Here is a 72,089-nt window from a genome sequence, read left to right as displayed (position 1 = left end):
TTGATTTTCCACGTTAGGAGCAGCAAGCTCCTTGAGTGTTTGTTGTCGTGCAATAGCCATGGTGTTGAGGCAAGCTTCCTTTCTTAACCTACGTAAAGTGCTTTCTATTTCAAGATAAACCTGCACTTGAATTTGATTAGTAGAACGGGTCACAGGCATAAATTGCTAAGAAAACTCAAAAGAAAGTAACCACACAAGAGATCGAAAACAATGCAAATTGTACGAAAATCCTACGGTAGAAAACTAAAACTGCCTAAACACACTAGAAAACAGTGGAATTTGGCCTCAATAGGGTGGGGCTAGTGATAAATCACTAGTCCTGTTCAGAACGTCGTTTTCCTTCAGGAAACAAAAGACTAATACCTAATTCCACCAAAAATTCGTTTTTGAACAGTACCGCTGCCGCAAGTGAACAGTACCGTCGCAAGCAAAAATTCTGTTTCTCTTTTTTTTTTTTTGAATCACAGCAAATAAAAATAACAGTACAAGCACAAGAATCAACTAAAATTACCTCCCCGGCAACGGCGCCAAAATTTGTTGCGATGTCGCGGTCGCACAAATTAATTACCCTAGCTTCAAACACAACACACAAGATAGTATAGAGCAGGCAAGGGGTCGATCCCACGAGGAAGTTTCAAGTCAGATTTTTATGTTGTACGTTATGTAATTGGGGGGATTTGGTTTGTGATTATCTAAACTATGGCAGCAATTAAACTAGCAAACAAAATCAATTAAAACCGAAACTTATCAAGAAAACAAACCTTGGTCGCAAGCACACATCCACCAACAGAAATCAGAACTGATCATGGAAACGAAACATCAATTTATATTCTGAATATTTATCTCTTCTTAACATTGGTTAGTTAACGGATCCGCCGTATAACTAACCCTAACCATCAAACAACCACAGTGTCCGCACTAGTAATTTAATTTAATGGCAGCCTTAAGAACTAGATAAGTTGATTAATCAAGAAAACATAACTGTCCGCAGTCTATGTTTGATTTGATTGAATGTTCTCCCTAAGATTAATAACGTAGATCCGCCACAATTATTAAACTCAGTTGCTTCACAAGTTCATATACCACAACTCCGGTTTTGATATCAAACTTAGCAATAAATTGTCTACAATAATAACTTAGAGTCCGCTCTAGCAATTAAAATAAACAATCATAGGAAAAATAAGCATAGGAGAACAAACATATTCATCATATAAACTGAAAAGAAAAGGTAAAATAAATCTCACAGTTCTTGAAATCCAAAGGTTTCCGTGTCCTTGCAACCAAGAAAAAGTGTTTAGCCTTGCATGTTTGTTGAACAACTAATCAAAAAGAAGGAAGAATGCATAATTTAGGGTTTCTTAGAGGAAGGGGGCGTTTTTCTCTTCTTGGCTGGCTGCCCCCCTTCTCTTCTCTCATTCTTTTTATATCCTAGGAAACCCTAGGTCTCTATTTTACAAAATAGTCCTCCATTAAGTAGACTGTTTACATTTAAGTACTTCAATAACTATTTTCCTAAAAAAGGAGAAATAGCCTTGCATGAAATCTTCAGGCTTTGACTTAGAGGAGCTAAATTGCTGAAATACAAACTTGGATATCAGTTTAGATGCTTCAGAACGTAATTTGGACTCGTTTCTTCACGAAACCTGTTTGCTGGCAGAATTCAGTTGTCATCTTTGAAAAATCATATCTCCCTCATATGACATCGGTTTTGGCTGAAATTTGGAGCGTTTATAGAAATTTGAGACATGAATCCAAACAAATTGAGTTTGCATCAATTGGACTTCTGTAGCTCCAGATATTCAAGTTGGAATGGCCGTAGGTCAACACTGGTAGATTGCGAGATTTGACTTTGAAGGCTGCGATTTCCATGCTCTTCCTTATTTTATTTTCTTGCCTTAGATTTCCAGAAAGGTATGGATGTTAGCTTTTTAATGCCACTGGAATCACTTCATTTCAACCTCTAGAGCTCACGCTCTGCACAAAACATCGACTGAAGGTCAAATCTGCCAATTATCTCCAATTTACTCCTTTTTGCATCTTTCATCCAAAAGTGCCTTCAAAATGTAAAACAAAGAATATCAAGGCATTTTATATATAAAACATAGGCAAAACAATAGTTAAATATGGGTGAAACTATCGAATAATATGGTTGCATCAGTAATTTTGCTTGAATCGGAGTTCTACAACTCCAGATATGGTTCAAAATCTAAGGAGAGGTCAGACAGTAACAGTTCAAAAACAAGACAGTAACAGTTGGACAGTAACAGTCCCAGTGTTGGTTGATGAGCGATTTTGACTATCTTAGAGGCGTAACTGGGTTCTCCTTAAATCATAGAACTTGTAGCCTCATTTCTTAGCTTTCGAACGACATTAAATTCTCTTGAATCAGAGTTCTATAACTCTAGTTATGGTTAAAAATCTAAGGAGAGGTCAGAGAGTAACAGTTCAAAAACAAGACAGTAACAGTTGGACAGTAACAATCCAAGTGTTTGTTGCTGAGCGATTTTGACTATCTTAAAGGCATAACTGGGTTCTCCTCAATTATAGAACTTGTAGCCTCAAGTCTTAGCTTTCCAACGACACTAATTTCTCTTCAATCGGAGTTCTATAACTCCAGATATGGTTAAAACTATGAGTAGAGGTCAGATAGTAACAGTTCAAAAACGAGACAGTAACAGTTGGACAGTAACAGTCCAAGCGTTTGTTGATGAGCGATTTTGACTATCTTAGAGGCATAACTAGGTTCTCCTTAATTATAGAACTTGTAGCCTCAAGTCTTAGCTTTCCAACGACACTAATTTCGCTTCAATCGGAGTTCTATAACTCCATATATCGTTAAAAATCTGAGGAGAGGTCAGACAATAACAGTTCAAGAACGAGACAGTAACAGTTGGACACTAACAGTCCCAGTGTTTGTTGATGAGCGAGTTTCACTATCTGAAAGGCATAACTGGGTTATCCTTAAACATATAAATTGTAGCCTCATGTCTTAGCCTTCCAACGACAGTAATTTTGCTTGAATCGGAGTTCTACAACTCCAGATATGGTTAAAAATCTGAGGAGAGGTCAGACAGTAACAGTTCAAAAACCAGATAGTAACAGTTGGACAGTAACAGTCCTAGTGTTTGTTGATGAGCGATTTTGATTATCTTAGAGGCATAACTGCGTTCTCCTTAAACATAGAACTTGTAGCCTCTTGTCTAAGCTTTCCAACGACTCTAAGTTCGCTTCAATCGGAGTTTTATAACTCCATATATCGTTAATAATCTAAGGAGAGGTCAGACAGTAATAGATCAAAAACGAGACAGTAACAGTCCCAGTATTTGTTGATGAGCGATTTTGACTATCTTAGAGGCGTAACTGGGTTCTCCTTAAACATAGAACTTATAGCCTAATGTCTTAGCTTTCCAACGGCACTAATTTCTCTTGAATCGGAGTTCTATAACTCCAGATATGGTTAAAAATCTGAGAAGAGGTGAGACAGTAACACTTCAAAAACGAGACAGTAACAGTTGGACACTAACAATCCCAGTGTTTGTTGACGAGCGATTTTGATTATCTTAGAGGCATAACTGCGTTCTCCTTAAACATAGAACTTGTAGCCTCTTGTCTAAGCTTTCCAACGACTCTAAGTTCGCTTCAATCGGAGTTCTATAACTCCATATATCGTTAATAATCTGAGAAGAGGTTAGACAGTAATAGTTCAAAAACGAGACAGTAACAGTCCCGGTGTTTGTTGATGAGCGAGTTTCACTATCTCAAAGGCATAACTGGGTTATCCTTAAACTTAGAACTTGTAGCCTCATGTCTTAGCTTTCGAACGACATTAATTTCTCTTGAATTAGAGTTCTATAACTCCAGTTATGGTTAAAAATCTAAGGAGAGGTCAGAGAGTAAGAGTTCAAAAACGAGACAGTAACAGTTGGACAGTAACAATCCAAGTGTTTGTTGATGAGTGATTTTCACTATCTTAGAGGCATAACGAGGTTCTCCTTAAACATAGAACTTGTAGCCTCATGTCTTAGCTTTCCAACGACACTAATTTCTCTTGAATCGGAGTTCATAACTCCAGATATGGTTAAAACTATGAGTAGAGGTCAGACAGTAACAGTTCAAAAACGAGACAGTAACAGTTGGACAGTAACAATCCAAGTGTTTGTTGATGAGCGATTTTCACTATCTTAGATGCATAACTAGGTTCTCCTTAAACATAGAACTTGTAGCCTCATGTCTTAGCTTTCCAACGACACTAATTTCTCTTCAATCGGAGTTTTATAACTCCAGATATGGTTAAAACTATGAGTAGAGGTCAGATAGTAACAGTTCAAAAACGAGACAGTAACAGTTGGACAGTAACAGTCCAAGTGTTTGTTGCTGAGCGATTTTGACTATCTTAAAGGCATAACTGGGTTATCCTCAATTATAGAACTTGTAGCCTCAAGTCTTATCTTTCCAACGACACTAATTTCGCTTCAATCGGAGTTCTATAACTCCATATATCGTTAAAAATCTGAGGAGAGGTCAGACAATAACAGTTCAAGAACGAGACAGTAACAGTTGGACACTAACAGTCCCAGTGTTTGTTGATGAGCGAGTTTCACTATCTGAAAGGCATAACTGGGTTATCCTTAAACATAGAAATTGTAGCCTTATGTCTTAGCCTTCCAACGACAGTAATTTTGCTTGAATCGGAGTTCTACAACTCCAAATATGGTTAAAAATCTGAGGAGAGGTCAGACAGTAACAGTTCAAAAACCAGACAGTAACAGTTGGACAGTAACAATCCAAGTGTTTGTTGATGAGTGATTTTCACTATCTTAGAGGCATAACTAGGTTCTCCTTAAACATAGAACTTGTAGCCTCATGTCTTAGCTTTCCAACGACACTAATTTCTCTTGAATCGGAGTTCATAACTCCAGATATGGTTAAAACTATGAGTAGAGGTCAGACAGTAACAGTTCAAAAACGAGACAGTAACAGTTGGACAGTAACAATCCAAGTGTTTGTTGATGAGCGATTTTCACTATCTTAGAGGCATAACTAGGTTCTCCTTAAACATAGAACTTGTAGCCTCATGTCTTAGCTTTCCAACAACACTAATTTCTCTTCAATCGGAGTTTTATAACTCCAGATATGGTTAAAACTCTGAGGAGAGGTCAGACAGTAACACTTCAAAAATGAGACAGTAACAGTCCAAGTGTTTGTTGACGAGCGATTTTGACTATCTTAGAGGCATAATTGGGTTCTCCTTAAACATAGAACTTGTACCCTCATGTCTTAGCCTTCCAACGACACTAATTTCGCTTCAATCGGAGTTCTATAACTCCATATATCGTTAAAAATCTGAGGAGAGGTCAGACAATAACAGTTAAAAAACGAGACAGTAACAGTTGGACAATAACAGTCCAAGTGTTTGTTGACAAGCGATTTTGACTATCGTAGAGGCATAACTGGGTTCTCCTTAAAATCATAGAACTTGTAGCCTCATGTCTTAGCTTTCCAACGACACTAATTTTGCTTCAATAGGAGTTCTATAACTCCAGAAATGGTTAAAAATATAAGTAGAGGTCAGACAGCAACAGTTCAAAAACGAGACAGTAACAGTTGGACAGTAACAGTCCAAGTGTTTGTTGACAAGCTATTTTGACTATCTTAGAGGCATAACTGGGTTTTCCTTAAATCATAGAACTTGTAGCCTCATGTCTTAGTTTTCCAACGACACTAATTTCGGTTGATTCAGAGTTCTATAACTCTCGATATGGTTAAAAATCTGAGGAGAGGTCAGATAGTAACAGTTCAAAAACAAGACAGTAACAGGTGGACAGTAACAATCCAAGTGTTTGTTGATGAGCGATTTTGACTATCTTAGAGGCCTAACTGGGTTCTCCTTAAATATAGAACTTGTAGCCTCATGTATTTGCTTTCCAACGACACTAATTTCTCTTGAAGCAGAGTTCTATAACTCCATATATGGTTAAAAATCTGAGGAGAGGTCAGACAGTAACAGTTCAAAAACGAGACAGTAACAGGTGGACAGTAATAGTCTCAGTGTTTGTTGATGAGCGATTTTGACTATCTTAAATGCATAACTAGGTTCTCCTTAAGCATAGAACTTGTAGGCTCATGTCTTATCTTTCCAACGACACTAATTTCGCTTGAATCGGATTTCTATAACTCCAGATATGGTTAAAACTCTGAGGAGAGGTCAGACAGTAATAGTTCAAAAACGAGACAGTAACAGTTGGACAGTAACAGTCCAAGTGTTTGTTGATGAGCGATTTTGACTATCTTAGAGGCATAACTAGGTTCTCCTTAATCATAGAACTTGTAGCCTCATGTCTTAGCTTTCCAAAGACACTAATTTCGCTTGAATCGGAGTTCTATAACTCCATATATGGTTAAAAATATGAGGAGAGGTCAGACAGTAACGGTTCAAAAACGAGACAGTAACAGTTGGACAGTAATAGTCCTAGTGTTTGTTGACAAGCTATTTTGACTATCTTAGAGGCATAACTGGGTTCTCCTTAAATCATTGAACTTGTAGCCTCATGTCTTAGCTTTCCAACGACACTAATTTCGGTTGATTCAGAGTTCTATAACGCTCGATATGGTTAAAAATATGAGGAGAGGTCAGATAGTAACAGTTAAAAAACGAGACAGTAACAGGTGCATAGTAACAATCCAAGTGTTTGTTGATGAGCGATTTTGACTATCTTAGAGGCCTAACTGGGTTCTCCTTGAACATAGAACTTGTAGCCTCATTTCTGAGCTTCCCAACGACATTAATCTCTCTTGAATCGAAGTTCTATTACTCCAGGTATGGTTAAAAATCTGAGTAGAGGTCAGACAGTAACAGTTCAAAAACGAGACAGTAACAGTTGGACTGTAATAGTCCAAGTGTTTGTTGACGAGCGATTTTGACTATCTTAGAGGTAGAACTGGGTTCTCCTTAAATCATAGAACTTGTAGCCTCATGTCTTAGCTTTCCAAAGACATTAATTATCCTTGAATCAGAGTTCTATAACTCCATATATGCTTAAAAATCTGAAGAGAGGTTAGATAGTAACAGTTCAAAAACGAGACAGTAACAGTTGGACAGTAACATTCCAAGTGTTTGTTGATGAGCGATTTTGACTATCTTAGAGGCATAACTGGGTTCTCCTTAAATCACAGAACTTGTAGCCTCATGTCTTAGCTTTCCAAATACACTAATTTCGCTTGAATCGGAGTTCTATAACTCTAGATATGGTTAAAAATCTAAGTAGAGGTCAGACAGTAACAGTTCAAAAATGAGACAGTAACTGTTGGTATATGGTTAAAACTCTGAGGAGAGGTCAGACAGTAACAGTTCAAAAACGAGACAGTAACAGTTGGATAGTAACAGTCTTAGTGTTTGTTGATGAGAGATTTTGACAATCTTAAAGGCATAACTGGGTTCTCGTTAAATCATAGAACTTGTAGCCTCATGTCTGAGCTTTCCAACAACACTAATCTCGCTTGAATCGAAGTTCTATAACTCCAGATATAGTTAAAAATTTGAGGAGAAGTCAGACTGTAATAGTTCAAAAACGAGACAGTAACAGTTGGACTGTGAGGGTCCAAATATAAAGAAAGGAATGATAACTAGAGTTGGACAAAGAACGACAATAATAATGAGTGAAATGAGAAAAACATAAAATATTAAGAAATGATTGAAAGAAAGACTTACTGGTTGTTGATATGGTTATTATAAAACATATCCTTGAATGAGGAAAATTTATAAGATAATCCTGTGATTTGCAGGAGGGACCACATGCGTGGTGCAACAGCAGCAGCTGGGGAGCACGAGTAAAGCTTCTATTGCAGGTAGGTGATCCGCACCTATACTTTCTAGTTAAATTCTATGATTTAATATGTTATTGATGTGAGATGTGAATTACCAAATGTTGGATATTAAGAGAAATGAGGAAAGTTTGCATAATGATGCCGATATTTTGGATAGTATTCTGAATGTATGTTTATTCAGGGTGAACGGTTGTTGTGTGAATTGCCAATGGTTGAAATTATCGTTGACAAAGGAAATATGAGAAGTGTGATTTGAGGCGTGAACTAGCATACATTTAGTGTATGTTAGGATCCCGGGTAAAGGGATCAATCATGTATTGGCTAGCATACAGTTAGTGTATGTTAGGATCCCGGGTAAGGGGATCACGATGTATTGACTAGCACACCATGTATTGACTAGCATACATTTAGTGTATGTTAGGATCCCGGGTAAGGGGATCACCTTGCATCGACTCCTGCATGGTGATGATGATAACAGTGAAATTGGTATCGGTAATGTGTTAAGCGGAAATAATCATGGGTGGTCTTATGAGATCTTAAATGGAGGTTGATAATGGAAGAGGAAAAGGTTTTTAGTAGTTGAAGGAGAAAGAGTTTCCAATGAAAACAAAAAGGGAGTGAATAAAATATGAATGCATGTTTGCCTTTTTAAATTGCTGGATATTTGTATTGCTATATTATTGTGATATTCATATTTCAATAATATGTATTTTGTTTTCAGGGTTATCACATGCACGATAGGAGTAGATTCTAGCTTGGGTTCACTTTTTGTAATTTAGGTCCTAGGGAGTACACCCTTGTATTTGGTAATATTACAACTTTTATATATGCTCAAATTGTATAATTGATGTTTAAACTTGAATAGATGAATTTAAGTCTGTAGTTTGTATAACTATGTTTCATGTATGCATGTTTATATCTTTATCCATCCATAATGATAATTGTTGTACAATATATATCATAAACATTGTGGTTGATATGAATGATGATGTTTGTGGGACTGAGACCCAGGATGATTGGGTTGAATTGAGTTAGGAGATGCGGTATATTAGAAGTGTAAACAGGTCGTATGTCGATAACTTGGGACCTCCCGGTATAGGGGAGACTTCGTCGAAATTAATACAACCACAATGAATAGATATAGAAAAAAAATATTAATCACTCTGTTTATCAGTTAACATGAGAACGTTGCTTTATCCCGGGTAAGGGGAATGTTACAACTGCAGCCTCAGAAATCATTAACGAAAACTAAGTCGGTGCAGACGCAAAAATAGTCACCGGAACCCAGTTCTACGGCTTACGCTGAAATCGTGAGGGCACGTAGACTACTGCAGACTCACAAATCATTCACAAAAACTAAGTCGGTGGAGGCATATAAATCATCACTGGAGCCTAGTTCTTCGGCCGATGCTGAAATCTTCAGCGCACATAGACTACTCCAGAATCAGAAATCATTTACGAAAACTGAGTCGCCGCAGATCCATAAATCATCGCCGGAAACCATTTCTACGACTGACGCTGAAATCTTCACGTCACATAGACTACTGCAGAATCAAAAATCATTAACGAAAACTTAGTCGCCGCAGATCTAGAAATCATCGCCGGAAACCATTTCTACGGCTGACGCTGAAACCTTCAAGTCACATAGACTACTGCAGAATCAGAAATCATTAACGAAAACCAAGTCGCTGCAGACCCAGAAATCATAACCGGAACCCAGTTCTACGGCTTATGCTGAAATCGTGACGACACATAGACTACTGCAGACTCACAAATCATTGACGAAAACTAAGTCGCTGCAGACCTAGAAATCATAATAGGAACTAGTTTTACGACTTACGCTGAAATCGTGAGGGCACATAGACAACCGCAGACTCACAAATCATTCACGAAAACTAAGTAGGTGTAGGCGCAGAAATCATCACTAGAACCTAGTTCTTCGACCGACGCTGAAATCTTCAGCGCACATACACAACTCTAGAATAAGAAATCATTGACGAAAACTTAGTCACCGCAGACCCAGAAATCATCGCCAGAAACCATTTATACGGCTGACGCTGAAATCTTCACGTCTGCAGTATCAGAAATCATTAATGAAAACTGAGTCGCTGCAGACCCAGAAATAATCTCCAGAAACCACTTCTACTGCTCATGCTGAATCTTCATGGCACATAGACAACTGCACAATCAGAAATCATTGATGAAAACTGAGTCGCTGTTGACACATAAATCATAACACGAAACCAGTCCTCCAGCTGACGAAACTGAGTTGCTGCAGACCTAGAAATCATGAGCGGAAACAAGTTCTACAGTTGGCACTGAAATCTTCAGGGCACATCCACTACTGCAGAATCAGAAATCTTTGACGAAAACTGCGTCCTTGTAGACCCAGATATCATAACCAGAACGCAGTTCTACGGCTTACCCTGAAATCATGAGGGCACATAGACTACTGTAGAATCACAAATCATGCACGAAAACTGAGTAGCTGCCGACGCAGAAATCATCACCGGAATCCAGTTCTACGGCTGATGCTGAAATCTTCACGCCACATAGAGTAATGCAGAATAAGAAATCATTGAAGAAAACTAAGTCGCTGCAGACCCAAAAATCATAACCGTAACCTAGTTCTACGGCTTACGCTGAAATCGTGAGGGCGCATAGACTACCGCAGACTCATAAATCATCCATGAAAACTAAGTCGGTGTAGGCGTAGAAATCATCACTGGAACCTAGTTCTTCGACCGACGCTGAAATCTTCAGCGCATATAGACTACTCTAGAATCAGAAATCATTGACGAAAACTTAGTCGCCGCAGATCCATAAATCATCGCCGGAAACCATTTCTACGGCTGACGCTGAAATATTCATGTCACATAGACTACTGCAGAATCAGAAATCATTGATGAAAACTGAGTCGCTGCAGACCCAGAAATAATCACCAGAAACCACTTCTACTTCTCACGCTGAATCTTCACGGCACATAGCCTACTGCACAATCAGAAATCATAGATGAAAAACTAAGTCGCTGCTGACCCATAAATCATAACACGAAACCAGTTCTCCAGCTGACGAAACTAAGTCGCTTCAGACCCAGAAATCATTAGCGGAAACATGTTCTCCAGCTGGCACTGAAATCTTCAGGGCACATCCACTACTGCAGAATCAGAAATCTTTAACGAAAACTGCGTCCATGGAGACCCAGATATCATAACCAGAACGTAGTTCAACGGCTTACGCTGAAATCATGAGGGCACATAGACTACTGTAGAATCACAAATCATGCATGAAAACTGAGTCGCTGCCAACGCAAAAATCATCACCGGAACCTAGTTCTACTGCTGACGCTGAAATCTTCACGGCACATAGACTACTGCAGAATCATATATCATTGATGAAAACTAAGTCGCTGCTGACCCAAAAATCATAACCGGAACCCAGTTCTATAGCTTACGCTGAAATCGTGAGGGCACATAGACTACCACAGACTCACAAATCATTCACGAAAAATATGTCATTGGAGGCGCATAAATCATCACTCGAGCCTAATTCTGCAGCCGACGCATAAATCTTCAGCACACATAGACTACTCCAGAATCAGAAATCATTGACAAAAACTTAGTCGCCGCAGACCTAGAAATCATCGCCGGAAACTAATTATACGGCTAACGTTGAAATCTTCATTGCACATAGACTACAGCAGAATCAGAAATCATTAACGAAAAGTGCATCGCTACAGACCGCGAACACGTCCCAGGAACCCAGTTCTCCGGCTGACGCTGAAATCTTCAGGGCGCATAGACAACTGCAGAATCAGAAATCATTGACGAAAACTGTGTCACTGCCGACCATGAAATCATAACCGGAACCCAGATCTCCAGCTGACGCTGAAATCATGAGGGCACATAAACTACTGCAGACTCACCAATCATTCACAAAAACTAATTCGGTGGAGGCGCATAAATCATCACTGGAGCCTAGTTCTTCAGCTGACGCTGAAATCTTCAGCGCACATAGACTACTGCATAATCAGAAATCATTAACGAAAACTTTGTCGCCGCAGGCCGGAAACCATTTCTACGGCTGACGCTAAAATCTTCACGTCACATACACTACTGCAGAATCAGAAATCATTGATGAAAACTGAGTCGCTGCAGACCCAGAAATAATCACCAGAAACCACTTCTACTGCTCACCCTGAATCTTCGCGGCACATAGACTACTGCACAATCAGAAATGATTGATGAAAACTGAGTCGCTGCTGACCCAAAAATCATAACACGAAACCAGTCCTCTAGCTGACGAAACTCAGTCGCTGCAGACCCAGAAGTCATTAGCGGAAACAAGTTCTGCAGCTGGCACTCAAAATCTTCAGGGCACATCCACTACTGCAGAATCAGAAATCTTTGACGAAAACTGCGCCCATGCAGACCCAGATATCATAACCAGAACGCAATTCTACGGCCTACGCTGAAATCGTGAGGTCACATAGACTACTGCAGAATCAGAAATCATTGACGAAAACTAAGTCGCTGCAGACCGAGAAATCATAACCGAAACCCAGTTCTACGGCTTACGCTAAAATCATGAGGGCACATAGACTACTGCAGACTCACAAATCATTCAAGAAAACTAAGTCGGTGGAGGCGCATAAATCATCACTAGAGCCTTGTTCTTCGGCCGACGCTGAAATCTTCAGTGCACATAGACTACTCCAGAATTAGAAATCATTTACGAAAACTAAATCGTCGCAGATCCAGAAATCATCGCCGGAAACCATTTCTACGGCTGAGGCTGAAATCTTTACGTCACATATACTACTGCAGAATCAGAAATCATTAACGAAAACTGAGTTGCTGCAGACCCAGAACTAATCACCAGAAACCACTTCTATTGGTCACGCTGAATCTTCACGGCACATAGACTATTGCACAATCAGAAATCATTGAGGAAAACTGAGTCGTTGCTGACCCATAAATCATAACAAGAAACCAGTCCTCGAGCGAACGAAACTCAGTCGCTGCCGACACAGAAATCATCACCGGAACCCAGTTCAACGGCTGAAGCTGAAATCTTCAGGACACATCCACTACTGCAGAATCAGAAATCATTGACGAAAACTAAGTCGCTACAGACCCAGAAATCATAACCGGAACCCAGTTGTACGGCTTACGCTGAAATCGTGAGGGCACATAGACTACTGCAGACTCACAAATCATTCACGAAAACTAAGTCGGTGGAGGCGTATAAATCATCACTGGAGCCTAGTTCTTCGACCGACGCTGAAATCTTCAGCACACATAGACTACTCCAGAATCAGAAATCATTGACGAAAACTTAGTCGTCGCAGACCCAGAAATCATCGCCGAAAACTTAGTCGTCGCAGACCCAGAAATCATCGCCTGAAACCATTTCTACGGCTGACACTGAAATCTTCACTGCACATAGACTACTGCAGAATTAGAAATCACTAACGAAAAGTGCGTCGCTGCAGACCCAGATATCATAACCAGAACACAGTTCTACGGCTTACGCAAAAATCATGAGGGCACATAGACTACTGCAGAATCAGAAATCATTCACGAAAACTAAGTCTTTGGAGGCGCATAAATCATCACTGGAACCTAGTTCTTCGGCCGACGCTGAAATCTTCAGCGCACATAAACTACTCCAGAATCAGAAATCATTAATGACAACTTAGTCGCCGCAGACCCAGAAATTATCGCCGGAAACCATTTCTACGGCTGACGCTGAAATCTTCACGTCACATAGATTACTGCAGAATCATAAATCATTAACGAAAACTGAGTCGCTGCAAACCCAGAAATCATAACCAGAAACCGCTTCTACTGCTCACGTTGAATCTTCACGGCACATACACTACTGCACAATCATAAATCATTGATGAAAACTGAGTCGCTGCTGACCCATAAATCATAACACGAAACCAGTTCTCCAGCTGACTAAACTGAGTAGCTGCAGACCCAGAAATCATTAGTGGAAACAAGTTCTACAGCTGGCACTGAAATCTTCAGGGCACATCCACTACTGCAGAATCAGAAATCTTTGACGAAAACTACGCCCATGCAGACCTAGATATCATAACCAGAACGCAGTTCTATGGCTTACGCTGAAATCGTGAGGGCATATAGACTACTGCAGAATCAGAAATCATTGACGAAAACTAAGTCGCTCTAGACCCAGAAATCATGACCGGAACCCAGTTCTACGGCGTACGCTGAAATCGTGAGGGCACATAGACTACTGCAGACTAACAAATCTTTCACGAAAACAATTCGCGGCAGACCTAGAAATCATAACTGGTACCCAATTCTACGGTGTACGCCTAAATCGTGAGGGCATATAGACTACTGCAGACTCACAAATCATTCACAAAAACTAAGTCTATGGAGGTGCATAAATCATCACTGGAACCTAGTTCTTCGGCCGACGCTGAAATCTTCAGCGCACATAGACTACTCCAGAATCAGAAATCATAGACGAAAACTTAGTCGCTGCAGATCCAGAAATAATCACCAGAAACCACTTCTACTGCTAACGCTGAATCTTCACGGCACATAGACAACTGCAGAATCAGAAATCATTGATGAAAATTGAGTCGTTGCTGACGCATAAATCATAACACGAAACCAGTCCTCCAACAGACAAAATTGGGTTGCTGGAGACCTAGAAATCATGAGTGGAAACAAGTTCTATAGGTGGCACTGAAATCTTCAGGGCACATCCACTACTGCAGAATCAGAAATCTTTGACGAAAACTGGGTCATAGGAGGCCCAGAAATCATAACCAGAACGCAGTTCTACGGCTTACGTTGAAATCACGAGGGCACATAGACTACTGCAGAATCAGAAGTCATTGACGAAAACTAAGTCGCTGCAGACCCAGAAATCATAACCGGAACCCAGTTTACGGCTTACGCTGAAATTGTGAGGGCACATAGACTACTGCAGACTCACAAATCATTCACGAAAACTAAGTCGCTGCAGACCTAGAAATCATAATCGGAACCCAGTTCTCCAGCTTACGCTGAAATCGTGAGGGCACATAGACTACTGCAGACTCACAAATCATTCACGAAAACCAAGTCGGAGGAGGCGCATAAATCATCGCTGGAGCCTAGTTCTTCGACCGACGCTGAAATCTTCAGCGCACATAGACCACTCCAAAATCAGAAATCATTGACGAAAACTTCGTCGCTGGAGACCCAGAAATCATCGCCTGAAACCATTTCTACGACTGACACTGAAATCATCACGTCACATAGGCAACTGCAGAATCAGAAATCATTAACGAAAACTGAGTCGTTTCAGACCTAGAAATCATGAGCGGAAACAAGTTCTATAGCTGGCTATGAAATCTTCAAGGCACATAGATTCCTGCAGAATCAGAAATGTTTGACGAAAATAAATCGCTGCAGACCTAGAAATCATAACCAGAACCCCGTTTTACGACTTACGCTGAAATCATGAGGGCACATAGACTACTGCAGACTCACAAATCATTCACGAAAACTAAGTCGGTGGAGGCGCATAAATCATCACTGGAGCCTAGTTCTTCGGCCGACGCTGAAATCTTCAGCGCACATAGACTACTCCAGAATCAGAAATCATAGACGAAAACTTAGTCGTCGCAGATCCAGAAATAATCACTAGAAACCACTTCTACTGCTAACACTGAATCTTCACGGCACATAGACTACTATAGAATCAGAAATCATTGATGAAAACTGAGTCGCTGCTGATGCATAAATCATAACACGAAACCAGTCCTCCAGCAGACGAAACTGGGTCGCTGGAGACCTAGAAATCATGAGTGGGAACAAGTTCTACAGGTGGCACTGAAATCTTCAGGGCACATCCACTACTGCAGAATCAGAAATCTTTGACCAAAACTGCGTCCCAACAGACCTAGAAATCATAACCAGTTCCTAGTTCTACGGCTTACGCTGAAATCGTGAGGGCATATAGACTACTGTAGAATCACAAATCATGCACGAAAACTGAGTCGCTGCCGACGTAGAAATCATCACTGGAACCCAGTTCTACGGCTGACGCTGCAATCTTCACGGCACATAGACTACTAAAGAATCAGAAATCATTGACGAAAATTAAGTCGCTGCTGACCCAGAAATCATAACTGGAACCTAGTTCTACGTCTTACACTGAAATCGTGAGGGCATATAGACTACCGCAGACTCACAAATCATTCATGAAAACTAAGTCGGTGGAGGCGCATAAATCATCACTGGAGCTTAGTTCTTCGGCCGACGCTGAAATCTTCAGCGCACATAGACTACTCCAAAATCAGAAATCATTTACGAAAACTGAGTCGTTGCAGATCCAGAAATCATCGCCGGAACCATTTCTACGGATTACGCTGAAATCTTCACGTCACATAGACTACTGCAGAATCAGAAATCATTAACGAAAACTGAGTCGCTGCAGACCCAGAAATAATCACTAGAAACCACTTCTACTGCTAACACTGAATCTTCACGACACATAAACTACTACAAAATTAGAAATCATTTACGAAAACTGAGTCGTTGCTGACCCATAAATCATAACACGAAACCAGTTCTCTAGTTGACCAAATTGATTCGTTGCAGACCCATAAATGATGAGCAGAAACAAGTTCTATAGCTGGCACTGAAATCTTCAGGGCACATCCACTACTGCAGAATCAGAAATCTTTGATGAAAACTGTGTCCCTGCATACCCAGATATCATAACCAGAACGTAGTTCTATGGCTTACGCTGAAATCGTGAAGGCACATAGACTACTGCAGACTCAAAAATCATTAATGAATACTAAGTCGGTGCAGACGCAGAAATCATCACTGGAACCCAGTTCTACGGTTGACGCTAAAATCTTCAGCTCACATAGAATACTGGAGAATCATAAATCATTGACGAAAACTGAGTCATTGCAGATCCAGAAATCATCACCGGAAACCAATTCTACGGGTGACGCTAAAATCTTGATTGCACATAGACTACTACAGAATTGAAATCATTGACGAAAACTGAGTCCCTGCACACCCATAAATCATCACCGGAACCCAGTTCTACGGCTGACGCTGAAATCGTGAGGGCACATTCACTACTGCAGACTCAAAAATCATTGACCAAAACTGAGTAGCTACAGACGCAGAAATCATCACAAGAATTAAAAGACATGTCATATATCGTTGGAAAGGTATGGAAGTCTAGTTTCCATCCCAATTGGAATCACCTCAAAATTTGATATGTACCTCTAGTTATGATAAAAAAAAAAAAGGTTGTGAAAGGTCAAACTGTCTGAATCTAGTCTTCTTCTCCCAATCCTTGTGTAATGGTCTTGGTTCCACCAACAAGCCCCTCTTGAACATGAATTAGATTAATCACGGCTTTCTCCTAATTATTTAATATCCTCTTGAAGTCCACCTTTGGTGTTGGGATCGCATCACATACGGATGGGAAAGGTAAATCTGATCCCAACCTACTTGTGATAGAGATATTAAATGCTTTAAGTGTTTAGGGGGGCACATTGCATCTCAGTGTCCAAATTGAAAAGTTATGCTTGCAAAATAAATAGGGAGACCTTGGTTATAAGGTGTGCGCTGAACATATAAATCAAAGAAGATGATGTAAAGCAGCAATGAAAAAACATATTTCACATTCAATGTCACATCCAAAACAAGGTATGTAGCATGATAATCGATGGAGGTAGTTGTGCTAATGTATCTAGTGATACTTTTGTGAAGAAATTGAAACTGAATTGCATTAAGCATCCTATGCCTTATAAATTGCAATGGTTCAATGAATGCGGTGAAGTGAAGGTTACGAAACAAGTGGCGTTTGTGTTTACTATTGGTAAGTATTCTGATGAGGTTATGTGTGATGTATTGCCAATGCATGCTAGTCACTTACTTTTGGGGCGTCCATGGAAATTCGATCAGAAGGTGATTCATGATGAGTTTAGAAATAGGTTCGCTATTGTAAAAGATGGTAAAACCATCACTCTCGTACCTCTTTCTCCAAAACAAGTGTATGATGATCAAATAAAATTAAAAAGGGAATGTGAGGATTAGAAGAGTGAAAATTCACATGAGGACAATAGTGAGAGAAGACCATTAAATTTGGCTAAATCTAAATAATTAATTAAACCGGTTGAGAGTTGAGGTAAAACCCGATGAGTGAAGAAAGTAAGGTTGTGTGATGATAATAGTGTGGAAAATTTAAAGAAACAACCTAATTTTTATGCAAAAAAGGCTCAAATCAGATCCGTGTTTTTCACTAACAAGCCGATGATCTTAATTGTGTATAAGGAGGCTTATTTTAACACTAACAATCTTGATCCTAATATTCCTAGTGTGGTTGTTTTTTTGTTGCAGAAGTTTAATGATGTATTCCTTGAAGACACCCCTAGCGGATTACCGCCATTACAAGGAATTAAACATCAAATCAACCTTGTACCTAGAGCTTTGGTTCCTAATCGTCCAGCCTATAGAAGCAATCCCGAGGAGACAAAGAAGCTTCAAACACAAGTAAATGAGATGATGATAAAGAAATACATTTGTGAGAGTATGAGCCCTAGTGTTGTACCAATGTTACTTGTGCCTAAAAAGGATAGAACATGGAGGATGTGTGTTGACTGTCGCATTGTCAACACCATAATGGTAAAGTATCAACATCTTATCTCTAGGCTTGATGACATATTGGATGAATTGTATGGAGCATGTTTTTCTCTAAAATTGACTTAAGAAGTAGGTACCATCATATTAGGATGAAAGAAGGTGATGAATGGAAAATAACATTTAAGATTAAACATGGTTTGTATAAATGGTTAGTCATGGCGTTTGGGCTTACAAATGTACCTAATACATGTGTAAGATTGATGAATCATGTTTTCCATGCATTCATTGGTAAATTTATGGTTGTGTACTTTGATGACATTCTAATTTATAGCAAGAACTTGAACAAGCATCTTGATCATTTACGTAGTGTACTTAGTGTATTATGTGATGAGAAACTTTATTCTAATGTCAGTAAGTGTACCTTTTAAATGAGAAAATTGTTTTCTTGGATATGTAGTAACTGCGAAGGGTATTAAGATGGATGGATGGAAGGTAAAGGTTATCTAGGATTGGGATTGGCCTACACCTAAGTTTGTGACTAAAGTAAGGAGTTTTCATAGACTTGATAGCTTTTATAAAATGTTTGTGAAGGTACTATTGTAGCATCTATAACTGAAATTGTAAAAAAGTCTGTTGGATTTAAATGGAATGATGAATAAGATAAAGGTTTTAATTTATTAAAGTAAGAACTTTGTTCGGCACCTGTTTTAGCTTTGCCAAACTTTACAAAAGCTTTTAAAGTTGAATGTGATGCTTCAGGTATAGATATAAGAGCTTTGTTAATGTAGGATTGAAGGCCCATTGCATTTTTTAGTGAGAAACTTAATAAGCCAGCCTTGAATTACTCTATATATGACAAGGAGCTTTATGTTTTGGTAAGAACTTTAGAGACGTGACAATATTACTTGTGACCCAAGAAGTTAATGATATATTCAGATCATGAATCATTGAAGCACTTGAAAGGGCAAAGTAAGTTGAATAGAAGACATGCCAAATAGGTTGAATTTATTGAAACATATCCGTATGTTCATGTATAAGCAAGGTAAAGAAAGCATTGTGGCTGATGCATTGTCGTGTAGGTATATTCTTTTGTCTACTTTAAATGCTAGATTTCTAGGATTTGAACACATAAAAGAATTGTACAAGGATGATAGTAATTTTGATAATGTGTACAATGCTTGTGAAATTTTGGCTTTCGGTAAGTTCTATAGACTTGATGGGTATTTGTTTAAAGAGAATCGTTTGTGTGTTCCATTAAGTTTTATGCGTGAATTGCTTGTATGTGAAGCACGTGTGGGCGGGTTGATGGGGGCATTTTAGTGTTGTTAAGACTTCAGATGTGTTGTATGAGCTTTTTTATTGGCCTAAAATGAAAAAAGATATGCAACGCATAAATGACAAATGCATAACTTGTAAGAAAGCAAAGTCTAGGACTCAACTACATGGCTTGTATACCTCTTTACCAACATGGGTAGACATTTCAATGGACTTCATCTTAGGTATGCCTATGTCAAAATATGATAGGGATTCAATCTTTATAGTTGTTGATAGGTTTTCAAAGATGGCACACTTTATTTCATGTCATAAAACTGATGATGCAACTAACATTGTTGATTTGTTCTTTAGGGAGATAGTACAACTTCATGAGGTCCTTAAGAGCATTATTTCTGATAGAGATGTTAAGTTCCTTAGGTATTTTTGGTAGGTGTTATGGGAGAAACTGGGTACTAAATTGTTGTTTTCAACTACTTGTCACCCTCAAATAGATAAGCAAACCAAAATAGTTAATAAGACCTTAACACAACTTCTACGTGCTGTCATTCAAAAGAACTTAAAGAATTGAGAAGATTATTTGTCATTCATAGAGTTTGCATATAATCATAGTGTACATTTTACTACTGAATTTTCACCATTTGAAATTGTATATGAATTTAACCTTTTAACTCCCATGGATTTGATTCCTTTGCCTATTGATGAAATAGTTAGTTTGGATGATAATCGTAAAGCTAAGGTGGTGAAGACACTTCATGGGAGTGTGCGGCAACAGATTGAAAAGAGGAATCGTGTGTACACAACTAAAGCAATAAAGGACATAAACATGTTGTCCTTTAGCCCGACGATTGGGTTTGGGTGCATTGCAAGGAGAGATTTTCAGCCTAAAGGAAATCCAAGCTACATCCACGAGGAGATAGGCCATTTCAGATCCTTGAGTGGATCAATGACAATGCTTATAAAGTTGATTTGCTAGGTGAGTATAGTGTTAGTACTCCCTTTAATGTTTTTGATCTTACTATGTTTGATGTAGGTGATGAATCGAGATCGAATCCTTTTGAAGAGAGAGGGGATGATGTCGATCAGCCCAACACTAATGCAATCATATTATTCGATAGTTTTACCCACATTTACCTGGTGTTTTTCCTATACACACACACACACACACACACACACACACACACACACACACACACACATAATGTCTTAATATTCTTTGTTTTATGGTTTGAAGGCACTTTTGGATGAAAGATTCAAAAAGAAGTACATTGAAGATAATTGACAAATTTAACCTCTAGTCGATATTTTGTGTAGAGCTTGAGCTCTATAGGTCAAAATGAAGTGATTCTAGTGGAATTAGAAAGATAATATCCATACCTTTCTATTCATATATGGCAAGAAAAATAAAAATAGAAAGAGCATGGAAATCGCAGCCTTCAAAGTCAAATCTTGCATTCTGTCGATGTTAACCTTCGACCATTCCAACTTGAATATCTCGAGCTTCAAAGTCCATTTGATGCAAACTCAAATTTGTTAGATTCCTGACTCGAAGACCTATCACCATACGAAATTTCAGCAGAAAAAAACCTTACATGAGAGAGATATGAGTTTTCTAAGATGACACATGAATTCTACTAGCAGACAAGTTTTGTGAAGAAACAAGTTCAAAGTACTTCTCAAAGCATCCAAACCGTCGTCCAAGTTTTTATTTCATAAATTTAGCTCCTCTAAGTCAAAAGTCAAAACTTGAAGATTTTATACAAGGCTATTTCTCCTTTTTTAGGAAAATAATTATTGAAATACTTAAATGTAAATTGTCTACTTATGAAAGGACTATTTTGTAGAAAAGGATTAGGGTTGCCTAGGATATAAAAAGACAGAGCGAAAGGAAAGGATAGGATCCAGCCAAAAGAGAAAAAATGCCCCTTTCCTCCACAAACCTGAAATCATGCATTCTTCTTTCTTTTTTATTAGTTGTTCAATAGACATGCAAGGCCAAACTCTTTTTCTTGGTTGCAAGGACACGGAAACCTTCAGATTTTAAGAACTATGAGATTTATTTTACCTTTTCTTTTCAGTTTATATGATGAATATGTATATTCTCCTATGCTTATTTTTCCTATGATTGCTTATTTTAATTTCTAGAGCGGACTCTAAGTTATTATTGTAGACAATCTATTGCTAAGTTTGATATCAAAACCGGAGTTGTGGTATATAAACTTACGAAGCAACTGAGTTTAATAATTGTGGCGGATGTACGTTATTAACCTTAGGGAGAACATTCGAACAAATCAAACATAGATTGCGGACAATCATGTTGTCAAGATTAAGCAACTGAGTTTTCTGTTTTCTTTTACTTTAGCCTAGATAACCTCCAACCCCCCCCCAATTGCATATCATATTGCATAAAAATTTGACTTGAACCTTCCTCGTGGGATCGACCCCTTGCTTGCTGTCTACTATCTTGTATCTTGTTTATTTAAGTTAGGATAATTAATTTATGTGACCGCGACATCGCAACAAATTTTGGCATCGTTGCTGGGGAAGTAATTTTAGTTGATTCTTATGTTGTGATAGTTTATTTTCTATGATTGTTATTTATTTTGTTTAAAAAAAACATAAAATAGTCTTGCGGTACTGTACAGTATAATACGGTTATTGTTCAAAATCAATTTTTTGGTGGAATTAGGTCCCAGCCTTTTGTTTGCTGAAAGGAAACGACATTATGAACAATACTAGGGCCCAAGCCATTAGCCCCACCCTATCGAGGCCCAATTCCGCCGTTTTCTAGGGTTTTTAGGCACTTTTAGTTTTCTAGCGTAGGATTTTCGTTCAATTTACATTGTTTTTAATCTCTTGTATGGCTGATTTCTTTTGAGTTTTCTTAACTATTTATGTCTATAACCCGTTCTACTAACCAGAGTCAAGTGCAGGTAGATCTCGAAATAAAAAACACTTTACGTAGGTTATGAAAGGATGCTCGCATCAACACCATGGTTGTTGCACGACAACAGACACTCAAGGAGCTCGCTACTCCTACCGTGGAGAATCAACCATTGTGCATAAACATCGACAACAATGTCAACTTCAAGCTCAAGTCTGGTTTTATACACTTGCTACCAACATTTAATGGACTTGTAGGATGAGATCTTCATACTCATCGCAAGAAGTTTCATATAGTTTGTGTTGGCATGAAACCAAATAGAGTTGACGAAGAACATGTTAAGTTGAAAGTTTTCCCTTTCTCTTTAAAAGGGGCAGCAAAGGCATGGCTTTTCTCTATTCTCCCAGGTTTCATTGGAACTTGGAATGACATGAAGAAGATTTTCCTTGAAAATTATTTCTCAACCTCTTGAGTTGCCAACATAAGGAAATAAATATGTGGGATTCAACAATCTCATGGGGAGACACTTTCTGAGTATTGGGAAAGATTTGAGCAATTGTGCATTCAATGCCCTCATCATCAGATACCCGATCAGCTGCTCATTCAATATTTCTATGAAGGACTGATGCCTACTGATCGCAGTATCATTGATGTGGCAAGTGGAGGGGCATTGGTAGATAAGACACCAGAGGTTGCACGTCAATGGATCTCAAATGTGGCAGCCAACTCAAAACAATTTGGCAGTCGTTGAGACTTCCAAAACAAACGAGTGAATAAGGTAAGTATTGTTAACCTTGAGAATAAAGTTAATGATCTTACTTCTCTTATGCGTTCTTTGGCTTGTGGAAATGTACAGCAGGTGAAAGTTTGTGGCATATGCTCCTTAAAAGGACATACTTCGAATATGTGCCCAACAATGCAAGAAGATTACATTGAACAAGCTAATGCAGGTGATGGAGCATTCAATGGACAACCTCAACGTAAGTATGATCCTTTTTCTAACACGTACAATCCTGGATGGAGAGATTATTCGAACTTATGCTATGGGTACCCGTCTCAATAAGGAAATCAAGGCCGATAGTTCCATCCCAATGGATTTCAGTCCCAACACAATTATCAAGCAAGACAACCTTCTGCATTTACAAACTCCAATGTTATGGGGCCATCGAGTGATGATCTTCGTGAGATGATGAAAACCTTGGTCTCTAATACAGTGACCTTGCGATAAAATGTCATGTCTTTTTAATAAGAAACAAGGTCAAGTATTCACAACTTGGAGAAGTAAATGGGGCAAGTAGCTTCAAGTGTAGCGAAATTGGAAGCACAAATGAATGGAAAATTGCCCTCCCAAATATTGAATCCAAAAGAGAATATTAGTGCGATCACGCTGGGAAGTGGGAAAGAATATAAAGAGAAAAGGTTGAAACAAATTGAGATGGAGGAAGATGAGGAGATAGAAACCGAACTGAGTATAAAGAAGAAATACCCTACTCCTCCACAGACTGAAACAACAACCAATACTCCAAAGGTAAGTCCTAATTCAATGAACTCCACTTTTCATAAAATTCCTCCCTTTCCTGTGAGTTCTTCTAGGTCAAAGAAAGAGGACAAAGAAAAAGAAATTTTAGAGGTCTTCAAGAAAGTGGAACTCAACATTCCTTTTATTGATGATATCAAGCAAATTCCAAAGTATGCCAAATTCTTGAAGGAGTTGTGTACTTTCAAAAGAGCTTTCAAGCTAAAAGGTTATGAAACGGTAAGTATGGGTGGAGTTGTATTTGCTGTTGTTCAAAAGAATCTGCCTTTCAAGCAAAAAGACCCAATTGTGTTTACTATCCTATGTGTTAGTGGTAATGCTAGTTTTAAAAGTATCTTATACGATTTAGGTGCATCCATTAGTGTTATGCCTAAACATGTTTATAATTTTCTTAATCTTGAGCCTTTAATTAAAACTAGCATTGTAATACAACTTGCGGATCGTAGTTTTGTTTATCCACTTGGTGTAATAGAAGATGTCTTAGTCAAGATTGATAGTTTGGTTATTCCATGCAACTTTAATATTCTTGATATGGAACGTGATTCATCAAATAACACTCATATATTGTTTAGGAGATCATTCTTGAAAACTGTCAATATGAAAATTGATTGTGGTAAGGATACTTTATCCATGGAAGTAGGAGATGAAAAGATTGAATTTAATTTGTATGATGCAATGAAATATCCTTATAGCAATGTTTATTTTATCACATGTTATGACCAAGTTAATAAGTGTGTGCAACAAGTTTTTGATTTTGACTGTGAGGACAGATTAAGTGTGTCGTTGAGCTATGACTATAATTTTACTGAGATAGAAGATATGAAGAGGCACACATATGTGTTCCCTAGAACATGCACGAATCAACATTGGCTTTGCAAGCTTTGCAAACCATTCCTCATGGTAATGTCTTTATTGATATAGTACTTTCACATAAAAAGCTTTTGTCATCTATTTTACAAGCCCCCGAGTTAGAATTAAAAATTTTGCCTGATAATCTGAAGTAGGGGTGATCATTTTCAGTTCGGTTCGGTTTTTATCAAAAAAAAGTAACCAAACCGATTTTTTCTTAAAAAAAATATCGAAATCGAATTTTTCTTTAAAAAAATCAAAACCGAACCAAAACCGGTTCAAACCGACCGGTTTCAGTTCGGTTAGGTTCGTTTCGGTTTTTTAGGACAAAAACCGGTTCAAACCGCTTTGGCTCGGTTTTTCCGGTTTGGCTCAGTTTTCTCGGTTTTGGCTTGGTTTTTTTTCTGGTTTTTTTCGGTTTGGGTTCGGTTCGGTTCGATTTTTTTGGTTTTTTGCTTATAAAACCGAAACCAAACCAAACCGGCCGGTTTTTTCAAAATTTTAATCGGTTTTTTTTACGGTTCGGTTATTTCGGTTTTTTTTTCCTGTTTTCTCGGTTTCATCGGTTTTTCGGTTTTTTTGCTCACCCCTAATCTGAAGTATGTATTCATTGGAGACAACAATACACTTCTTGTTATCATAGCAAAAGGTTTGACAAGTACGCAAGAGGAAACACTTGTGAAGTTGTGCGATCATAAAACGACCATTGGATGGACTTTAGCCAACATCAAGGGCATTAGTCCCTCAATGTGTATATGCATCACATACTATTGGAGGACAATGCAAAACCAATAAGGGAAATGCAAAGGAGGTTGAACCCGCCTATGATGAAGGTAGTGAAAGCTGAGATTTTGAAATTATTAGATGCAGGAGTCATTTACCCCATCATAGACAATAAATGGGTGGCGCCTATCCATGTGGTGCCTAAAAAGACCGGAATCATGTTGGTAAAGAACAAAAATGATGAACTCATCCCTACTCGCATCTCGAGTGGATGAAGAATGTGTGTTGATTATAGGAAGCTTAATCTTTCTACACGCAAAGATCATTTCCTTTTACCATTCATGGATCAAATGCTTGAACGCCTGGCAGGTAAGTCTTTTTATTGTTTTCTTGATGGATATAGTGGATATAATCAAATCATTATTAATCCTGAGGATCAAGAAAAGACTACATTTACATGTTTATTTGGTACATATGCTTATAGGAAAATGCCATTTGGTCTTTGTAATGCACCCACAACTTTTCAAGATGCATGATGAGTATTTTTTCTGACTATGTTGAAAGAATAATTGAGATTTTCATGGATGATTTCACAGTGTATGGTGATTCTTTTTATAAGTGTTTGGAAAGTTTATCTTTAGTCTTGAAAATATGCATTGAAACTAATCTTGTCTTGAACTATGAAAAGTGTTATTTTATGGTAGAACAATGAATAGTTCTTGGGCATGTTGTGTCTTCACGTGGATTAGAGGTTGATGAAGCTAAAATAGATGTTATTTCATCATTGTCTTACCCCTCATGCGTAAGGGAAGTTTGTTCTTTTCTTAGCCATGCAAGTTTCTATCGATGCTTTATCAAAGATTTCTCGAAGATTACAACACCTTTGTGCAAATTATTAGCCAAATAAGTGGATTTTATGTTTGATCAAGCATGTAAAGATGCCTATAATGAGCTTAAGAGGTGTGTCACATCTGCCCCTATCATCCAACCACCAAATTGGGATGAACCTTTTGAGATAATGTGTGATGCGAGTGATTATGCAGTAGGGGTTGTACTTGGTCAAAGAATAGGAAAGAATTTGCATGTTATCGCATATGCCTCTCGCATGTCGGATGAAGCACCATGCAATTACCATACAGCTGAAAAGGAACTATTTGCAGTGGTGTTTGCTCTTGAAAAATTCAAGTCGTATTTACTTTGTATAAAAGTTGTTTTTACTGACCATGCAGCTTTGAGGTATCTTTTAAAGAAAAAAGAGTCCAAACCGAGATTGATTAGGTGGATCCTACTTTTACAAGAATTTGATCTTCAGATCAAAGACAAAAAAGGTGTCGAAAACCATATAGCTGATCACTTGGGCCGACTGAGGACCAAGAATATACAAACCGAAACAATAAGAGAAACATTCCCCGACGAGCAGTTGTATGTGTTACATTCCTCTGCAAGACCATGGTATGCTAATTTGGTGAACTATTTAGTCACCAAAGAATTCCCCCAAGTTTGTCTAAATCCCAAAAAGACAAGTTACGAGCTGATGCTAAATATTATTTTTGGGACACTTCTTATTTGTGAAAATTTTATGCGGGTCAAGTAGTTAGGAGACGTGTACCACAAGATGAATTTCATTCCATTCACTTTTTGTCGTTCTCATTCTTGAGGTAGGCATTTTCGAGCAAAAAGAATGGCTCATAAGGTACTTGAAAATGGTCTCTATTGGCTTTCTATTTTTAAGGATACATATCACTTTTGCAAATCATGTGAAAAATACTAAAGAACATGTAATATCATTCATAAAAATCAAATGCATTTAACGAATATTCTTGTAAGTGAAATTTTTTATGTTTGGGGTATTGATTTTATGGGTCCATTTCCTTCGTCTTTGGTAATCTTTACATCCTTATTGTTGTTTATTATGTGTCTAAATGGATTAAGGCGAAGGCCACACAAACTAATGATGTTAAGGTTGTTTTAGATTTTGTCATGACTTACATATTTGACAGGTTTGGAATCCCCAAAGCTATCATTAGCGATCGTGACACTCATTTTTGCATCGTTCAATGGAAGCATTATTACGCAAATACCATGTGACTCATTGGACATCCACAGCCTACCATCCTCAAACGAATGGCCAAGCTGAAATTTCAAATCAAGAAATCAAGTCCATTTTGTAGAAAACAGTGCAACCTAACCGGCGAGATTGAAGTCTACGACTTGATGATGCACTCTGGGCTTATCGGACTGCTTATAAATCACCTATAGGATTGTCACCTTATAGGATGATTTATGGAAAAGTATGTCATCTACCAGTGGAGCTTGAACACAAAGCTTTTTGGGCCATTAAACAATGTAACTTGGATTATGATTCTGGTGGGATTGCAAGAAAGTTGCAATTGCAAGAGTTGGAAGAGATACGAAATGATGCTTATGAGAATGCAAGGATTTACTAAGAAAATACCAAAAGTCTTCATGACCAAATGATTACAAGAAAGGAGTTTCATGTTGGAGACAAAGTCCTTCTTTATCATTCACGTTTGAAACTTTTCCCTGGAAAGTTGCGCTCTCGTTAGATTGGACTCTTTATTGTTTCTAATATTTTTTCTTATGGTGCAGTTGAAATTATAAGTTTAGAAACAAACAAAGTGCTCAAGGTCAATGGACATCATTTGAAAACTTTCTACGAAGGTTGGATGGCAGAACTCATTGCTTCCATAGAGCTAAACCAATATATGACTAATGAGCATGCAACATGTCGAGCCAATGACATAAAAAGAAAGCGCTTACTGGGAGGCAACCCAGCACAAAAAGAAAAAGAAAATCAGATTTGCTTTCTTTTCCCCTTATCTTTTATTTTTTGCATTTTACTTTGTTTTTGGCATTCTCTTATATTCATTTATTTTATTTCAACATTAAGGACAATGTTGTGTTTAAAGTGTGGGGTATTGAGATAATTTTGGTTTTCTTTGTTGTTTTTTTTTAAAGTTTTATCTTTTGAACTCCCATTGATTTTTTAGAATATGAGTATTATGTATGAGAATTAGTTGAGATAGTGAAGATATAAATCGAATGAATGAGTGTGCATGTAAGTTTTAACATTTAATTGGTTTAGGGATTGACTTTGAAAATATATCATGTTGACTTTATAGTGTTATATCAATGTAAGCTTTTTAGCCTTCAATAGTATATTCCTTGATTGTGCATTCTTTTAATAATATGTATCTCTAGAACTTGCTTCATATCTTGTTGAGATTACATTCGCATTACATATGTACATGAAGATGATAAAGACATTAGGAATTTTAACCACTTAAGCCAAAAAATCAACCTAAAGCATATTATCCTTAGTGAGCCTATTTTGAACTTGTTTATCTTTTCTTTGCTTTACCCATGTGTAAACCTAAAAATTTTATACGTTTTCCTTTTTCCTGGCCAAGGATTAGTAAAGCATATACTTGTTGATATCTCATGGGTTATGGTTGGAAATTATGTGGAAAAAAAAAAGTAATGCTTGATGAAAAGATGGGCAAAGTTGCCAAAGGTGAAAGAAAAAGAGAGAGAGAGAGAAAAATGAAAAAAGAAAAGAAAAGAAAAGTGTTTCATTGTGTTCGTAGTTCTTAAATTTTTATGTTGATGGAGCTTGAAATCAAAAGAAGTTAAGTAATGGTGCTTAAAGATGAAAAATTTGCGTGCTTTGATGGGATATTTTGTTTGAAAGATCAATTTTTTTAGAATGCTCTACCTCCTTTGGTTTTAGCCTTTTCTTTTACTTTCTTTTACCTTACCTTAACCTTAGCCCCATTACAATAAAAAAGTAAGACATTTTGATTCATGCATTGTTTGTAATATGTTAGTAATAGAAATGAGATTGAAGAGCAAGGTTATGGTAGAACAAATTCATTGATCGAATTTAAAAAATTTAAACATATAAGCCCTAAACACTTGAGTGTTGGAGTGTATATCAATGAGAGGACCTATCACTTTGGCATGACATAGATTTCAGTTAAATCTCAACGATTAATTGAGTTTTGAAGTTTGCATGCAAATGAATTCATGAAAATCTATACTCTTTATCCTTCCTGATTGTACTTGTTTATAATGCATATATTCTTGGACATTAATGGGATATTAAGAGATTAGTTATAGTTATTTTATTTATTGAGTTTAAGTTTGATTTTATCTATCCTTTCTCGAGGACGCACAAGAGCTAAGTGTGGAGGTATTTGATGCAATCATATTATTCGATAGTTTTACCCACATTTACCTAGTGTTTTACCTATGTTTTTTATATAAAATATCTTGATATTCTTTTTTATGTTTTGAAGGCACTTTTGGATGAAAGATTCAAAAAGAAGTAAATTGAAGATAATTGGCAGATTTAACCTCTAGTCGATGTTTTGTGCAGAGCTTGAGCTCTAGAGGTCGAAATGAAGTGATTTCAGTGCCATTAGAAAGATAACATCCATACCTTTCTATTCCTATATGGCAAGAAAAATAAAAAAAAAGAAAGAGCATGGAAATCATAGCCTTCAAAGTCAAATCTCGTATTTTGCCGGTGTTGACCTTCGACCATTCCGACTTGAATATCTTGAGCTACAAAAGTCCATTTGATGCAAACTTTATTTTTTTGGATTCTTGACTCGAAGACCTATCACCATACCAAATGTTAGCAGAGCAAGGAGCTCATATGAGACAAATATGATTTTTATAAGATGACACATGAATTATGCCAATAAACAGGTTTTGTGAAGAAACAAGTCCAAAGTACTTCTCAAAGCATCCAAACTGTCGTGCAAGTATTTATTTCAGAAATTTAGCTCTTCTAAGTCAAAAGTCAAAGCTTGAAGATTTTATACAAGGCTATTTCTCCTTTTTTAGGAAAATAATTATTGAAATACTTAAATGTAAATTGTCTACTTATGAAAGGATTATTTTGTAGAAAAGGGATTAGGGTCTCCTAGGATATAAAAAGAAAGAGAGAAAGGAAAGGAGAGGAGTCAGCCAAGAGAGAAAAAACGTCCCTTTCCTCCACAAACCTGAAATCATGCATTCTTCCTTCTTTTTGATTAGTTGTTCAATAGACATGCAAAGCTAAACTCTTTTTCTTGGTTACATGGACACATAAACCTTCCGATTTCAAGAACTGTGAGATTTATTTTACCTTTTCTTATTAGTTTATATGATGAATATGTTTGTTCTCTTATGCTTATTTTTCCTATGATTGTTTATTTTAATTGCTAGAGCGGACTCTAAGTTATTATTGTAGACAATCTATTGCTAAGTTTGATATCAAAACCGAAGTTGTGGTATATGAACTTGAACTTGTGAAGCAACTGAGTTTAATAATTGTGGCAGATCTACATTATTAACTTTAGGGAGAATATTCGAACAAATCAAACATAGACTGCAGACAATCATGTTGTCAAGATTAATCAATTTATCTAGTTCTTAAAGCTGCCATTCAATAAAATTACTAGTGTGGACACTATGATTGTTTGATGGTTAGGGTTATACGATGGATCCGTTAATTAACTAATGTTAAAAAAGGATAAATATTCAGAATATAAAATTAATGCATCGTTTCAGTGATCGGTTCTGATTTCCGTAGGTGGATGTCTACTTGAAATCAAGGTTTGTTCTCTTGATAATTTTCTGATTTTATTTAATTTTGCTTGATAGTTTTCTGTTTTCTTTTGTTTTAGTTTAGATAACCTCCAAACCCTCCCAAATTGCATATCATATAGCATAAAAATCTGACTTGAATCTTCCTCGTGGGATTGACCCCTTGCTTGCTCTATACTATCTTGTATCTTGTTTATTTAAGCTAGGGTAATTAATTTGTGTGACTGCGACATCGCAACAAACACCAAGTTTAATCATACCAAAGACCCATTGGAGGTACCAAGTCGACCAATTACAAGAGCTAGAGAAAATAAGCTTGAAGAGGTATTGAATGGGCTTGTTCAGAACATATAGAGCACGATGGACCTAGAAGAGCTTGAGACGCCTAGGGGAGCATGAAGGACAACCTCGAACTCATCTAATTCAAGTCCAAGAAGAGCCCAATTTGTGTGGATCGAAGGGTTACTAGATCTGATTTCCTAAGTAAGGAAGGATTAATTAATGATTCTCCTAGTCTAGGAAGAAAACTAAATTGGCAGGTATAAAAGAGAGATATTTTCTTCATTAAGCGTCAATGCAAGAAAAGGAAATCAAGCACAACAAGGCAAGAAGACTTCAGAATTAATTCCACATTCAAATCAGATTTCCTAGTCTATTTAGGACTTCTTAAGAGTGGTAAATCTGATTTTAGCATATCTAGGATATTAATTTTTAATTTTTTATTTTTTATTATTTTTATTATTGTCTTCTTAGTTTTTGGTTTATTATTACTTATTTGAGTCAATTTTAAGTGGACCTCATATAAATCCACATAAAGAGGGTCCATTATGGTTTATTTCAGTCTAGAGTTGGTATAAATAAAGTCATAACCAGACGTGGGGGGGGGGGGCTACGAATTTTTCAGATTAATAAACATTATGGTGCAACTTTATTGTGGAAGCGGTGAGATATTCTCCTTTCCTCTCTAAATAACTAAAACAACTTATTGAAAAACAACTAATTTCGTAGTGTCATCCTTATACTTCTTGTTCGCGAATTAATATTGGTAGCATTGGTGTCTAAGTACATGTGTCACACTCCTATCAAACCTAATTTACTTAGCTTTTCCGGGAATTAATGTCTTTACATGTGGGTTACGTGACCACGTGATTCATATCACAATCCGTCATGCAGGTATGTTCAATAAGCATGTACCCAACTCCAGAAATTTTCTTCATTTCCTCCCTTTTTGGTCAAGATTGATGCGTGGTTGCCTCGTAAAAACTGAATTCTAGGCAATTGTTTCGAGTAGGAGGGTGATCATTTGTCTTTCTCACCAAGCAGGGCATACAAAATGCCATGCATGGTACATGTGTCCAAAGTTTGCAGGATAGTTTGCTTGCAAAATGCAGTAACCAGGTCCCTAATTCATGGGATAATATTGCTTTTGCTAGACACATTATCCATCGTCTGTCCGATTTGTTAGAAAGATCTCAAACGAAGGCGCGATCGATGCGTATAACTTGTCTTTACCCACAATCGTTTTACTCAAAAAGGAATTGATACAGTGGTATAGATCATGATATCATCCATTTGGAAATAAAACACAACACCAATATGGGGAATTGTACCTGTGTCTTGAAAGGAAATGAACCCCAACCGATTCCAGGATGGATGCATATTTTCAAACCTTCAAACTGCTCAAGGGGAATCCTTTAAATTTCCTTTTACTTTATTATTCCTATTTCCTTTCCATGACAGCCATATCCAATATGGTGCGTAGCTGATCTTAACAAGATAGCAATCAGGAATTGGCAGAAGAAACTTCACTTTTCGGACCCAGCTGGGTCCCTCCTTCAGGACCACTAGTTGATTCATCCACTTCAAACATTGTCTTCTCCAGCTTTGGCATTATGGGAGGTCTTGTTCGTCGTGTGACTGTCATCTTCAACCCTTCTGTTGTGTGAATTGTTGCTCCTGTTGTCATTCCAACCTGTAGAAAGATTATTTCTTCAGATATATCCAAAATACTGCATCTTGTTTTTCCTTTTTCCAATCTTTTAATATTCTGGTTGGATTTGAACACAAGTGTAATTATATGATGTTCTACAGACTGATGAGTACAATTAGATGACAAATCGTTTTAAGTGCTCCATGAAGCAAACCTCAAAGTTTTAAACCTATAGGAGCAATCTGAATTGGATTTGCAACCTATTTTTTGTTTCAATAAGATCCACAATGCAGCAATGGATCTCATTTAGATATTTCCATTAGTTTCAGTTAACATAACTATTGAGTAATCAAGCAAAACTCATACGACTTCTCTTTTCCTATACAAAAAAATAAAAAAATAACCCATGAATTTCCTAGAACACTGACAGTGATAGAACATATTATATAAAAAAGCATGAAGGGTATAGTTCGGTTTTGTTAACTGAAACTGACAGATCGACCTAATTGAGAATATTGACACATTGGGGATTCAAATGAAATTCAAAAAATACGTTGGAGACCCAACAAAGAATACTTATATTGGTTTGGGAACTTTTGGTAAGTTTGCCCTAAGTCACGCTTTTTTTAACGTGAAAACTTACCTGTAAAGCTACTCTTGACATGTTTTTAGCGACAATAGACTCAAGTGATCAAAGGCATATAAGTGTTGGGGGCTATGTTTTGATTGGAAACATATTAGCAAGATATACTACCAAATACAGTTTTTGCTAGCCGCATGTTTTTTTAATCAAGATATATAGGAAGACAAACTAGCCTCTAGGTCCTAACTTAAGGGACAATGGTTCTGTTACAGCTGGGGAAGTATTGTACAACTATTATAGTCATTATAGTGCAGTTTAAGGGTGGTCGGCAGGTGCATGGACACGTGTAATGCATGTGGGAAGGAGTATATAAGGGTGGAGAGGATTACATAAAGGGCACAAAAGAAATAACAGAATCATTTAACTCTTAATTCTCTGTTTCTCTCTTCTCCTCCCCTGCTTCTTACCTTCTGCTTCATTTTGTTAAGCCAAGCTTAACAGGTTCAGATTCAGAGGATGTGATCGAATTCTTTATGATTTTTGTAACCTTTTTTTATTTGAGTTTTTTAAATTAAGAAAAGCTCATGGTAATTTTTTGGCGCATTAATTCACTAACCTTTACGATAATTAGTTTAATATTTGGATTGTTGATATTTCTGCAAGTTTGCATGAAAATATCTACTAGGAGAATGATCTTGGGAACAATTATACTTCACTAGAGACAGATCAGAGAATGAGTTAAAAATTTAAAGACAAGTTGAATTAATTTCCCCAACTTTTATACTCATCAAAGAATACCGTGTTATTAAGTTTATGTTTGAACTAGTTATAAATTATTCTCTAATTTATTGAAATGAATAAATTAGTTCTTTCTATGATGAGAAATAATTTGACAGTCCTTCTACCAGCATTTACCTAACAGATTTGTTACTTTTTACATAAATACCTAGACTCTTTTCATGTCTAGATAGCCTCTATGTTCTCTCCTCATTTCTCTCACTCCATACTCCATCGTCACCACCATATCGAAGAAGTACAAGTAGAGAAACCACAACAAAACCCCAGATCTTGTAATAGGATTTAACTCAACTGGTAGAAATCTGTACAGTTCCACTGAAATTTACATATACAAGGAAGAATTAATGTTTCCATCTCAACATGGATAGCAAATTGCTTTTCTCACACAAATTCACTTAATTCTATCCCTACCGATGGTGATTGTTGTGCTAGTAATGGAAGAGAGAGGAGGGGAGGGAGAGACAGAGGTGAAGATGAAGAAGTGAATAAAGGTTGGCAATGGTTGCTATTGTACTGGCTAAGGCAAAAGGAAGAGGTGAGTCCGAGGTAAAAAGAGGAGGTTGGCAATGGACACTGATAAGTTTTGGGCAGAATCATTGGCATGTGAAATCTGAAATCTAATTTTGTTGTCTATTTGTTCAGGGACCTTTATTGTGGTTTTTTATTTTCCTTTTTCTTTTTGGTTTTCCAGGAAAAGATGACTGGATTTTGAAATCTAAAGGAGCTCAAAAGGCATAAGCTTGGATTTTCTTAATTATAATAATAATTTTTTAAAATTCTTTTCCTTTTTCTTTTCAATTTATATATTTATTAATCGAAAAATAAAAGAGAAATAGGTGATAGGAAATAAATAATTAGAAGAAAGGGCTTTTTTGAAAAAACTACTAAATCAATGACACCACATCACCATATTTATCAAGGAAGAATAACGAGATACTAAGTAATCAATCGATACAAAACCACAAGTGTTGAATTATTTTTCATAAAAGAGGGACTAATTAATTAAACTATAGGAACTAATTTATAGGTAAGACTTTATACTAAATGTTTAACTATAGTCAATTCAAGCAACAAAATTATATGACGTACCGGTGGTGCTCCAAGTGCCACTTGAAAGTTAAATCTCCGAACAAGCATGGAAACGGCCACTACAGCCTATAAATCAGTGTAATGAACAATTAGCTTTTACATTGCAAATCACAAAACGATTGAATGAGAAACATCACAAGTTCCAGTAAAGGATAATATGACAGTAAATCATGTTATATTGAATCCATCTGGAAACAAATTACCTCAAATGAAGCAAACATGTCACCTACGCATTTCCGTGGTCCTCCACCGAAGGGCAAATAGCTGGAACAATGTATAATGGTGTCATTGACTTGCATAAGGATGGGGATTAAATATTATGTCGTCGTGACTAAAATAGCAACGTGAAAATAGCTGCTATCACTGGAAAAACAAAAAAGCATAATAGTTTCTTGGAGAATAACTAAAGTCCAAGTCCATAATGCAAACTAAATTAGGACACTTTTGAGGTTAGGTATGCCTCTTGCTTCTTAGATGACGATGCCCTTTGAGAAAGCCTATGGTCACTGGGTTGGATTTGCTTTAACTTGCGAGGACTACGTAACAAATATACCTAGTAGGTTTGGGGGAGGTATTAAGCTTCAGGCAGCCATTAAATACTTGTGGCAAAACAGCAGACCTCAAGTACCATATCGAAGAATTAGACATGTTGTGGAACACAGCATAACTTGATTAAAAATGCACTAATAATGATCTTGCTGGTCTTGGAAAGCATACGAAATGACCAGTGACCATGTATTTCCCAGAAAACCTACAAGAAGACTTTGGCCTGGCTGGTTCCGAGGAACACAGCCAACTTCAACCACCCTCTAGTACCACGACCACAAGGACAATTCCATTTATCACCAGAACTACCATCTAGTTCCACAGCCACATGAACAATTCCATTTCTCACCAGAACACCACATCATTTTCAACAAACACATACCAGAAAACAACAACACATAAGCACCCAAAGGACACCTCAAATACAAACCTAACAACCCCAACAAGGCCTGCCTACTCCAAACTATACCACAAACACCAACCAGCCTAGAAAACCCAAACTGCTTTACAACCAAAGCAGGGCCACCAAACATATTGACTTTGATTTTAAAAAATAGGAAATTAGCTCATTTAGTTCTTAATATTTATGTCTAGTCTTCAGCTTTCCCCTACAAGTGTAATTGCTTCCAATTTATCCATAAATATATGGTCATCCTCCAATCTATTTTATCTCATATATTTTCATCCAAATTGGCAAAAATACCCTCATATGAAAAAACCAAATCTAACCTAATTTATTAAAAAAAAATAACCATGAAAAAATGAAGGGATTTGAATGCAATATGAAAATTTGCTTTGTTTTTTCAAATATATTTATTTTTAATAAATTGGAGGTTTTGAGTTTTTCAAGTAAAGGTATTTCTATTGGTTTGCACAAAAATATCCACATGAAGGATAAAATGGCCAAGAATAAATCTCATTGTTGTGATGAAAAAGTGTCCCTAGACCACAAATATATGAGCAAGCATTCATATAGAAGATGCCACTATAGAAGAGGTAAGATAAGGTAAATATTGTTATGACATAGAGGTGTATGAGGATGAAGTCAAACATAGAGGTGTATGAGGATGAAGTCAATCATGTTTCTGTTAACACCGTTGCTCTAGCTTTCAAACCCTTAGGGTAACGGGCAGGATTAACACCAAGGTCTTGCATATAAATATGGTCAAAAGGCCTTGTGGAAATGTTTTTATAGTGCAACTCAAAAATTATGTCATGATTTTAGGGGTTTAGTGCTATCTATTTTTGGAGATGTAGTGTCCAACAGCAAAGACCTGGGGTGTCCTTATAGATGGGATGGAAAAGAAACTAGTTTTACAAGGCTCTACTGATGCTAGTCTACAATTTATAGAGATCAAGTATATGCATAAACTCCTATTAAATACTTTTGAAATGACTAGAGCACAACAATGTAGCAAAAAAATGATGGACAAGAAGGTTGTCTCCTATCTCAAATCAAAGAACAAGATTCTAGCTTATCTAAAATATTTGTTGAGTATCAAGCAGCTTTTGCAGAGCTTACTAGGTTGCCTCCTGCAAGGATACATGATCATGGAATCCCACTAATGGAAGAAGAACCAATGAGTTTTACACCTTTTTATTGTTTACAAAAAGATGTACTAGAAAAGGTTGTTACTTAATCAATACAATTTTGCATAATAAAACCCAACAACAGACTATATTTTCCCAATGGTTTTGATTAGGATTAAAGACAACACATATAGACTCTACGTTAATTACAAGGCACTCAACGACTATAAATACAAGGCTTTATGTTTTCAAATAATTTATTTTAATTTTTTAAAAATCTTATTTCTTAAAAAAAATCTCTTAAATTTTAGTGATGTGTAATTTCAATTCAAACAACATAACAATAGATTACTACGAAGTTAGATGATTTTTGTCTTAGTAAAGCATAATTTTTCATAATCAAATAGTTTAATATGTCCAATCTCACAAAACAACACAATATATGACACAAACAAAAACAACACGAAAAAACAACAAGAAAAAAAACACAAAATTATGCTAAAAATGGAATCACATAGAAATTCTAAATTGAAATTTTATTACTTAATATTTTCTATTCAGATAGTATAACTCTCTAAATCGTTTAAAACTCCTTAAATATATCTAAAAATTAATCTAAACAAACTAAAAAAACTTGAAAATAAATAATTAGTAAAATTCTTAAACAAAGCTTGAAAAATAATAAAAGAGTTCTAAATCAAATATAAAAAAATCCTCAACCAGTTATAAAAGTATAGCAAATCTTGAACATTAACTTATGAGCATTATCGAAAGGTCTTCCAGATTTTCAATTACTGTGATATTTTAACCTTATACATAACAATGTCTCTAGAATTTTCTGGTAAAATTTCAAATCGATCCAATGATCAAATTAAAAATTATGTTTAATAACATAAAACTACATGTAAGGGAAAAAATCTTCTACATCGGTGTCCTTGTGGTGGAAAAAACTTCTCATTGAGTTCAAATTGTTCATGCCTTAATCTCATGGATGTCCAATCAAGACTTTTCATCCCTTTTTCTTTCTTCTCTTCAAGTATATAATAATTTGACATCAACTTCAAACTCTTCATCTTAAAATTTGTATAAAAGACAACAATTTACATATTATTTATCTTCCATTGACTTCTAGAGTAATGAATTGCAAACCTTAAACTTATTTCATCAATACGTGTAGTGTTCATATAACCTATGAACACATCTACATTTATGATAACAATAACCTTGTAATCAAATGATCAACATAGTCAAAATCAATAATTTTTTTAGCACCTTTTATGTTTTCCTTGCACTTAACCTCTATCTCATCAACAAGAACATCATCAATGATATCATTAGCATAATTATCATAAATTGGTGGAGAATATCAATTCGCGTCTATCTTACCATAAAAAAATTCATCAAAATCTCCACAATACTCATCCCGATCAAGAACTTACTTTCTCTATTCATGCTTTTGAAACGGGTTATCAAAACAAGTAATGGATCCATGATCCCCCAAGCTCCTCACCTCCACCAACCGACAAGTTAATTTTGCAATTTGTCTTTGCATGTTTTCTATCACTAGTTCCTAAACATCTCTTTTTAATTTTGTTAATTCTCTTTATGTCTTCTATCACCAACTCCTAACGTTTCTCTTATGAAAGAGGACCTCTTCATCTCCTCTTACCTTAACACGTTCTGCTGTACGACTTCTTTCAACTATTATTATTTAAAAACATACAACAAACAAAATAACTTGGGATTTTAGCACATAGTAAGCAATAACTTGGGATAGTTGGGCTTTGATACTAACTGGCGTAGATGAAAACTACACAAGAAAGACAGCAAGCACAAGAACACAAAATTATGCTAAAAAATGGATCACATAGAAACATTAGTTTGAAATTTCATTACTGAATATTTTTTGTCCAGGTGATCTACCTCTATAAGAAGTTTACAACTCCTTAAGTAAATCTAAAAATTAACCTAAACAAGCTAGGAAGCCCGGAAAAAAAAAAAAGCAATAAAAATTCTAAACAAAACTTGAAAGATAATAAAAGAGTTTTAAACCAAATAAAAAACAAAAATCTTAAGCCAACTAGGAAAATATAGCAAATGCCGAACATTAACTTGTTGGCATTACTAGAAGGCCTTTTTTATTTTCAATACTGTGAAATTTTAACACTATAGAAAATAAAACCTTTAGAATCTCCTAGCAAAGTTTCAGCTCAATCCAATAATCAAATAAAAAATTATATTCAGTAACAAAACTATGCATTAAAAAAATTTCTTGCATCAACATAATAAAGCACAACACAACATGCATGGCCCAAACAAGCCCTTAGTCTTTGATGGCGAGTTACCTAAAGCCCAAAACTTGGGAGCATATGGGCGGCCCATTGTTTTAAATTAGGTGACCTTTTTCATATAACAATTCAACCTATTTTCTTTTGGCAAGAATGGCCCAACACTTCAACCTATGCTTAACTCTATCTTTCTTGTAATAATTAAAAAATATTTCTACTTCTTTAAAAAATCACTAGTCTTGAAATTTTCCTTCAAAATGAAATCAAAATATTATGGTTTAAGCATGCAACAACCTAAAATATTGTGCCAATTAAACTTACTCTCCTAATCCATGAATTGATCCAAGTTTATCCTACTCAAATCCAATATCACAATATGAATGTTCCATGTTTCTGGTAACTATATTTGGACAGTTTTGATGAATGCCATTAAACTCCTTAACCTAGGCCTTCTAAGCAAAATGTGGACATAATCCATAAAAATCCTATCACGCTAAAAAATTTGCTAATACTATCAAGCTTAGTTGTTTTTCTAAAAACATCACTTCATGGAAAATTAAGGAATCATTTTTTTAGAATTAAGGAATCATGTTTATTGAATTCAAATTTTCCAGATTATAAAAAAGGATTTGCTTGGCTTATATTTAAAATAACTGGAAAAGGATTGATTTACCCACAAACTATGTTTGTCCCAATTGAGTCCCGATCAATTGATTGTCCAAATTGAGCTCCTTTTCTAAGGATTGGTTCAATTAACTTCCTATTGTTACCTAGACTTGAAAAGTCTATTGATTTTCATGAGATTCACATGTGCATTTAGTTTTAGTTAGGCCTTGGCACAAAACAGATGCTTCATAAAACATTTGGGGCTAAATATTCATGACAAGTAGCTATTGCTACTATAACTCAACCACATGATGCATGTGAATGAACGACTATAAAAAGAGATTTTCATCCCTTTGTGTGTTAAAAGGCTCAAGCAAACATGGTTTGATTTTTAGCTCCACGATGATTCAAGGGAGCCTCAAGTTCATGCCAAAAATAGGCTAAAGTTAAAGGCACATACGAAGTCATGTGCAAAATTAATGCATTCATTAATAATTCATGATAAAGGTTAATTGAGTAAAATCTCAATAAATGGGGTACTTGGTGGAGAGAATAGATGGCTTTGGGAGTCAATTAGGATATATATAATAGTTTGAGAGCAAATTTTTCCCTTCTCATAAAATAATTAAAGAAATGAAAATTAAGAATTAGTTGAACTAAATTAGAGAATAAAAAACATGTTTTTCCAAGAAAACAATTTACACTTTCATCTAATAAACATGTTTCTATGACTTTCTTTTTCTTGGAAAAAAATTCTAGCTTTCTCACAAATAAACAAAATTTAGCTTTTTCACCTCCTCTTGAGAACCAAGCTTCTTGGTAACAGCAGCATCTATTGCTGTTATACAAAGCTTCACGCAACATTGGACACTAGTCCAGAATGTGCCTTTTCTTTGTCATTCTTCCTTGACCTATCTAGACATCATTACCTGATGCAACATCAATCTCTCTCCAACCGTAAGAGCTAATTCAATCTTCTTGCCATCCTTACTACGTGACCTATACAATTCAAATTCACCATCCTCAAAATTCCTGCTTCTGCCTCAACCATGTTTGTTCTTCCATCTTGCCTTTTTTTTAGACGTTCACGAGACCAATGGTCACCATACAACAAGAAACAGCTATCCAGAATATAAAGCCCTTTGTTTATTTGGAGGTCAATCTTTTAACAATCCAAATCAATTTTTGTGGCCTTTGCAAAGCTGTTTGGATAAGATCCATGCTGTTTTGGATTCATAAAGAGCATTCGATACTTCAGCAGCAATAGAACCCATTCGTTCATCAAAACTCTTCTTTACAAATGCTCTTTTAGCTTTTCCTGCTAAATTGATAAGCCCCCTCCACAGTCCAAACCCTATATGCCAATAAATGACCCCAAATTAATTTTTTTTCCCCAACAAGAATTGAGATGTAACAACTTTTTCAGGTTATGTCAAACCATTCTGCAAATACAACTCATCAAAATCTCTCATACACACCTCCAATAAATGACCTTTTGTCACATATTTTGGTAACCTCTATAACAAATTCTACTTGTAAGCAACAGATAAGAACATTTCCTTCAATTAGTTTGCTATGTTCGCACCATCAAATTCCTGACGACAACCACATTTCCTCTAACCTGTCCCACCAACCATCAAAAACACCACTGTAACAAGATATATGCAGTCAAAGAAATTATCCATCATAGCCAATTTAAAAGATGATTCGGACCTTTTTAACTAGCAAAGCCAGCAACATCCATCTTAATCCCCGATCACAAAATCATGATTTACTTATGACGGTGACACCCTAGGATTAACATTTCAACATCGCCTCAATGCAACCCTAGTGGTTGTAGTTTGCTTTTGAAATCATCATTAAGAGGATCGACATCGTCATTCACAGCATGCAAACTATCTTTCCATGCCTCTGGGTCCAAGCCTTCATTCATGTTTCCTTTTGGACAAAACTTTGCTCATGTAGTCGATTTTTTCCCAACACACAACCATCAATAGATTGCTCTCAACACAACATCTACTATGTTAGGTAAGCCACTTATGTTGACAATCCAACATAAGATCATCCCTTTATCTCATGTTTAAACTCCCTAGTCTTGCCACAATCAATACATATTCCCGAGCCTCGAAGACATGCTTTGATCCAAAAACTTGGTGAAGCCAACACAAAGGACAAACCAATAGCACTAAAAGATTTTTTAGATCTAAACTTAACACTTAAATAAGTAAATAAAAAGTAGTAAAAGCATACAATATTTTACATAAGTCAATAAAAACTAACACTTGAATAACCTTAATATCAAACTCACCAAAATTTCCAACTTCCTTTCATGTACTCTTTTATATTAAAACACAAGAAAAAGGATTACCAACTAAAATCTCAAGGGAAACAAACTAAGTTTCCATAAAAAAAAATAAAGATGCATAAAAAATACTCCCTAAATCATCTCCAAACCATTTTTCTTTCCCTACACAAATAAATCTTATGCCTACTAGGTTCAATAGTTCCACCACAACCTATGAAAGAGACGTTGGCAATTGTTCTAGTTGTCGTCAATTTCAGGATCAATACCAACCATTAAAGCCTCAAATACTTGCATGCGTCCAAGATAATTATCACTAGTCAACATGTGTGGTTGACTAGTTTCTAGGGTTTGACTATGAAATTATTTGCAAGAATAGAAAGGATCACCTGGTGGGCTACTGCACCTTCCAGATCACCTGGTGACCTAGCTTACTAACTTTTGTCAAAGAATCATCTCAATTCAATAGCTTAAATTGTTAGGTAAGGTCCCAAGATATGATTTATATTATTTTCTAATACACTCTCTCAAGTAAAAGTCTTTTGGCTTGAAACTTGCACAAGCACACACTATCTTGTGATATTAATTAAGATCTCAAGATATGATTTTTATTATTTTCTAACATACTCTCTCAAGTGAAAGCCTTTTGGGCTTGAAACTTGCACAAGCAATTGCTATCTTGTGATATTAATTAATTTTGATTAGAAGAGAAAATGGGGGTAGTGAGATTCAAGTTTATGATCATTTGGTCAACTAGGCTTTGATATTATGTCAAATAATCATCTCAACTCAATAACTTAAATTGTTAGGTGAAGTCTTAAGATATAATTTATATTACTTATCCCCTCAATACATGTTGACTTAATCGATAGGGTTAGAGCATCTTAGGAAGCAGATGCTACTATCTAGACTCTTATCCCAAGAACTGGAAGCCAATCCAGGTTCATATCCTACTTATTTATGGCATCATGGTATTGAGCATAAGGGGCTAGTTGGTAGCAAGTCAAGGGCTAGCTGGTAATGGGGCAGGTTCCTATGATTCAACAAAACATTATCAAGTTATTACACAGGAATGTTGCAGGGGACCACTAGGAGATAACAATTACTCAAGGTGAGTGAGTTAGTCTTTTGGAAGAAACAATAGAAACACATCATGTGGTTTGTTAGAGCAACCTATAAACCTAACAAGTCAATCCGTTGCAAACCCTTTGCAGTCTCTACTAGTCACTAAGGCTTAACTCTTTGACATCATCATGGATCTTATTGAAAGTTTGTCAAAGTCTAATGGAAGAGGTGAGCTTCGTGCTTGATGGTAGATTGACTAAATGTGCCTATTTCATTAGTTTCTCGACCTTATTTGCACCAACAGTACCTAAATGCTTCATAGCAATCCCTTTATAGGATGCCAACCACAATCATCTTTGAGAAGGATCCTAATCCTTTTGGAAGGAACTTTGTTCTTCGAGAAAAGTGGAACTAGAGTCTCAACAACATACCGTCCATAGAGTAACAGACAAGCAAACATTTTCAATAAATATTTGGAGACCTAATTGAGGTGTATGACTATAGAGGCACCAACTGAATAGAACAAATGGCTTTACTTGCTGATTTGTGATACAATACTAACTACCATACTGTAAATAAGGTTTCACTGTGAAATTTTATATGCTCAACCTCATCGATCACAAACCCTATTTTGCTTGAGACTTTCCAGTTGAAGTATTTGACTCTTATTTGAATTAAAAAAGGAGAACATGATCAAATTATGCGGAGAATAATTCAAGGAACAACAGGGATGGTGCATATAGCTAACAAAGGAGGATTAAAAGGACCTTACAAGTTGGTGATCGGTTTCATTTAAGACAAAAACCTTACAGACATGGTATAAAGGTTTTTGCGCCGTTTCACAAGTTTAATCAAAGAACTATGATCCATTAAAAAATTACAAGGAGATACCAGTTATTCACTTATGTTCTTCAACCTGAATTCCAAATGGGAGAACTGCTACAATCTCTATTACTCTATACACTGTTGTGACTGAAATGAACTGAAATGAAGAAAAAAGATGAAGATGGTTGATGGCAAGAAAAATGAAAAAAAAAAAATTGGAAGTTCATTTCGATTAAGTGTCGTGATCACACTATCATGGCCAACAAAAATATTAATTGTTCATTATTTGGTTTACAAGGAGATCTTAACTCGAGTCTTGTAGGATATGAAGATGCAACATGCCTACTGAATTACAGCTCATTAGCAAGACTCTGAGTTTTTTATGACAATTGTACTATGAGTTAGAAAAGACTAAAAATGTAAAACTATAATAATACAAAATCATGTGATTTAGATGATAATTTGACACGAGAGGGTGTATAGTAACTGACCATTTAAAATATATTATGCAATGATTATTGAGAAAGCCATCAAGTCACAATGTTGCAATAAAATTGTTCAATGAGTTAGACAACCTAAATATTAGTGAGCATAACCACATAATGGTCGCAAAATAATTACCAATCTAACAACTTAATTGGCGGATCAAAATCACCATACATCTCTGTATGGTAGAGGGGTACAATTATAGCTTTTTTTTTATTGATAAGAGCTGGTACCAAATCAATTTGGTACAAGGACATATGGTGATTTTAATCCCTTTTGCTCAGAAACTTAGTCCTGAAAAGATTAATCACACTATGCACTTCCATCTTTGTAGTGTGTTCAACTAACTCAATTTGTTGATATTCATGCAAATTTATCCTCTCCAAATTGCATTAGAGCTGGGTTTTCTTTTTCTTTTCTCCCTTGCAATCAAGTTCCTAATTTGTTGTATGCAAACTATTTACTAGAGAGCTATGCATCATTTACATGATTTTGTTAGAAGCAATCAAACTTATTAGAATAAATAAAATTGAAATTTGCCACCTTTTCATTCTATTTGTAGACATGATGTAATAAAGTCACGGATGAAGTAAAAAATGGGTGAAATCCACTTAATTCATGCAATATGAGATAACATTGGGCAACATACCAGAAATTTTGGTTTGTTTCATTTGGATTGGGCCCGTCTAAAGGCCATCTATCAGGAATGAATTTATCTGCATCATCCCAAAGATTTGGACTGCGGTGGAGGTTCCAGATCGAAATAAATATATCCTCACCCCTGTCCACCAACAAGACAATAACATTAACTTTTGCATTCATCAATATTGTTGTTTGTTACTAAACCTTAGCATTTTAATCAATGATTATGAGGCAAATCCAGAAAATCATTGCGCAAGAATTCCATAGAAAAATGACAGTATAAATGAGATTGAGTAAAATTAATCAAACATCATCTTCCTTAATAAACTTCTTAGGGAATATAATTTCTAGCAGAAGTCTAATTTTGAAGCATCATAATAACATTTGTAATAATAAGAATAATGAAATGTGGATTGGGAATTTGGGAACAAGGACCGAACCTGTTGATGAGATAGCAAACAGTTAGTACCTATATAGGTTTGTAATGAACATTGATTGCAGTGAGAGAACTTTAGTGATGCAGTTAATGGGAATACATTAAATGTGTTACTAGATCCATGTGTTCTAAAATAGAAGGACATTGCCTTACTGAAACCACTACTCCATAACTTGTTAAAAACCTCTCCTATTTAGATCATAAATCAAAATATATTTGTAACTTGTTCGAGAGACTTTTGGTCTACTGACATGACAAAAGTTGGCAAAAGCAAACTGGACATTCAGATTACTTTCTTTCGAAATGGCTATGATTTCAATTAAGAGAAAGAAAAGGTCTGTTTACGACTTCCATGTAATTCATATTAGGAGATATTTTGTCTAGCTAGTGACAGTCTGGCCGTCTAGAAAGGAGAGATAACAAAGTCATACACTATCTAAATCTAAACCATGTGTTGGCATGACACCATACCTATGCTACTGTAGGATGAGAGATAGAGAAGTTTTTAGTTTTAGGCTATATTTGTCTGCAAAGTAATTTCTTTAAATTTCTTTTTTAAAAGTAATTTTTAAGGAAAGTGAATTTTTGAAAAATAAATTATTCTTTTTATGTTTGGTAGTGTTATGAAAAATAATTTATAAAATATTTTTCAGTATTTGGCTATGTTATGAAAAATAAGTTAGATAATAACTTATTAATGTTTTAATTTTTTTAATTTTATTAAAAAAATATGGGCCAAATCTGACAGATAAAAAAGTTGAAGGAGATAAAATTGAAAAAAAATTATAATTTCATAAATTATTTCAAATAAAAAAAATAGTAATAAAAAAATGAAGACCATATCTAATAGATAAAAAAAAAATTAAAAGATGATGAAATTAAAATAAAAGATTAATTTCATAAATTTTTTCAAATAAAATACATAGCAATAAAAAAAATAAGACCAAATATGATAGATAAAAAATTTCAATTTAGAAAAAAATAAGAGAAAAACAAATAGCAATTAAAAGAATAATGATCAAAGTTGGTATAAAATCAAATTCTAAGATACGAAATTGAAAACAAAATTAAAACAAAATATATAGCAATCAAAAGATTGGGGACCAAATTTGATATAATTAACAAATAACAAGATATTTTTGAATTTTTTTACATCTTCTTGAAAGTGTTTTCCGGCCAAAAAAAAAAAAACATTTTCCCGTAAACCAAGTCAAATTTTCATTTGATTGAAAAGTGTTTTCTATTAACCAACTTTTCTAATGATAAACAAATACAAGAAAGTTTGGAAAATAATTTTCAGATAGACAGGAACATAGTTTAAATTGAATTCTAGGTGACAAGTGTCATGGCATTTCTAAGTTTCCACCATATCAGTTGGAAATGGATGGCTAGATGCCCTGGCATCAAGGAGAAGAAAAAAAAGTGGTATTAATTCAACACTCATTGTTATAGTTGTCTTAGCTGAATTAAACATTAAAAGAGACCTGAATGTCATAACCAAACTCCCTATGTGGAATAATTTAATTTGGAGGCAGATTATAAAGGGTATAATTTGTTGTGAAAAAACTTAGAATGATTGAAGGGGCTAAAGAAACGATGAGCAACATGTTAATAAAATTGCAAGATGAAGAATACAAAAGCAGTAAGGCCCAGTTAGCAGATGGACAGATGATAGCGAATCCTATCACATAGACAATGAAACTGATACTCATTCCTTGCAGAGGAAAAGCAGACTCTTCTATATGAGAAAGCCATGTGCAAGAAGACTTTTTATCAAAAATTAAAATATTGTGGATTTGAAGTTTTAACATTGATAATCCATTGGGAACATGATTGAATTCCAAAATTTAAGTAATTAGTTGGCCGCCAAGAATATTGGAAGCATGGTATATTATAAGCACAATTATCTCTTAAGCTTGAGCTTAACAATTAAGCTCCATTATTCCAATAAGAACCCCAGTTGTTAATACTTTGGTTTCATTTGGAGGTCTCATGTCCAAAACCTAGAAGGAGTGGATCGGGTGAGGATATAGAGATGAGGAAGTGCTACTGCCCCTTATGTAGCCCAAAGCTTATTAGGCCTCCCAACGAATGAAGGTAAAAATAATGCACGAATGGCAAGTGTTCGAGCAATGTTGAAGTTTGTATTTCTAGTTAAGAAACATTAAAGATTAAATAAAAATGGTATAACAATCAATAGTTAAGCCTGAACTCAAACAAAGTAAAACATGGAAGTGTATTTGTAACTCCTATGGATCGTATCTTTGCTATCTGTATGGTAAAGTGTTATCAATTTATGGAAGCAATATCATAAGGGTATGATGAGTTCATAAAGTACAAAGATCATAGCCGAAATGGTTGTAGCACTCCACCGATAGAATGGCTTTGTAGTAGATCAAAAACTCATACGCATGAACTCTTAAAGGAGAGCACTACGTGGATTAATTAAACCCCAAGAGACCAACAACCATAATAAAATTTATCATCATCCTTAAATATAACAATCCTTAAATATAACAAAATGACAGTTTAATTCATTTTTCAGGAGTTAAAAATTTGAAATGGTGAGTTGCTAACCTAACAAGTTTCCATCTCAAGAAAAAACATTATCACAAAACAAAATGACCCCCAAGTGTGGAGGTGAATTGCTAACCCAATCATGGTATCAATTGGTTTTACCATTTTTTATAAGCACTTCAATTGTTATATTTGCAAATCTAAGAATATACACTAATTTACATTTATTTTGATAATACAACAGGGATTTAATATCTAAAATGACATAGAGGTGTTCTTTAATGGTTCTATTGATGTTGGGTTATTTGAGTTTATGTTGGCAATGAAAATGGATGAAGTTTTTGAAGTTGTTTACTACCGGCCCATAAACCAAATTTGCATGTCTTCATTGCAAGGAAAAATAAGTCTACAATATGTGGTTTTCAAGTTTAGAATATGATCTTTTCAAATTGTACAATCATGCATGCATTGAAGTTTTCTACACTAAGTTATGTCTGTTTTAGTTTTTAAGCTTTAAATATGTCAGTTTGTGTTTCTTAGAAGTCAATAAAGTGTGTTAGTTAACATTTGTCTAGTTTTCTATCAAAGTCATTTGTTTTGATCTTAATTATGTTATTTTGGGTTTTCTCTAGACTTGGAGGTTTGTTATTTTATATCTGTTTTAATTTTTAAAAGCTTTCTAAGTGTCTTTGTTTCTTATAAGTTAAGAACGTGTGCTTGTTAAAATTGAACTTGTCAATGTTTTATGTTTTTAACAACATCCATAAACATATTTAATTAATTCAGAATATAATAAAGTTGATAAAGATGAGAGAATAGATTTGTTCTTTCATAATAATTTAAAGAACATCTATGACATGAAAAGTAATGTAACTGATGTTAAAGGATTCCAATTCAAGGCTTGCATAAAGGATCATGAAAATGTTTTAATTGGACTTCCACAAGATCAGGAAAAGAACTATTTGAACTCGAGGATGAGTTTTTGTCAACCGGGGGAACATGGCACATGAATCTTCTAATGTCCTATTGATATGGGGTTACTTGAGTTTGTATTGGCAATGCAAATGGGTGAAGTTTTCGATGCATGGAAAAAATAAGTTTACAATATGTGGTTTTCAAGTCCAGAATGTGATCTTTTCATATTGGAGTTTTCTACAGGAAGTCATGTTTGTTTTATTTTTTAAGTTTTTTAAGTCTTTGTTTATGTTTTTTAGAAGTCAAAAATGTGTGTTAGTTAATATTTGTCTAGTATTTTTTTTGTCAAAGTCATTTATTTTAGTTTTAATTATGTTAATTTGGGTTTTCCCTATACTTGAAGGGTTGTTCCAAGTATACATTTATGATCCAGACCATATATAGGAATCTTTGGCAAATATTTGAATTGAAAGTCTTTGACTTGGTCTACCGACAAACTATCAAGTTTTGTATCTCTTTTATGAGAAATGAACTTATACCTTAACTCTATATATCTAAAGTGGTGATTTATTCTATATATTTAGAGTAGTGAATCTATCCTCTTATGTTTTGAATTTTAGAGTGTTTAGCGAAAAAATTTCTTTATATGTTAACTGTTATGTTTCCATATTCATAATATCTCGGTATCATAAAGGTATAACTGAAAATTTTGAATGTTAACTTTGAGTATGGATCATTAATTAATTGCATCCAATTCTATATGACATTGCTCATAAGCTGAATTTGTATTTTTTTTCTTCCTTTCTTTTTGCTTTTTTAGTTGTTGTCTTCCAATTCCATGTAACGAGAAACTAGATGCAGAAGAATTTGTTTTGCAATAGCATTCTTTTTTAATTTGAATTTGTTTTAACCATTTTTGTTTCCACAAGCTTATTTCGCATAAATTACCTTATTTGAAAAACAAGTATAAAAATGCCTTGTTCAAAGAAAAAAGATTTTATATGTAACCATGCAGCAAGTCAGTTACAATTCCTTCCAGAACTCCTTCCAAAGTCTTCCACAAAATTAGAAGGCAAAGTTCTTAAAAAAATACATGGTTTAATGACCTTTTTTAACCCTAAACTATTAAGGTTGTGGCGTATTAAGGAGTATACAGATTTGATTAGTTTTGTCCTCGAACTATAATGTTATTATTATACCTCCATTTAATTTGATCTTTGATAGTAACCAAGAACCCCTTTTTAAATATTCATATTTTGACATTTTTAATTGAATTGTTTTATAGATATTAATAAAGAAAATTAATTCATTTTCACAAATAATTTCAAAAAAATTTGAAGTCAAAATTTTGTTTTTTTTTTAATCTTCGGAGCAGGACAAGTTCAATAAATTATGAAAAATATAAACTAAACTAGAATTATCTCAAAGCACTAAGAAGGTTATGTGAATTTACAAGATAATATTAGTGTGGTTCTCAAAATGTTTGCGTAAATGTTCCTCAAAATTAACCTATATTAAGTTTGCCGACAAAATTTGGGACCATCCCAAATTTTTTTTCTACTTTTTTCAATATTTAATATTTAAGAAAAATATAAAAAAATGCTTCTTGATCTCACAATCTTTAAAATGTGAAAATTTCCATTTTTTTAGTATATTCAATTTTCATTAGCATGTGAAGATTTTCAACTTCAAATACCAAACTTGAATTATTATTTTCTTTTAAAAATGATTTTTATAAATGATAAAAGTTAAATCAATCAAAGAGACAATATTTGCCCAAAACATAATAGTTGAATAATAAAATTAACCAAATTAATAATTCAGACCTCAATGTGCCAAAACCCTAATAGTTTAGGGCAAAAGAAGCCATTGAACAAGGAGTAAATTATTATTTGATTCGTGTATGGCTAAGCTTACAAACTAGTAAAATAATTACTTGGTCTCTTTAATTTAAAAAAACTAAATATTGAGTCCATGTGTTTTAATATTTGATTGTAACTTAACAATTTTGTTGGTTTTCATGACAATTATTATTTTTTTTTTTCTATAATGTCTGTCATCTATAATCAAATTTTACAATCTCACCGACTATAAACAAAATTAAAGGCATTTAAAAATGATAATTTAAAAAATTAAAAAAGAATTAATATTTAATTTTGATCAAGGACTAACTTATGCTTTTCAAAACCAAAGAGACTAAATTATAATTTACTTTTTAAAAAAATAACTTACAGTAGAAAACCATGTGTGGGCATGGAGAAAAAGAACATAGATACTCTTTTCTCTTGGAAATTCTCTGGTTTGGCTTTGGACGGGTGCTTTCGTTATAGTGATTTCACGACAACAGGTGTAACGATATAGAAAGGTATTGGAGATTGTGGAGGGCAATTGAAAGTGATTCAACGAGAAGGTCCTAGGAATTTGAACACGGCTTCATGAAGGTATGAATTTATGTTTATTGTTTGATTAACATGAAGTACTTCAATACAATACGGATTAGAGAACAAAATTTAGACTAACAATGGAAAACAAAAATCTAGACTAAAAAATGAAGGAAAAGCTCAATAAAATCTGTTTCATATCCTTGAGTAAAAAAAAACCCTCCGCAATTTACTTTCTATTCTATAATTAAAATCTCTCTTGGATAAACACCATGTGTTTTCTTAGTAGAAAATCTTTACTCCATCTTCACAATAATTTGATTTGAATCCAAAAATACTGACAACAATGCTTTTGAAACTCTTGATACTAGCTGATTTTGGGATTTATAAGGCATATTAGCATTTATGTTTTCGGATTAGATACCACAATCTACTCTCTCAGTTGTGCCTGAATTTCAATGAAACATGTCATGCTCTAGATGAGAAAGTGACAGAAAAATGCATATCCAATAACCAGAAAAATTCAGAGTTGACTGTGCATTAGTGGAATTACCTTTCTATGGGGTACTTTCCGAGCATGTCACCCTCAAGAGAGCGACGAATTAAGACTGGTGGTTGTGGATAGAGCCTCAATGACTACAAAAAGATTGGGAAATAAGACTTCAAGCCATAATGTGATACGAAAGATTCACTAGAAAATAAATATGAAAAGAACAATGTTAGTCTTCTTACTTCATTAATTACTCGAGTTGTGTACTTTAGTTTCTTCATGTCTTCTATGGTTGGAAATCGATCCCCTAGAACACAATCAACCTAAATATTACAAAGAGAAATAGTTAAGATAAAAATCATAGGACTGGAAGATTCAAAGCACGGTGCATGAAACTCTATGATACCTCATTTTGGAGCTTGGACATAACTATTGGCTCCTGCAACCATAAGAAAGAATACAATTACGATAATAACCTCCAATCATCATATATTTTGAGCCTGTGTGAATGCTTACCGGTGTATGCATCTAATCCTAGTTTGATGAGTTAATTTTTTTGCACAATGTTTAAAATAATATATTTTCCAAAAAGAAAAATTGTTGAAAAACTAGAAGGCTTCAAGATGGTAATGAAGATATTGGCAATGTATTAATTCTTTTGATCAATGTATCATTTTTTTTCCTAAAAAAATGCTTTGTTATATTTGCAATGTGCAAAAAAAACTTTAGAATCATGAACAACAACCACCACCAAGCTTCATTACAATCATGAACATAACATAGAAAATTTGGTAAAAAATTCAAAGAAATTGTAAACTTTAGAAATGAAAATGCAATAAAGAAAATGAGCAACATAATGAAATCACATTTGTATGTTCATGAAACAGGTGTCGAGAGAGGCAATCGAAGAAAGAAGAGTGTATATATAAAAGAGCATTAAAGTGCATGCTCAGTTCCTACATCACCGAACCTTGACTTTGCATTACCTTTGATAAAAGATAAAAGGTCCATGTTAAAACTGCAGCAGATGTTTCATGGCCAGCTATAAGCATTGTCATCAAGTCATCACGGAGTTGCTTGCTAGAAACCTGTAAATGGCAGTAAGAAAATTTGCATTTATTTGAGGTATCAGCAAACACTTGATTAGCAAATTGCATACATCATCTCCTGATGCCAGCAGGAAGTGGAGAATACTGGGGTCTTGTTCATTCATGTATTCCTCATGGAACTGTGGATCTTCTTCATCAACCATCCTCTGCAGATGCACACATAAGCATATGAAGTAGAGATAAAACAGCACAAGGACTAATCAACTTTAGGATGTGAATCAAGTTTGTGCTACAACATTACTAATAAACTGCATGCTAACATTAGCCAAGATAGGTGAATCCAATTGTTGAGTCAGGAATTCCAATTCAAAGCTTGATCTAGGTACGTCTTCAAGAAAGATGTTAACACTTCCAGATATGTCAAAGTAGGCATGAATTTAGTACTATCAAGGCATATTTACAGTTTCCAGGAACGAGGAACCAACAATGCAATATCATTGTCACATACAGATCCATTAGCACGTTCATAGAAATCATGTTTACATATCCACATGACAGATTCAAGTGAAGTGAGACAAGCAGTAATCACAAAACAAGCAGTCAATAACTATCTTCCGGACTGATTATTCCCAATGGCAGTAGCCTCCAATTGTTAACATACTAACAAGTGCTGACTGAACAGCCTGTGCTTTTATTTTTCCCTGTTTACATTCCTCCAAAATAAGTATCTTTGCACCATCAGAAATAAAATTAGATCAAGCAAAAGAGGTTCTTAACTGCTATCATACCCATGGATATGTTGCATCACCGTTACATTCATATAATAATACACACACCTACTTGTATACTAAAGCACAAAGCTGCTCAAATAATTGTCATCTTTACCTTGCAAATAGCAATCAGATCATCAAGTGTATCATTGATCAGTTTGAGTGCTGCAGCAACTTTCTTTTGCTTAGGTGAAATGTCTTTCCAAATTGGGATCTCCCATATTGGAATTGGTGCAACACTTCGATCCTCTGCTTCTCTCAAAACTGTGTAAACAGCCTGCAAAAGTCGAAATAGAGGAAACTAAATGTGTTAAGCAGTAACGTGCAGCAACTTCATGGAATGAAATGCACATCACTGAAAAATAAACAATAATGAGGTTTGAGAAAATAAAGATAAAATAGAAAGCAAAAAAAGTACCTCAACTATTCCAGTATCATTTGTTAGTGAATCAAAGTCATAATTAAATACTGCCCTGCCAATGATATCCAGTGTTAAACGGGAGAAGAGGGACTCCATCTCTACATCTTCTCCATAAAAAGCAGCTGCATCTAGCTTTTTGCAAAGCCTATCTGTTGCTTCTCCAAATAAGCTAATCATGGCTGCTACATACTACAAATGAAAGGATATGAAATCTATGACCAAAGGAACTAATTTAAGACTGTCGAGAAAGAACTTTTGAGGTTCACCCAAGGTGAACCAGCTCAATGGATCAAATAGTTTCTACATCTACATTTTGTCAGAGATCTTGCTAGTCATATGCCTCATGAATAAAGGTATGGTGCCAAAGGAATTTTTTGGTTTTTTGAACTCTTTTTTTTTTTTCCATTAAACTCTTCACTAAATAAAGCATAAGCATCGTGTGAACAGCTTAATATTGGCATTCTATGACAATAAATAGAGAAACTTTATACATTCAGAGTCTTATCGTGTGAATATAGACCAATAATATCAAAGCACCAACGAGTTAATCTTGAACCTGTAAAGTAATTAGAATACCTTCTGATGCAATGAGGGCACTATAGCACGTCTTCGGACACGCCATAGCTCCCCATCTGCTGGGATGAGTCCTTTTCCCATGACAAATTCTAGAATTTCTGCTAAGATACCCTGCATAGCAAGTAAAATGAATGTCAGTGAAAATGCTCGCACATCAACTTTTAAAAGAAGGAAGGAAAAGGTAAATGAATAGATGGAAAACAATTTACTTTAGAATAAGCCTTTGAATTGTCCCTCAGTATATGTTTGGCAATGGAAGGATCGGAAACAATCAAAAAGGACTGCAAACAAAAAAATGATGGACCAAAACCCATGACTGATTTGATATACATGCCCTTTAAGTAATCAGCTACAACTGATTTCAGAAATCTGATTTGAACAAGAAGAAAGAAACCTTGGGTCCAAAAGTCAGCCTAAAAATACCACCATATGTGAGGTAAAGCTCATACAAGGGTATGAAGAAGGGCTCACTCCTGATGGCGCTTATTTTCCCTTTCGCCTCTGGAATCTTCGGATAATCTTTGTCCAAGTCAACAGCCCATTTGAATAGAAAGTCCAGAATCTCATTTGAAATTCCCAATTTTGACAAGCCATTCCTCAATACAGATGGAAAACTAGTTGGAATGAGAAATAAAAGAGGAACAAATCGTAGTCACTATCAAAAATTAACCCGCTAGCACATTAAAAGCATAATAAAATAAAATACCCAGATTGCTGCACTGTGAACTCTCCAGAAGCAATCCTGGCAGACAATTCAGCCCGTCGTTTCTGCTCAAGAATCTTATCTACTTTCTTCACGCCATTGTCCACAGACTCCGGCTCTCTCCCATTTGAAGAAGAAGCACAAGCTAGAATGCTACTAAATTTATATTTCCCTCCTAAACAAAAACAAAATTAGAGAAAAAGTTTTACGTATAAACATAGAAAAAGATTAGATGGTAATTTTGTATATCAAGGTGTCAGCAGTCAGTAGTGAAGTTAAAGAAGAGAAGAATTAATAGTCAATTATATATTAGTGACTACCATATTGTATGGCAGGAAACGAAGATGAGGTGATGATGGGCGGGATTTGAAGCTTATGAACACAGATGGATGGTGATGATGGGACGTTAAGGAGAGAGATATTGGCAGCCATTTACTTGTCCTCTGTATGTGACAGACACAGAGTTCCAATGACACTGCTCATACGAACATCATCGGATGGTGCGAGTGTTTGTATGTTTTATCAACGCTGCCCAGACAAGAGAGCACAAGACAACATCTATAAATCATGCCTTTCTTATCATTATATGGCTGGCGCTCCTCGATTTCTAACCGCTACAAAACAAACTATTCCACTTGGAATCTTTCTACCAATATACCGAAGCTAGGCTTCGCTTTAAGTACAGTGGTTTAGTAGATAGGTGTTTGCTATACATGTATTTTTAGACAGTTGACCGCGTGCTGCCCGCTGAAAACTTTTCACAGTGTCGTAAACTTACGCTACATTTGGCATTTCGGTTTTCTTGAGAAAAAAAAAAAATAAATATATATTTAGATTATTTTAAAATATTAATATTAAAAATAAATTTTAAAAAGTAAAAAAAATATTATTTTAATATATTTTTAAATAAAAAATAATTTTAAAAATAATTATTATTATATTCTCTAACATTCACTTAGTCAAACTTACTTTAACAATAAAATCCATTAAACTACGATTAAGTTTCAAAATAAATCAAGTAGAGGTTTAACCAAAAAATATAAAAGAAAGCTAATATGGTCCAATCAATATAAAGGGTGCACCCGTGCATCAATACATACATATATTATGATTAATTTTCAAAAAAAATCAATATTTACTAGTAATTTTAAAAAATAATCAATTTTAAAAATTGTCAAGATTCCTTTACAAGATTGAAAATTTTTAAATATTTTCAAAGAATTTTCAGATTTGATCCATTTCATATGATCATTTTAATCTTTGATATTTATCGTCATTTGATTTTATCTTACTTTTCTTTCAAAATTAACATGGGAGTGACCACTTGCCAACGAGCCATGTTTTTCTTTTTTCTTTTAAAATATTGCTTATTTGTTAAGTTTTTTTTATTTTAAATATCAATCATTTATGCTCATCATTTCATTTTCCATATCTTTTCTTTACAACTTATTATTTTAATCTATTGAGTAATTTTATTAATTCTTTTTTATATCTTTGAAACGAGAGTATGAAGCCACTGAAAAACATTTAGTTGAAATAAGGTTAATTTTCTATGCTCCGCAATATATTTGGGAGGATGAAATTGGCTTTTTGATTGATTGGATTATTGCAGGCATAAGGATTTTGGTTTAGGTGTGGTTTTGATTTGATTTGTGTGTATTGTGCTACTTTGATGTGATAATTGATTTATTGTTATGGGATTTGTTTTCAAAATCAAATTTATTAAAGTCAAAATTGTTTTGTTATGCATTGCATACCTTTTATGGTGGTTTTGAAGCCTTGTGTTGAATTGTATGTTTTTGAAGGAAACACTTCTTTTTTCATAGTTGTTATCTTTTTATAAATATCGCTTTCAGTTTGAGTTTTAACTTTTATTTTTATTCAAGCTTGGACTCATTTGTGATTTCGTCCTTGTTTTGGGTTGTGATTGAAAAATCTTGTTTCCTTTAATTTGTGATTAATCTACTTTGCAAATTCATTCGACTTGGATTTGTTTAATATTCTCACTCATTACATTATAGGTGTATTTTCAAAATCTTACATTACAGGTGTATTTTCAAAATCTTCTCACTTGTTCTAGGTTAGTTTTAAAAATTAATTCTAACACATTGTAGGTTTGTTTTCAAAATCATTTTCACTCGTTACGAAATGTGCTTTCAAATTTGATTGTGACCCTTACTAGTTTATTTTTAAAATCAATTCTCACTCATTGTGTCGTGATATGCACAATATCAAATGTCGGAGTTGTCCCCTAGAATCGAATGGTGTTTAGATTTAATCATAAAGTTATGATTTGTAAGAGTCTAGATAAAGAGACTAGTTATATAAGAGAAAGACGCATCACTCTCAATGTACTTTACTTATGGTAATCTACATCGTTAATTGATTGTTAATCTAAGGCATGTTTTTATTTGTTGGTCTCACCCCAAGTGCACCTTACACACATTTTATTTATATGCATATGGTCAAGTCTCTCAAAAATAAATTATATTTTGCATATTTTAGCATATAAAAAATCACAAAAATAGTTTTTTTTATTTTTACATGCATCTTTTGGACTTTAGTAACCAATTTATTAAAACCATGAGAATTTGGCCTATATTTCAAAAAAAATACAAAAAATTATTTTGTTTCATTCAATATCTAAGATTACAAACTTATACGTAAGACGAATTTCCGATGTTAAATAAGAGAGTTTTTTTATCATTTATTGTATATGTTCTAAATCTTTTACCAAAGATTTATTTTGTTTAATATCTAGAATTATAAACTTATACGTATGATGTATTTTCGGTATTAAATAAAAATACAGGTTTTCTCTTTTTTTTTTCATGTTTTAACTTTAGAATGACTAGGTTTTAACTTATAAGATAATAACCTCTTTACCGAAAAAGATTTTTCTTAAACTTTAGACAGACCAACGGTTAGAAAACACAATAACCTTAGTTTTTTTTTTCCAGATAAATAGCAATGTAGCTAATCCTATATAAGCTGTTTTAGGGATGATACGTCATCTTTATTCACAACTTGTCCTCTTACCAAGACTCTGGAAGACCAATAGATTTCTTAGTGACTATAATACTAGGTGGCGACTCTCATTTCTTTGGTTTCATTGATAAAGGATAAATAATTCTTTGTTCTCTTCACTCATACCCTTTCATACTAATCCCGCTCTGGGAGTACGATTGTCGCAACGCCGCACATGTGCGATAATTTTTATTAATATTAATAAGATTCTATAAAAAACATTTTGAAATAGTTCTATAAATGATTAACCATGTATTAAAAGACAAACACCCGTCATTTTCTTTACAATTAATCATTAATCACTCTTTTATATAATTCAGGGGGTGTGTGTGTGTGTAACTCATAATTACAACATGCTTGAAAGATCAATTCTTGTAACATTGATCTTTAAGATCCATTACAAAGTCATGTTTTTTGCCTTCACTAGTAAACATAAATTCCAATCCCAAAAAGGTAAAACGTTACTCCTCCAAACAAACATTTCCAAATCAAATACAATTGTACCTAAATCTATACAGTGGAAAGATGTTACCTTACTAGAATACTAGATCCTTGAAGGTGCCACTCAACTAAAGCATGTCAACTACCATAACCAAATTTCCAATTCAAACAAATAACCTAGTATATAGTGATGATAAAGTTAAACTATCATTCCATAGATGATCAACCAGTTCTAGATTCTCAGATGAATGTTTTATATCAAGTACAATAAATCTTAGAAGAATTTTTTAGATTCTCTTAATTATAAATATGCCTTACCACACAAACTCATTTAGAAAATGGACATCTGATATTCCTAACATTAGTTTTCAAAATGTTGATTATTCCACAAACATACCCTAACCATTACATTCAAACTCTAACCAACCTTCTTCATCAACCTCTCTAACATCCTCATATGTAACTGAAAACATCCAAAATGAGCTGAATGTTCTTGAAGTAGGTTTTGTTGTAAATAAAAAAATATTTTATTGATGATTTTTATAGAAACCATAACTCTGAGAAGAGATCTTGGTTTTCAAAACCTTCATGGAAGAAAGACATGAAATACAAAATTGTTTTTATAATTTCATTACATTACATAAAGTTCAAATTTTGTTTTCAACAACTTGAAATCATTTTCTGTAACCGAACATCATATTCCATATCCATTTACAAAACATGCATGTCTCATAACATCTAGAAGTAAAACTTCTATATGGGAACTTGTCAGTGGTACCTCCATTAAGTATGAATATTCACCTTTAAGAAACCTAAAAAACCCTCATAATAGTTAGACTATAGATGCAGCCCCTTATAAAAACCCAAGTGATGATATCACCACAATACCAAACATATTTTCCAGCAGAATAACTTTATCAATACCAACCTCAATGCCATATGAAAACAATTGATTAGAATACAGAAACAAATCCAAAGGACTATTGCTTCTCTAGTTAAAGTCACAAAAACCATAGACCAAAAACTAAAAACCCAGTATTCAAGCCATACCAAATCATATGCACTAACCAAACTCAGTTCCAAAATAACATAAATGACTTTCTTAAAGCCATTAAAGATCACTTTAAAAATTCATCCTCGACCTTGATTGCTCATGATACCTCACAAGTCAGCAATAATCCCCGCACCTCCACAAGCCACATAAACACTATCCAAAATTATCAAACCCAAACTTGTGATGAAGAAGTCGTTTAGGAAGAAACTCCTGAAATCAATAAACTTATTTGGAGGAATCCTACTCCAAAACAATCATTGCCCCTAATATAGCCATCCATAATGAACCAAACTATTATAAACCAACACAAATTCAAGGCCTCTTCCCTCTATGAATGAAACATAGATGGAATGTCCGAATACAATATCTTAAACACCTTGCACCAAATGACCATGGCTGCCAATGCCTACAAAACCCAAACTGGAACCTCATACAATGTTATAGCTAAACTCTTTATAACTCAATTTTATGGCTTGTTAAAAGAATGGTGGGATTACCATCTCATTGAAACCCAATACATTGAGATCCTTAACTCCATCCAAATGATTGAAGACCAGATACCCATTCTTGACTCTAATAGAAACACCATCCAAGATGTAATTCCAACCCTTTTTCAACCATTTCTCTATATTTTATAGGAGATCTTTCTCATCCCAAAGACAAAAATATTGAACTCCTTTCCAACCTTAGATGTAAAAAACTCAGTGACTTTCAATGGTATAAAAACACTTTTCTTACTTGTGTCATGCTCTGAGAAGATTCAAACCAACTTTTCTGAAAAGAAAAATTTATTATTGAATTACCAAACATTCTAGGAGAAAGAGTCAGAAATAAAATTAAAGATACTTTTATCTCCAAAATAGTCCCTTATGACTAGTTAACATATGGTGAGCTTGTCAATTTTACCCAAAAAAAAGGTCTTAAGATTTGTCAAGACCTTAAACTTCAAAGACACCTCAAGTGGGAATTAAGAAGAACTTGACAAGAACTAAGTAGTTGTTTGTCAACAGTTTGATTTGTCCACACCAAAGCTAATATGTAATGGTTCATGCTCCAAACTTATCACCTCAAAGCCAAATAAGCCACTTTATAAAAGAATAGCTCATAAATATAGAAAACATTTCTATACCAAAATTAAGCCTTACTACAAAAGGACCATTAAAATGCCCACAAAACCTTTCCAGTCAAAATCAAGACCCAAGCCAAATTTTGACCCAAAAAAACATTACATGTTACAAATATGGTCAGAAAAGCTATACCTTTAAATTTTATTGTATCAATACAAAATTATATGAACTACAATTAGAAGAGGAAGTCATTCACCATATCCAAAGTCTTTTGATTGAGGCATCTGATACTGAATCTAACCTATCAGATCCTTCTGAAGAACTTTTCCAAATAGATGAGTTAGCAACATCCAATTCCGACTCAGATACATCAAACCACACCACTTCAAAACAAATCAATGTTCTAACCCCAAATCAAGAGTTTATTCTTTAAGCTATAAAAAAAACTTGGTGATCCTCAGCTACAAAAAAACCTACATAGACAAACTCCTAAGTTCCTTTAACAATTTAGAAACACCACAACCTATTTAAAGACCATAACTATTGCCATTGATCAGTGCAAACACCTATGACCTTACCAAAATTCTTAACAAAAAGAAGAAATCTAAACATGTTGTTACTGTGACAAATCTACAATCTGAAATCAAAAATCCTTAAGATTGAACTACAAAACCTCAAACAAGCCTAACAAAAAGACTATTATTTTACAATACCTTCTCGCAAAATTAAAAAACCAGTCTGATTTTGAACTAGAAATAGAAGACCAAACCCTAGAGAATTTTACATTGTCAAATATTGAGCATGTTCTTGAAGATTTTCTCTATGTTTTAACTAAAATTACTTCAAAAAAAATATATCAAAAAAATTACATTAATTTTTTCAAATGATTTTAAAATAGACATTATTGCCTTGTTTGATATAAGTACAAATTTGAATTGTATTAAAGGAATAGTTTCAAAATGGTTTTTACAAAGTACTACTGAAAAACTTTCAGATTATACTATTATTAAATATAAAACTCAAGCATCAGTTTTTAATAATAGGCTTTTTCTTAAAAATTTCTTTGTCATTACTAATGATATTAATCATACCATTATTCTTAGCACTCTTTCTATTGACATGAGTACTCCTTAAAAATTTAATCATGAAAATATTATTTTAAAAATCAATGGTTTGAAACATGTTTTTCCTTTCCTAGAAAAGCCAAAGACTAGGAATTTAAATCTAATCAAAGCATGTTCAATTTATACTCATTATATCAATGCATTAATCCAAGGAAAATAAACTCATCTCATACATTTTAGAAAAGATGTCTTTTTACACACACAAAAAAAAGAGTAGCAATTACAAAATCCTATTTAAAAAAAAAGAATTTAAAAATTTCAAAGCAAGATAGAAAAAGAAATTTATTCTGATATACCAAATGCTTTTTGGAAGAGAAAACACATGTTCTTGATCTTCTTTATGATGATAGTTTTAATGAAAAACAAATTCGAACAAAAGCAAGACCTATTCAAATGAATGCTGAATTAGAACAACATTGTCATCTTGAGATCAAAGATTTAGAGTCTAAAGGTCTTATACAAAAGTCTAGATCACCTTGGTTGTGTGCAGCCTTTTATGTTAACAAAAATTCTAAGATTGAACGAGGCACACCAAGACTTGTCATAAATTATAAACCTTTGAACAAAGCTTTGAAATGAATTAGATATCAAATTACAAACAAAAACGATTTGCTACAAAAATTACATTCTACATTCATATTTTCAAAGTTTGATATGAAGTCAAGATTGTCACAAATTCAAATTCATCCAAAAGATTGTCACAAAACCGCATTTACAGTTCGATGTAGTCGATACGAGTGAATTGTCATGCCATTCGGATTAAAAAATGCTCCTTCTAAATTTGAAAGAATCACGAATGATATTTTCAATGCATATTTAAAATTCTGCATAGTATACATTGATGATATTCATATCTTCTCAAATTCTATAGAACAACATTTCAAATATTTACAAATATTCTTTTATATCGTAAAGAAGATTTAGTTGTTTCAAAAACATACATTTCTCTTTTTTCAAACTCGTGTTTGTTTTCTTAGTCACTATATCTCTCGAGAAACTATTACTCCTATAGATAGATCTCTTACTTTTGCTAGTAAATTTCTTGATAAAATTCTAAATAAAACCCAATTACAAAGATTTTTAGGAAGTCTTAATTATGTTCTAGACTTCTATCCCAATGTGAGCAGAATAGAAAAACCCTTACATGGTAGACTAATAAAGTACCTAATTTCTTGGTCTAATAAACATACTATAATCGTTCAACAAATTAAAAAACAGGTCCAATAGGTTCCTTGCCTACGTATTGGCAATCCCTTGACTCCCAAAATAGTTGAGACATATACTTTTGAGTTGGGGTATGGGGGTAACCTTAAACAAGTTCAGAAAAACAAAAAACAAATTCTTCAATTTACATCTGCATATTGGAATGATTATCAAAAGAATTACTCTACTATTAAAAATGAAATTCTTTCTATTGTGTTATACATTATGAATTTTCAAAGTGATTTATTAAATCAAAAATTCTTTTTACATATTGATTGCAAATCTGCTGAAGAAGTTTTACAAAAAAAATATTCAAAATATTGCTTCAAAACAGATTTTTGCTCGATGACAAGCTATATTAAGTGTCTTTTTTTATTTTGACATAGAATGTATAGAAGGAGATTAAATTCTATTACTGATTTTTCTAACCAGAGAATTCCTCCAAAATAGATCTTGATGCCTCTCAAATCCAAATCCAAAGATAAAGGCAAAGATCCAAAAACAAAGTCTGATTCTCAAAAATCTCAAAACACTACAAAACTACATGAATCAACAATTTTCTCTACAAAACCAATCAAATCATTGTATGAAGCAATAATAAAAGATGAAGAAGCAGAACATTTTTCATAAGTACAAATTTGGGTAAAATCCCTATCCAATTCACTAAAACTAATTCTAGCTTTGCAAGCTATTAACTAGAAGTCCTCCCAGAAAGAGAAATCTTCCCAGGTAAATCCTCCAAACTAATTTCCAAAACCGAAGCAGGCTCTTCCTCTAACAAATCCTTGTTTCCTTCTAATTCAAATCTTCCATTTGAACTATCTCAAAAGGTTTCAAAAGAAAAATCTAATTATATTGAAAAACCAAATTATCAAAATGTTTTAATTATAGAAAATGGATTTTTCCATTTTGATCCTTCTATTGCAACCATAAAAATCTTCCCTCCAAATTGGTATTTCAAACCCTAGGACTTATCCAAATCTCAATCTTATTACATGACAATACTTGAAATAACATGATCTGTAAAATTCAAACATTTCAAATTATAACAAAACCATTCTCAATATGCCTACTCCATATGCATTATCCAAAATATCATTTATCATTCTGATTGGAAATAATCCCTTCACCAAACAATCCAATTTTCGATCAGCTACTATGTCAAACTTGGTGATTCCATGGCCCGTTCTTATTTATATTGGGATTATCAACAAGAATGGCTCAATGCCCTTTTCCTTCAAAATAATAAAGGTAGCAACTCCTGGCTATTCTATTTTAATAATTCTATCAAGACTTCAAGTTTACCAAACTGGTTTTTTCAATGGTAGGATTACTTCGATTGTATTTATGAAAAAATAAAACCATACCTTTAGTTGAAAAAGGCTATATTTACTTCAAACAGAATTTTAAACCTTCAGAAAATAAGAGAGAAATTCCCACTAATACTCATATTTTGTTCCAAGTTCTTTGTCCCTTAGGTTTGGTAATGGTATTTTGACTATAATACCCAACATGAGTATCCCATCCTCATTAGAAAATACAAAGTAAAATGATGGGACTCCTTTACAATAGAAAGCAAAAGTTCAAAACCTATTACAATGGAATGCATCAGCAATACCAGAAGGCCTAAATTATAGACCCAAGTGATTAGTACTTAAAAGTGTATTTTTATCAAGGTTTTATATCATTATTTTGTACTTGAAGTATCAATAACTCTTTAACTAAAGCATGTTTTATAATAACATATCTAATAATATAAGATACCTTTAATTTATGGTAAATTTTCATCTTAAATGCAGGCCTATCACATAAATGAAAGAATTGATTGATGAGTTGAAGTACTGAAATTGAAAGGACAAAGAGGTGGCCAAACATAGAAAAGAGATGTTGGTGCAGTCCAAACTGGAACATTGTTCGATAATCGGGTCATATTTGGAGCTATAGATCTCGGATTTAGGTTTACTTTATGGATGGAAAGGTAAGACATAGGCCTACAACTTTCATGAGGAGTCCAAGATTTAACAAGCCTGTTTTCAAGTCTAAATTGTAGCAACAACGAAGAAGTCTGAATCTGTCCTGCAACCCAAACACTGTTCAGTGTTCAACCCATATCTCAAGTTCTAAAAGTCCAAATGATCTCAATGTTTTACCCTGAAAAGTTGAGACAATTTCCTAGAACTTTCATGATTTAAGTCTGTTCAAATTATGACGTTATCAATGATGTTTTTGGCAGACAAGAAGATAAGAATTGTCACCAAGTCAAGATATGGCCACCCACTCATCAATTAGTCAACAAATCAATAGTTCCGAATTTTGGCCTATAAAAGGAGGCATTTGCCATGTATTTAGGCATCTTGGTTTTCAGATCAAGATCATGCTCTTGCTCTCTCTTTACATTTTATAATGCTTAAGTTTTGCTTATATTAATCTCTTGCTTATGCTTTTCCTTTCCTTTCCTTTCCTTGTTTATTTATGTTTCTCTCTTTCATTATGTTTAGCTAAGTTTATCATGTCAAGGTGAAAAGGTTACACTAATGGTGTAATAATAAGTATAATATAAACTCAACATAGACCTTAATGTTTGATACTAACATGTTTTATATTTGTTATCTTGTTCACTTTTAATTCTTTGCTTGTTAAATGGTTAATCTAGATTTATGTTGTATAACCCTTGGTACAACAAATACTTGGCACTTTCATAGCTCAATCGTATGGTATAACCAACACCTGTGCTATGAAAGGAACTTGATTTGTTGTTAACATAAGTTATAATCATGAATGCCTGACAACATTTACAAGTATTAGCTTTATTCGAATAAGATAACTAATGTAATCATGTTAACAATTTATAATCCGATTGGAACCTCCTTTGTGTGTGGTTTCCAGTTGAGTAATAAAAAGAGTTTATACTATACTTGTTTGAAATACCATTAGTGGATCCTCTAACCTTGACAATTGTTTTATCCTTGTTTAATCCTTATATCAATATCACATCTCAAAGCTCTCTTTATTATTACTATTATTGTTGTTGTTGTTGTTGTTATTTATAATTTATACAATTAACCTTCCTGTGGTTCGACCCCAGTCTTGCCGGGTTATTTATTACTTTGACACTTCTGCACTTGGGAGAAGACATTAATCTTTTGGACTTGTCAAGTTTTTGGCGCTGTTGCCGGGGAGGTAAATTCTTGTAGAAATTATAGTGTTTATTTTATTTTCTCTTTTCACTTTTCATTGTATTTAACTTCGTTTCTTTTGTTTTGTTTCTTTTTCTTTTTCTTTTGCTTTCTTCTTCCTTTTATTCTCTTCCTACACGTGCATGAGAGTTTGGTCACGTACATTAAGTGGTAGACTTTGTAGGGTATCCTCATCATTTTCAGAAAATATGGCCGAAGAAGATAACCAGTCGCTTCATAATGAGAATAATCGAGTTAGAACACTAAGAGACCACATGAATCCCACAAGAACAAGTGCACCCTCATGCATAGGTTTTCCCCCTGATGCATCTCATTTTAATTTTAAGCCAGACATTATTCAACTTTTACCTTCTTTTCGTGGCTTAGATTTAGAAAATCCATACTTGCATTTAAGGGAATTTGAGGAGGTCTGTAACACCTATAATGACTCAAATTGTAGCATGAACACCATTAGATTAAAGCTTTTTCCTTTTTCATTAAAAGATAAAGCTAAAACATGGCTATAAAATTTGAGACCAGGATCTATTCATGCTTGGGATGAAATGCAACAATAATTTTTAAAGAAGTTTTTTTCGTCCCACAGAACAAACTCTTTCAAAAGACAAATCATCACTTTCACTCAAAAACCAGGAGAAACATTTTACCAATGTTGGGATAGGTATCGAGACTTGCTTAATACTTGCCCTCATCATGGTTTTGAAACATGGAGACTGGTTTCACATTTTTATGAAGGGTTAACTCTAGAGATAGGCAAATGGTTGAATTGATGTGCAATGGAACTTTTGAGGATAAAGACCCTAATGAAGCAATGGAGTACCTAGACTTGCTAGCTGAAAATGCGCAAAATTGGAACACTACAGGAACTTATGAGGCACCAAGTAAAACCCAACCTCATACATCTAGTGGAGGTATGTACAACCTTAGGGAAGATCATGACCTCCAAGCCAAGTTTGCATCTTTAGCTAAAAAAGTCGAGGCACTAGAATTAAAAAAGAGTGGTCAACTAAAATCTGTTCAAAACATTGTGTGTCAAATCTGTGAAACCAATGAACATTCAACCAATGATTGTCCAACTTTTCTTTCTTGTAAGGAATGTCTCCATAAACAAGCCCATGCTTTAAACAGTTTCCAAAGGCCCAATCATAACCCATACTCACAAACATACAATCCTGGTTGGAGAAATCACCTAAATTTCAATTGGAAGAGTGATAACAATAATGCACAAACTTCACAGCCACCGTTTCAAGCACACCATAATTTCCAAAATTCTCATGGATATGCACCTCCTTATGCTCCACCTCCTAAAAGAAATCTTGAGGAAACATTGCATGCATTCATTGAAAAACAGGAGACAATCAACACTCAACTTGCTCAAAGCATGACAAATTTTAAAGATACTCTTGCAAAATTGACATTTGCTCTCAGTTTCCAAGAGAAAGGTAAGTTTCCATCTCAACCACAACAAAATCCCAAGGGGCAATACAATGTGAATGCAAGTAGTTCTGGAAGCCAACACATGGATCAAGCCAACACATGGATCAAGCCAAATCAATCATCACTCTTCACAATGGTAAGGTTATTGAAAAACCCATTCTTGAACCTTATGAGAAAGATGATGAGTCAATCTTTGAGGGTAAGGAAGGGGTTGAATCTGAACATTGTAAAGAAAAGACTGATTCGTCGCCAGCACTTCCATTTCCTCATGCCATAACCAAACAAAGGAAAGTCAATCACAACTCTGAAATCTTTGAAACTTTCAAACAGGTTAGGATCAATATACCTTTGTTGGATGCTATTAAACATGTACCTTCTTATGCTAAATTTTTGAAAGATCTGTGCACTGTGAAGAGAAAACTGAATGTGAAAAAGAAAGCCTTTTTAGCCGAACAAGTAAGTGCAATTCTTCAGAACAATAATGTTTTGAAATATAAAGACCCTGGTTGTCCTACAATTTCTTACTTTATTGGAGAACATAAAATTAAAAGAGCCTTACTTGATCTTGGAGCTAGTGTGAATTTACTTCCATATTCAGTTTTTCAAAGTCTCAATCTAGGTGAGTTAAAACCAACTTCTGTAACTCTTTTACTTGCCGATAGATCTGTAAAAGTGCCTAGAGGAATAATTGAAGATGTGTTAGTACAAATCGATAAATTCATTTACCCTGTGGATTTTATTGTCTTGGACACACAACCTGTTGAAGCATGTAATTCATTTCCTGTTATTTTAGGATGTTCGTTTCTTGTAACTTCTAATGCATTGATTAATTGTAGGAATGGACTGATGAAGCTATCTTTTGGAAATATGACATTGGAGATGAATATTTTCAACATTTGCAAGCAACCTGGAGATGATAATGATTTACAGGAAGTGGACTTTGCTGAAAAATTAGTTCATGATCAATTTCAAACCACTTCCAGTGAAATTGAGATTGATGAATCTGATGATTTGCAAATGGTTTATTTTCAGGAAGAAATCACGGATGAAAAAGACATCGAAAATGTTGATGCGGATCTTTTGTCAAGAGTGACAACAGATTCGACATCCGACATCACACCAATCGACAATTACTTTCCTGATGAATCCTTACTTTTTCTTAGTTCAATGCCTTGGTTTGCTAAAAATATCAATTTTCTTGCTACAAGAGATTTGCCAGCTCACTGGAGTACCGAAGACAAAGGAAAGTTTTTGAACGAAGTGAAGAACTTTTATTGGGATGACCCTAACTTATTCAAATATTGTCCTAATCAAATATTTCAAAGATGCATTCCTGACAATGAGGTAAGTAGTGTCATTAAAATTTGACATTCTGAAGCATGTGGGAATCATTTCTCGTCACAAAAGACAGTTGCGAAAATCTTTCAAAATGGATTTTATTGGCCCACCATGTTTAAGGACACGCATGCATTCTGCAAAACTTGTGGAAATTGTCAAAAAGTTGATACTAGTCAAAAAGTTTTGCTTTATAATTCTCGACTCCATTTATTTCCTGGAAAGCTAAGATCAAGATGGAGCGTTCCATTTATTGAGAAACATGTGTATCCTTATGGGGCCTTCGATATTGAGAATCCAACAATGTTTCTAAGGTAAATGGACATCGTTTGAAAGCTTACTTTGATAATTTTCCTAGTGAAAATGAATCCATTGGTTTGAATGATCCTGTAGATAAAGGTTGATTATTTTGTTTTTCTCACATTGTTTTTGTGTTTCTTTTTGGTGTGACTCTTGTTTTGCCAGTCTCTCTCACCCCGGTCAAATGGCAGATAACGGTATTCCGTGACTCTTAAGTCGGTTCTTTCAGTTTCCCATGATAACTGATATCTGTGTATATATTTGGTCTATTTCTTGTTCCTCCTCTTTGTATTTTTTTTCCACTTCTCATCTAAAAAATAGACACCACTCTTGAAAAATTGAAAAAGTATTTTCCCGCCTCAAAATGCGATTACTAAAATTTACCGAGCTAGGTGTGCAAGATTGAGGTTGTTAATGAATCATCCAATTCCTGAATATATTCGTTGGCTGATTGAAGCAAAGGTTCGATTATCAGGTGAGTCCTCATATTCTTTTATTTCATACATGCCTGGAACAGATAAAAACACTTTTGCAAAGAAACGTCATGCAAAATGACTAAAAGTCTGTCATCGATGTGCCAGATGGACTTGTAATGCACAATGTCATTCTTTAGGAATGATATCTATAAACCGTGAAGATAAAATACAATTCATTAAGGATGGCCTGAGTAAGGGGTCTTTAGATAATCTTCTATTGACTCTGGAGACGCATCTTAGTGGAGATGTGCATCGTGCAATTCATGATTTATGGCCCCATTTTCATAAAGAACATGATCGACTTAGTCTTGGGAATCTGACTAAAAAAGACCCTGTTTGCCAGTTTTTAAGAAAAATGGATGGGAAGCCTATCCCCGACCCATAGAGGGCGTTTAAGTCGTTCTTGGACGTAAAACCAAGGGAAGATGTGAGCCACAATCACAACTACGATTTGAGTCTTAGTTTGTAAAAATTTGTGTCTTTTGGTTTTATTAATAGCATAATATTTTTTTTCTGTTTTGTTATCTCTTATATTTGTTTAAATGTGTTTCAGGATTGTCAGTGTTCGCTGCTTCAGGTGATGACTTCTATACTCTATCTTTCTACCTTAGGACATTGAGGACAATGTCTCGTTTTGGTTGGGGGGAGAGGGTAGTAGTTGACAAAAAAAAAACCTAACCAACTAACTGTTTTTGTTTTTAAAACCATTTGGCAAAATTGATATTACTAGGATGGCAGAGTAAGGGGGAATTTTATTGACTCTTGAGATGCATCTTAGTAAACATTTTCTAATGGTTATTTGCAATATTCATAACAAGGTATGTCAGAATACTTCTTGAAATACTCAGGTTTACAAACTCTCGCATTGTTATCACTTAATTCTGCTCATATACTCATTTAACAAGTATTCTTAAACCTTCATTTTTACACACGCACTTTAACATATGATTGTGGGTTGCACATTGAATTATTATATTATTTATGTTCTTTTGTTAAAGGTAACAACTAAGGGAAATGGATAGTATATAATTTGCAAAAAAAAAAATTGATAATATTGATGATAATAAAAACATAGATAAGTTGGGTTTTGTAGCCTCCCTAACCTAAGCAATTAAGCCCGAAGGGGTGTTTTAACACC

General features: G+C 34.6%; 1 protein-coding gene and 1 non-coding gene across 3 annotated transcripts; both read right to left on the bottom strand.

Annotated features, from left to right (window-relative positions):
• Positions 1 to 23,098: 23,098 nt before the first annotated feature.
• LOC112323921 (small nucleolar RNA R71) lies at positions 23,099 to 23,205 on the bottom strand. Its single transcript, XR_002977466.1, has one exon. It is a non-coding gene; the product is annotated as a small nucleolar RNA R71 (small nucleolar RNA).
• Positions 23,206 to 32,835: 9,630 nt separating this feature from the next.
• LOC7477718 (protein LUTEIN DEFICIENT 5, chloroplastic) lies at positions 32,836 to 56,915 on the bottom strand. 2 transcript variants are annotated; one of them, XM_052446466.1, is made up of 16 exons: positions 56,614 to 56,915; positions 56,297 to 56,468; positions 55,985 to 56,186; positions 55,800 to 55,871; positions 55,591 to 55,701; positions 55,012 to 55,203; positions 54,709 to 54,870; positions 53,934 to 54,029; positions 53,761 to 53,862; positions 53,181 to 53,213; positions 53,017 to 53,097; positions 52,838 to 52,920; positions 46,043 to 46,174; positions 35,949 to 36,009; positions 35,746 to 35,811; positions 32,836 to 33,317 (listed from the first exon to the last, which is right to left on the bottom strand). In XM_052446466.1, exons 1-16 carry the CDS (start codon positions 56,723 to 56,725, stop codon positions 33,129 to 33,131), a joined length of 1,866 nt encoding a protein of 621 aa, XP_052302426.1. In that variant the 5' UTR covers positions 56,726 to 56,915; the 3' UTR covers positions 32,836 to 33,128. The 2 variants fall into 2 exon arrangements, with proteins under 2 accessions (XP_052302426.1, XP_024439609.2); XM_024583841.2 differs by having other exon boundaries at positions 55,985 to 56,204; positions 56,614 to 56,913.
• Between the last annotated feature and the right edge of the window lie 15,174 nt (positions 56,916 to 72,089).

Source organism: Populus trichocarpa, chromosome 13 (genome assembly GCF_000002775.5).
Source record: "Populus trichocarpa isolate Nisqually-1 chromosome 13, P.trichocarpa_v4.1, whole genome shotgun sequence".
Lineage (NCBI taxonomy): Eukaryota > Viridiplantae > Streptophyta > Magnoliopsida > Malpighiales > Salicaceae > Populus > Populus trichocarpa.
The sequence above is the reverse complement of the archived record's forward strand: the minus strand, read 5'-3'. Positions and strand labels throughout refer to the sequence as shown.

Coding starts and splice junctions, on each gene's coding strand:
- LOC7477718 (XM_024583841.2), bottom strand. CDS start 56,725: ATGGCTGCCAATATCTCTCTCCTTAACGTCCCATCATCACCATCCATC. Junction 56,469..56,613: donor GTTTCCTGCCATACAATATG/GTAGTCACTAAT, acceptor GTTTTTGTTTAG/GAGGGAAATATAAATTTAGT. Junction 54,871..55,011: donor ATGATACTGGAATAGTTGAG/GTACTTTTTTTG, acceptor CGACTTTTGCAG/GCTGTTTACACAGTTTTGAG.